The sequence below is a fragment of the Oryzias latipes genome, chromosome 20 (genome assembly GCF_053564925.1).
Source record: "Oryzias latipes strain Hd-rR chromosome 20, Olatipes_Hd-rR_3.1".
Classification (NCBI taxonomy): Eukaryota; Metazoa; Chordata; class Actinopteri; order Beloniformes; family Adrianichthyidae; genus Oryzias; species Oryzias latipes.
This window is the reverse complement of record NC_136256.1, coordinates 29,036,895-29,108,983: the sequence shown is the minus strand read 5'-3', so window position 1 is coordinate 29,108,983 and position 72,089 is coordinate 29,036,895. Positions and strand designations below refer to the sequence as shown.

At 42.1% G+C, this 72,089-nt stretch overlaps 3 long non-coding RNA genes across 3 annotated transcripts; 2 read left to right on the top strand and 1 right to left on the bottom strand.

Moving 5' to 3' along the window:
• The first annotated feature begins 20,168 nt into the window (after positions 1-20,168).
• On the top strand, positions 20,169-67,479 carry LOC144988474 (uncharacterized). Its single transcript, XR_013652406.1, has 2 exons — positions 20,169-21,227; positions 66,957-67,479. It is a non-coding gene; the product is annotated as an uncharacterized LOC144988474 (long non-coding RNA).
• On the top strand, positions 40,495-41,963 carry LOC144988365 (uncharacterized). Its single transcript, XR_013652251.1, has 2 exons — positions 40,495-40,872; positions 41,689-41,963. It is a non-coding gene; the product is annotated as an uncharacterized LOC144988365 (long non-coding RNA).
• LOC110015429 (uncharacterized) lies at positions 42,071-43,511 on the bottom strand. Its single transcript, XR_002872411.2, has 3 exons — positions 43,125-43,511; positions 42,412-42,491; positions 42,071-42,333 (listed from the first exon to the last, which is right to left on the bottom strand). It is a non-coding gene; the product is annotated as an uncharacterized LOC110015429 (long non-coding RNA).
• Positions 67,480-72,089: the final 4,610 nt, after the last annotated feature.

The following is a 72,089-nucleotide window of genomic DNA, read 5'->3' as shown; positions in this document are numbered from 1 at the left end:
AACCTTACAACCTCAGGAAGGACACCATTCCAGACTGAAAAACACAAGAACTTAAGCGAGGAAAAACTAAACTGAAAACGTTATTTTAGTTCCAGTTAACCAGGTGTGATTGCTGTTTGGTTGCTGACGTGTCCGTTCGTTAGGTCCTCTGTCCATGTCACGATCAGTGTGACTGTGCAGCGTAAATACACATCAATCTATTTCCTCCTCTGAAGGATTCCACATATTTCTTTTTTAAAATGGGTCGGGACAATTCTATGCACATACAGTAAAGACCACATGAAAAGAGCAGAAGAAATAGTATGCAATAATCCTGACACCAATACCAGAAAATGACTTTCTTCACCTTGTCCCTAAGGAACTGATTTCAGCGTGAGTTATAGGGTCCTCTTTCATTCTGGAGCACATGCATGAGCCTTAGGAATGGGGATGACATGTTGCACTTTACTGATGGTTATTTTCATGAGGGACAAGTCAGCGCTCAAACCGAAGCATCAGGTTAGATAACTTAATGCAGGTTTTCTCATCCAAGAGGCAAACGTGGTTTATTTGGTGTGGTCAAGAGTTCTAATGCTCTGACACATGTCTTTACTAACTGCAGGGGAATTGGAGGGAAAGCCACATTAGGGGATATTTTTGGTAATAATAACACCCAGTCTATTTCAGGATTCTCCACCAGCAGCCACTGGGAACTGCTACCTTTGAACATGTGAGCTGATGGTAAAATATCATTTGAAATGGTTACTGGCTGACAGCACAGTTCACAGGACTTTTGTATATCTCATTTTTACATTATAGTAGGAAGGGAAAGGGTCTGGAGAACAGATTAAGCAGTGTGATCTGATTACTAAAACATCATTTGCTGTTTCCTCCATGCACTAAAATGGAACTACAGGCATTTCCCTACGTGTTGCTTAAAACATTCTGACTCTGTGACAAATGCTGTTGGAGATTTGGCAGATTCTTGGGAAAAAAATCATCTGGAAAATTCTTCTGACCACTCTAGCTTCTGAAGTAGTACAGCTGAGTTTCTTTCTTGAAGTTTACTTGAGTATAAGTAGAAGAATAGAAATATTGACCATGTTCATTTATGCTAACTGTATTCTTCAGTCTGAATGAGAACATTTTAAGTTTATATTATGTACAGTAGATAGTCCACAGAAAGAGAACTTCAAGTATATTGCCTCACTATAGACTAAGTATATAGTAGTACACCTAAATAGACACATTTTCTAGGGGTTCCACTCATTGACTTCTATAAAATATCATCCCAAACTCACCTGAAATTTTTTTTAAACTGAAACTGTTTTTGCACAAAAACCATCAAGTTTTCTTAACAGCTGAATAGAACCAAAACAGCCCAATCTTTGTTGAACGTTTAAAAGTTCGAATAGTTCCTGCAGCTGAAAGTATGTGGAAGTTCATAGTTTTCAGAGAGCACAAAGTGTTTGAACATTTTCCCATTCATTTCCTATAGGGCAAGAAATATGCCTTTTATTTCAAAAATCATGCCGTACATGAACACCAAAGGTTTAGGCTGGAATGTCATCTCCTTATTTTGATACCAAGATGGCTAAAATCACTGAAAGGGTAGAAGATGTTTTAGTAAAATAATACATTTTAATTGCAGACGGTTTACTTTCCTGTTTCAGGGGAAAAAATAAAGTCTATCCTACATTTAAAGTAGAGAGAAACAAACTGATTCTGCTTTGCACTCAACTGAATGTTTTATGGTGTCATTTAAAACAAAAAAAACCTCTCATTTTACAACCTGTCAACACACACTTTTAAATGACCTGCCACCAACAGGACCAGCCCGCCTCGTGTGAGTTCTGATCATTATTGAGCTTCACTTGTGGTGCGCTTGAGTGCCACATCATTATTAGAATGGTTCTTTCCAACAGGCGCAGGCAAAGAGTAGTGTTGGCAGCCGGAGGCCTCAAGCTGTTCAACCTTACGCTGGCTAATTGCTCTCTGTTAGGAAGGACAGAATGTGATCGCTCAACAGTGTTCAAAGCTCAGGGAGGAACTGTGCTAATGACACAAAAGAAGGACTTGGCTACATATGGAGGGGGGCAGGAGACGGGCACCATGACCACATTCAATATGGAGGCAGACCCAGACCTTTATGTGTTCACAAACCTGAACAAAGATGAGACTGTTAAGTTTTATCATCCCCATAGATGTGAGGGACAGGGTTACCCCAACCCCACATCTGGATTCAAATTATAAATATAAAAAAATGAAAAACTTCTGTCTGATGTTTGGGTTTTTGTTTGCATGAATAGAGTAAAGGAGCAAAAAAATAAATCAAATCCAATCTAAGTTTATTTCTGCTTATGTAGTGTATTTCCCAGGATGCATTGTGGAGACTGAATGGAAGAAGAGCAGTTGTGTCTCTGATGTCCCTCATCTACGGTGGCCCGGAAGTGCAAATCATATCAACAAATCACGCGACACAAAAAGATTTTAAAGATCAAGATTAAAAAAGCAAAATAACTAAATAAAAAAAAACATTTCAGAAAACAAAACAAGATCTTTGATACCAAAACATAAAAACGAAAACATTTCAGAAAACAAAATGTAATTTCAGAAACATGAAACCCTTGAGAAAGTGGAAAACCCTGCCTGGATGCTGATGTCCAGCATCGCTTCCTCTAAAATAACTTTGGTGAAAATGATGGACAAACGTCATCAGTGATATCCCAGAGTAACTTCTTGGTTCTTGTGATAACAGAAGAAAATACAGACATTATGAACTTTATTGCACTGATTTCCCATAGTTCCTAACTTTTCCGGTTCCTCAATGCGTTTCAGTTTTTTACCATTTCGTTTTGTATTCTTGAAATTCATTTTTTTTTCTGAATTTTTTTTCTCTGACATTTCATTCTGTTTTCTAAAATGACTTTTGTTGTCTGAAATGCGTTTGTCTGTTTTTTATGTTTTGGTTTCTGGAATTTTGTTTTGTTCTCTAAAATGTGCACTTCAGGGCCACCGTACTTATCCATGACACCAGCCCCATTAGCTGATCTTTCATAGTAATAAATGTACTAATTTGTAAAAATGACAATTCAGGGACTTTGTGACTTCAGCAAATGGACAACAATCCTGACCTCCTCTATGAGAACATTTAGTTTCAGTAAAGCTTTGCAGACAACTGTGATCCATTTATGCTAAAAATCTGATTTTTTCATATAAATGTTTCATGTTCTTTCATGCTGTTGGAGTTTTAAGAGATCATAATATCAATGACACTAAGAACAAATGTCTTTCTTTCAGTTTAGAATGAATAAAATCAAATAATGTCAGCTTGTAAAAGCAGAAATTATGCCTCAGTTTCCACTAGATTACAAGAAAATGTGTCACGGTTGCAGAAATGCTGTTGCCTTTGATTGTTTAGCTGAAGAGGATGTGACTAATGAGTTCTTGAGAACTTGGAGAAGACTAAAGTCAGAAGCTTTTTCCTTTTTCTTCAAAGACTGAGGGATTTTTTTAAGACTGGAAGTCTTGCAGAGTCATTAATCAGTATGGCAGGCTTCTTTTAAATGTTTTTCTCATCGCGCTCCTGCTGTAAATCCACATGAAGATAAATTGTTGCAGAAAAAGATCAGAAAAACAGGGCAGCAAAGAGTTTACCTCCCCTCACCACCACTCCTTCCTTCCCTGCCCTTCTTGCTCTGGTGGGGGGGGGGGGGGGGGGGGGGGGGGCTGATTCTCATGGAGGCATTTTAAAGTTTCTTCCTTCTTTCCTGCTTTCCTCTGGTTTGAGAACAGAAATAAGGCCAGTGCATGTCAGGATGACATGTTCTGCATTTAGGATTCATGCAGAGATGGATCAATCCGGAATCAAAGGATTCTGAACCGGACCAGCAACCCATCGAGCAGCAGCACAAATTTGGCATTTTAAACTGGGTTTCTTTCAAAATCTACAAATTTGACCTCTTTTTAAATAGTCTGCTGTCAGTATAGCCTGTATTTAAATCCACCCACACGGCTGAGTGGGGGGGTGGGGGTCACCTGTATGGGTCCCGCAGGTTTTTGGTGTCTGGGTCCGTGGAGGGTCGTGGAGAGGTGCGTCTGCATTTGAAGGGGAACAGAGGTGTGTCCTGCAATTCCCTTCAGGCTTGAAGGGAAGTGTTGAAACTGGAACGTACCATTGTCGTGTGACTGGTGAGGGTTTTGTGAAGTGTTTGTAAGTATTCTACACAAACTACGCTCGGATTGAAAAAATGAAAAATCTGTACGTCACACCAGCGCTTAACCTGCTTCCCCCTCATGTGTTGTACCAGTGTTCACTATGACCTGTCACCCGCAGCATCCACTCATCCACACATGAGGGCCAAGTCGGACATCAGAGACACAGACTGTTGAGGTAAAAACATCCATGAAAAATAACTGACAGTGTTAAAAAATCACCATCGAGAATTTTCATTCCAAACAGACGCAGTAAGTCTAGGTATTTCTCTGCTGTTTGAAGATCTCTTCGCTTTTCCTTTTTTTTCTCTGAATTCTTTAAACCTATGAGCATTTTATTTTGAAAGTCATTTTTAGTAAGAAAGAGAGTTTGGCTTAGAAAAAAAATAAATAAATTCTGTTTTATACCAAAACTAAGCTTATTTGGTTGTGCGTGCTGTCATTGATAATCAGATCCTAATCCAAAGGTGATAATGAGAAAACTGAGTCTCTAGTCTCCTCTGAATATGAGAAATCACAGAAATGGAGGTTTAAATTCCAAGTGACATGAATGGATGGATGGAAATCTTGTTACAGAGGTGTAAGAAACAAAAATGATGCAGGAAAATGGAAAAACATGCTTTCATCTGGCAACACACTGAACAGGCCTTTAGCAGCACATGTGAGGTCATCTGTGCTGCTTTCACACCCTCCTCCCCTTTATTACATTCCTTGTTGCCTTTTGGGTGATGGGTCTGCTCCCACATAAAGATGATGAAAAGGAAACAGTCCTGGAAGAAGACACCTTCATCCATTTTTAAACAATGAAATCACCGATGTATTATTTATGCGGCAAATGTCCTGCTTGGGATATCAAATGCACTTTTGAAGTTGAAAAAGGTGTATCTTTTCACCTTGTTTGAAGACACTCCAACAATATAAAGGAAGGTGGGCGTGTACACAGAATATCAAGCTGAGAGCGTGTTTACTTATTTATCCGTTTCATGCGTTTGCTCTTTTAGGACTCAGGTTCACAGGAAGTGCACATGTGAGACTTTTGGGTGAGGAGGATATTTCAGAAACTGCAATAAGCATTGTGTGGCAGCGGTACGTTTTTCCTGTTTGAAGGCGCCGCCGTTCCCCTCTGGGACCTACACATTGCTTTTTCTATCCTATTGAAATGGACTGACAGCTGCTCTCTAACTGGAGAAATGACGACTGAATAGAGGATGAACTGGCGGATACCTCTTTTAGTCTGATCAAGGTCAGTTGCTTGGATTTGAGCATTTTCTGACACGAGTAATTAAAGATGTTCATCTTTTAACTTTTCCCAGAGATGTTGCTGCTTTTTTCGCAGGCGTGTTCGTCGTGCGGCATTTATCGATTCACTCATGTGTCCTCTTAAGCAAACACGCTTCCGCAGCAATATCGTGTTCAAAGCTAACCTGTGGCCCTTTCTCTGGGTTTTAGCACCGCACAGCCTCTGCAGCTGACATTAAATCTTATATTTCACTGCTGTGGGAGACGAGCCAGGCCTCTCAGGAAACGTGAGGAGCATTTCTTTTCGTCCCGTCCTGTGTGCATTAGCAGCTGCAGGCCTGCTCCGTTTTCATCAGCCCAACAGAATGTGACAGCTAACTGAACACTTTCCACACTGCTGAGCTGGATCTGCGTGCCATTTGTGCCAGAATGGTAAATTGCACTTTGTTAACTGCCAGTGTTACATTTAATAAACGTATCCACTTGTGCATTTCTTCACGTTGTTAATGCCTTCTCCTTCTGGTTGGCGTCTCCAAAGCCGTTTCTAGCCTGCAGGTCAGATGGCTGTAAATACACAGTGGATTCACAGTACCTGGGGGGTTAGGTACAAAGTCACCACTACCGCTCTTCATACTTTTTATACTTTTAAGGCCTGAACATGTTTTATTCTTTATAACTTCACTCAGTTCTCCATGTTGTCTTCTTCCAGTCTTCAGAAACTGAACTTTTTCTAATATTTGAGGACAGACAGAGGAGGTTGAATACCAATAAAAATACATTTACCCCCACCCCCCCCCCTACTGGGGACATGGCTTTCTTAAAAAAGGACAACAAACTATAAAGCAAATACAAATGTTTAGAAGCCGTGATAAACTGTCGGATAAAAGAACCTTTGATGCTACATTTACATCTGACATAGAACACAACACAGGAGGGATTCTATGCATTTCCTGTTTACTGCTCCCTTTCAAGCAATAAATCCAACTCTTTTTAACTGTTTTTGACAGTTATTTTACAAAATGAAGACAATTTCTTTATTTTCTTTTCAATTTATGAGATAAAATCTGATTCCAAATGTCTGTGTTTTGTCATTAATGGTATTATTCCATTCTTTTTAGTGGTTGAAATAACCCGTAAATCAAATCAAACATACATTTGGTCTTTTGGTGTGAGGCCCAAAACACAAAACAATATTTATGTGAGGATAACTCAACAACGGCATGCGCTTGATGTTTGTTATTGGTGAACGGGTCAAATAAGATATGAAATATGAATGAGAAGATGTGTCTGAAACACTCACTAAAGAAAAACTGAGGAAGATGAGCCTCCCAGACCTTTCATGTTTACGATCTTGTCAAACTCTCTACCTGCAAATCTTTGGCTCTGTTTTGATGAATGACAGGTGTTGACCTATCAGAGGTCAGCAGGGATGGGCGGAGCAAAGGGGATCAAACGGGCTGATGGTCGGCTTCACACCCAACACGCCACGTTTTTGCTGAGAGGTGCTGCTGAGGTCAGCCAAGACGGCGGTTTGATGACACCGACACTCAGGGACGGGGGGGTCAGCGGTTTTTCTCTAAACAGAAAATACAGTTGGTGTTATAATTGGTCCAGTTGTGGCCTCACGAGCAGACGGATGTGTGAAGATTGGATCGAACAAATGTGAGGAGAACGACGGCGTTTACATCACGTCTTCACCGTCAGCATTAAACACGGGAAAAATGGAGGCTTATAAACACGAGAACAAGAACTTGTTAGTTGCAGACATTCTGGGAGGTTTGTTGATATATTTGAGCCTACTACCCCCCCCCCCCCCCCTTCCCATTGCATTTGCCAATGTGGGAGGAGCTACAGTCAAAAGCTTGAGGTGTCATTGCTACATGGAAGTCTGGAAGGCCTGGATGATGTCGAGAGATCAGGTTTATTTTTTGCAGAGTTCCATTGGTCATTCGGTCTCCATGTCTGTATTCATGACATCATTTGTTCCTTAAAGATGGAGAATCCCACTTTTGATATTCACAACATGAGGAAAGCCTGTTTAAAATCTCCTGCAGCCAGAGCTCGGTGCATCTTAAAGCAGTCAAATCTTTATTGAAGCAGATATCTGCAGATTTTAAGATTCAGTTATGCCCCCCCCCCATTATCATCAGCCAGAGACGACAGGACTTCGGCGCTCTGAGTTCTTTTCCGTTCTGTTGGTTGTGTCTTCAAACGTTTGCCGAAAGCAGTTTGTGTACCTGCACCGCAGCATCAGCAAACACCTTCAAGAGTGTTTAGTTTCTCCTTTAGATGTTTTATTAAATTGGTTCCATAAAGGGATCTATTTTGGCTGTTCTGGCTTTATGTTTTGGGAAAGCTCAGTTTGTTTGTCTGGGTGACCCACAAACCCACCAGAAAGAAACAAGGATTTAGAAAAGATTTTTGAACGTCCCACATCTGAATAAAAGCTCTTTCTCAGCTTTTATGTGAGATTAGACTCGTATGAATCATCAATCAATGCTAACGTTGGCACTTAAGGGGAGCAGTTAAATTAAAATGTGTCAGCCACACTCACAGCACTAACCGGCACTGACTGTTTCTGCATTAGACCAACGGTCATCACTGCACAATACAGACTTTGTGGGCTGTCACAATTTTATTTTTTACTTCCCCGCTTTATTTTAACAAGGCTCTGTGTCCCTTCAACTGCCATTAACAATTTAAAAGGACGTCCAATTTTCCAGAAACCTCAATTTAGAACTAAAGTTAAAAAGAGATGTGATTCAATACAGACTATCTTGTTATGGAAACACAAATCAAAGAGATTAAATCGGTAACAAATGTTTGAAATGTGATGTTCTAAAGCTAGGAGCAATAAGAAATTTTGTTTTTTTGGTTATATTTTTTAATTATACTATGTGTTTCAATGAAGCGATCCATGTTTGATGGTGTTCACAATCTGTTGACTTTTTTTCTTTTTATTGTTTTTAGACGCGAAAAAAGTTTTCTCCTTTCTGTTCCTTTTTCATTGTCACAAAAAATAGTCTGTGTGTTGTATTGTTTTGTTTTTAGAACTATTTTGTGGGAAATAAATCAATGAAGTAACCTTGCAAAACGTTTGCTCTGAGCTAAAGACTGAAATATTCCTGCTCCTTCATCCCACGGCTCATCTGAAAAGAAAAAACACTTTGTGGAACCGTGTCATCGATTAATGGCATTTGGAGAGAAGAAACACACAATTACTTACTAATATTAAATATTCATAGCAAATTTTTCAGTTTGTTCTGAAAAGTAAAACAAAAGAAGATACCATTGAGTGAGAAACTGCGATTAGGTTGCATGCAGTGAAAAATAAAGCAGATTTTCTGGGTTTCCATCTTTCAGCAGATTTTTTTTCTGACCTTTGCTTTAATGGAGAATTTGACTCCTGGAATAACCACATCTATGAAAATACAAAAAAAAAGGAATGACCAAGCCTCTGCACAGCGCATGACAACAAGATCTGTGGGCTCAGATTGGATTCTCAGCCTTTTGTGTGTGTGTGTGTGTGTGTGTGTGTGTGTGTGTGTGCTGTAATAAAATATTCTGTATTACTGTGTTGCATCTGAGACGTGGATGTCATTGATTTTCTTCTTCCAGTTCAGTGAAAATGTAAAAATCTCACACAGTGGGCTTTAGAATTACAAATAGCAAAGATCTGGGGTCCTGATTTACTCTGACGGAGAACCGAGCTGCTTGGGAAAAATAATAATTCTGGCTTGGACTGTTTTCCTTGTAGAAAAAAAAAACAAAACTTCTATTTGAATTATTAATTGGACCAAAATTAAACCTAAAATGTCTGATGAAAATGGTGTTTTGAACATGTTCTTGTAGAATTTTTCTCATGATGGAGGACATTTATAAAGAATACTAAGTTTAAATTTGCATTTCCAAGTATTTCTTTATTCAGATCAAACAGGAGCTGATGAAAAAAAATGTTGATTGAAAACGATCATAGCTAGAGATTTATTGTCTTAAAACTCGTTACAATTACTGAACAGTTACAGGAAAGTTTTGTCTTAGATCAAGTTTAATAAGATTGTTAGACTAAAAATCATCAGAACAGCAGTGTGCTCCACTTTATTCCAATGCATCCACCTGCAAACAGATCCATGAACGTCTTTATTTTCCTCATCTGAGCTGGAATCTGGATCAGAACTGGACAGCTGAATAGATACGACGTGGCGATGATCTTAGGTTGGGGGTTCTGAGTTTTGTAAACATAGACCTCTTAGCAACGGGGAGGGGAAAGGGGGCGGGGTTGTTTCATGTCAGTCCTACTCACATCTCAGAGGTGAATTTCTAATGAACTCCTGCTGCGCTGCAGAAACTGTGCTAGAAAAAGACACAAATCCTCTGATTTTGGCCAACAACGTCATCATCATCATTAAAAAAACATCAGAAGATGGACTTTAAATAAAGACAACAGTGGTCCCTCCATGAATGTGAACATTGACAGTAAACACAATCAAAAGTTTAAATTCTCCTCCCTTCCAACAGCCCCAGGAGGGGAGGGGGGCATCACGGCTGCTGTGAGGGTTTCGTTTGCCCACTTCATGGAGGACGGCTTTCAGAACAAAGCTGAGTATATAAGGTTAGGATTAAAAGAACATGAAACAGCTCCCTTAAGAAGGTCTCTGTGCTTCCATGACTGCCTGACAGTTTAATGTGAGGCTGAATTGTTACGAAGGGCCTTAAGAGGAGGGGAGGTAAACACAACGTCTCACACTCGCTACATGGAAAAACAATAATGTCAAGAAGCACAATAACGCCTCTCCTCTCAAGCTCTAAACGTCTCTGAGCAGATGCAGGAAGCTTCCAGAAAGAGCTCATTTTCTTACTCTTTGCACTGCATCTCTGATGATAAATCCAAGCAGCCCAGCTGTTACTCATGCTTGAATCCCTCTGCGCTTCTCCTTTCAGGGTAACCCAGCAATGCGGAAATGAAAGAGGAGCAGAAATTTGCAAATTAGAGTCCTTCCTTCCTCTGGCAGGTTCCTTCAAAGAGGCACTGACAGGGCTCAAACCCAGAGCTGATGTCACTCAAGGAAATGATAATTAAATCGGGGAGGCCCAGGCCTCGCGCTTTTCCACAGAATAGATGTGGGATTGTCTCCAGTTTCAACTTCTCTGCAATTCTATACAATCAATATTTGATCAGGGAGCCATGCATCAAGCCTGTGCATCTCCCTTTTCTCTTTAAATTCTCTGCTCAGACGTGTGATGCTGCGGTTCAGGGATGCCAATATTTGATTTTTATGTTTGCTGCAGCTGTTTGAACCCTTTAAACTTTCATTATTGTTAGCCATGGCTATCTGCTGGTCCTCCACGAAGACACTGCAGAAGAAGGGGGCGGGGCCTCGTCAGGAGCACGCTGAAAAACATGATGGAATTTGGAATAATTGGGTTCTGAGCAAGTCTTTTTCAAGCTCAGCTGCTGTGATCGTTACAGTCCAGGAGTTTTTTAGAAACCCGGATGGTTTCTGAAGTTCCAAAACAACAACATGTAGATTTGGAGCTGCAACCCCCCCCCCCAGAGGAATAGAAGTTGTCCATCGGGACCAATCATCATCACAAGTTCTTCTTGTTGAGGGAATCTGGCTCTTTACTTTGGCGAGCAGATTTCTGCAAATGATTTAAGGTTTTCAGAGGCCTGTAGAAATCGCAGCATATCGCCTTTCTATTCCCTGTTTGATAAAAAGTTTGACTCTTAGAAGGATAAATCAAAACCAAATCCCTCAAAAGCTTAAGGACAGAAAATGTCATTAAAGTGTGAAACTTGAAAACCAAGAATCTGTCACATCTACCAAAAAAAAAAAAGAATGTTTTTTCATTCAAATGTATGCTAATTGCATCATTTTCTACAGCCGCCACTCCGTCTTTGATGATTCCCCTCGCATGGTTCCATAAAATATCATTATGGTGCTTTAGGTTGAACATGTAAACGGGATAATTATAAACCTCTCTGTGGTAAATATTGAACGGATCGCACGCATTTGAGTCGAATTTAGGGATTAAAATGTTCTGCCTGATCCCTCGACTGAACTTCAAAGCGTGGTGGAAGACGGACATGAGAGCGCCTTTATCTGCTCCCCCGTCGACCCAGCAACACTTTCTTTAAAGTTTGAACAGTCCGGCATAGAAGACACATGAGGGTCACGCACGTTTGGCTAATGGAATTAATTGAAAAAGTCTCGTGTCAACAAATCCACATGTGCCTGGAATCATTACGGCTTAAAGACTGACTGTCCTGCTAATGTACTATGAAAAACACAGAACAATCGCTTGGACGAACATGCAGAAGTTTAGTAAAGTTTTCTGCCCAACGGCAGTGGATTTTAACCGCAGACAGGCTGAACTGGACTGTGTCTCATCACCTCAACAGGAGTTTTCTATGATTCAGAGAAGCATGGTAGTTAAGAAAGAAAAACAAAAAACCGAACACACGTGTTGTCGAACACTGGCGTGCTTAGTTAGTGATCGTTCATGTTTCTTCACATGACTGTTTTTGAAATGCCCTCTCTGAGGTTTGCCTAAACCCACCAGAAGGTTAACGTCTTGCCTAAGAGCACTTCTGGCTTGGGCAGCGGGAATCGAAGAAGCAGCCCTTTAACCCGGTTCCAACCCCCCCCCCTCCCAGTCACAGGTAGATAAAAATGCTGATCAAGTTGAGAGTTTTCAGTTTCTCTTTGTGCATTTCACTTTATTTAATCAATTCTTTCAAAGTTAATCAAGTTTCTTCGGATTTCCTACACTTTGGTTATCCAACAACCACAATCAGGGCAAGCCAGAGGACCGATTGTATTTTTTCGTTTTACAGCTGTCTAGTTATTAAACTATTTTCAACAAAAGAGCAATTTAAAAATGATTTCTACCTGTTTTTTTCTGGCTTTAAAGTTACCTTTCAGTTAAGAATGAGTGTTTGAGGAGAGATTCACTTTAGCTGAATTCCACTCCAAGCATTTAAGGACTTTCACTATATGTGGAGGACTGAAGGACATTGATTTGAGATTTGTTTGATCAAAAAATTGAAGGTACTGATGAATAAAAAGTGGAATTCTCTTTTTTTATATTGAAGCTAGTGGACTGTTCCAAAGCCTCATGTTTTTACTCAGGATGTCTTTGTAAAACCCTTGTGCTGTCCTAGGCACTTTAACATTGGGAGTGGGGTCATCTAGACCCACTAGACAGTGCTCTGAACCTTTTTTCTTCAATGATTTGTGATCTTCACTGGTGTCCATGGATTACATGAAATCTTTCCACCTTTATTCACCTTTGTCATGGTAGGGAGAACACCTCAATGCAAGGGGGGGGGGGGGGGGTCATCTAAGATAGCACAAGGGTTAAAAAAGTGTCAGTTGTGCAAAGGTGATGCTGAAGGATCAAACTGAATCCTCCTGATAATCTCTTATTAATCAAAGTGAGAATCAGTGATTTGGAATCAGTCTTTGATTTTCATTTTCATATTTTCCATTTCCTATTCCCGCTATCCTTTAGGGTCAAAGGGTCACCAGAGCCTTAATGTTTGCTTTATTTTGTGTAATTGGCATAAACCCATTTTACTTGATTGTTGTGTTTCCATTTTTAAAACTTGCATCTTTTTCACCATTCTGTCACATTTTCTTTACTTTATCATTTATTTGGGAAGATTGGAAATATTTGATTCTTTTTTTTTTTAAATAGAAATTATGTTGAAAAGAAAAGTTTATTTGGTTTGTCATAATTGTGTGAGCAGCTCATTTTTTCTGCTTTTGTTTTATTTGACCTTTTACTTTACTTCCTGTCTTGAAGTTGGGTCATGGAATCAGAATTATTAGTCTTTATATTTGAAGAAAGTAGACTTGAAGCTCAGATGTGTGGACACTCATTACTCGACCCAGAATTGACCCAAAAAGAAAAAAAAGTTCTGCGGTAACAAATCCAACACTTTTTTGGAGTCATTCCACTTCTTTGTAATTGTTCAGTTTTTGAGGTAAACAAAGGAAAGCTTTGTTGCAGTAATAAATATGCTGACAATAACAGGACACAGTTTTATTAGTCGGGTCAATGAGTTGGTGAATTCACATCAAACCCTTTAAAGAGACCAGAACCAAAGGTTCCCTCACTTTTTGTGTTTGATTGAAGGAAAAGCTCTAATCTCCTCATTTAGTTTCAATGAAGGTAATTTAGTTGTGTGCTGAACTGAAAGAAAGAGGTCAATAAAAACGTATTAATCTTCTTAGAAATAACAGTCCGTGGTGTTGGCGCTCCTGATGCGGTTGTCTCCTGAGGGATCTGAGCCCGTTCCTCCATGGCGTGTTGCTCCATTTCTTCCAAACGGTATGGTTTCTGAGTAAAGACATTAACCTTGACCTCATTCCACAGATTCTCGGTGGGATTGGGATCAGAAAAAGCAGTCGGAGCGCCGTGATGTTGGTTTCCTTTTAGACACTTTTTCAAAGCTTCTTTGAATTTGGAGCCACTGTCTAGTTGGAGAACCCATCAGTGAACTTACAACGAGGAGTACATATTCTGACATTGTTCCCCACATTCATCATTTTTAGTGCCTGTAGCATGGTGGCGGCCCACAGCCTTATTGTCCCACCACCATGCTTCCTGCTGTGACTGATTGTCAGCTCTGACAAACAGACATCTTAAGGAAACCTCTTTCTGTAAGCTTTGCAGACATCTGAGTATTTCTGTTTTGTGTTTAATGAAGCAATACTTTCTATTTGGACTGTTGCCCCCCCCCCCCCCCCCCCCCCCACCTGCTCCTGAGACATTAAGGTGCTTTAAAAAACAACCAAATGAACAGCTTCTGTTGGGATCTGAACTGCAGCATCTCCAGGGTTTAGGTGTTTAGGCTAAATCTGAACTAATGCTTCACAGAGGACAGGTTTTAGTTTCTTCTTTTTGTTAACAGTTGTTCTGCCTTCCAAAGCAAACTAACCACAAACTAGAGCAGGAAGCAGGAATGTCATCCTTCAGTAAAAAGTCAGCCAGGTCTGAGCTGGTGATTGGCACCAGGTTATTACAGCATTAAACCTACAAGGTCAAACCATTCTGATGCAGGCCTTTTTAGCCTTTTAATTATGCATGCAGATAATGAGACTCCATGTCTGAGCTTATGGCAAGGTTCTGCTACTGCGGTCAAGGTCTGCTTCTACCGCACACTGATCCTTCTTCATATTATTCTTCTTAAATGTGGGATTGTTGCCGGGCAACAGATGACAAAAGTGAATCGGTTCTTTGTTGTAAAAGTGTTTACGTACAAGAAGAGCAAAAGATGTTATTTGAGACAAGGTGAATGTCCAGACAGACAAAAAAAAACATCCAGCATGCTCCAGTTCTTTGCTCTATTAGAGAAACTACACCAGAGGAGAGGCCTCATCTGATTGGACACTTCTGAAGCTGTTTTAGATCTTCTGCATGGACTGTTGAAGTGCAGTGGTGTTGGATAGTTCTCAGTTTTCTTTTGCAAAGGGACAGTGGCTGGAATGAAAACGACCCCCTAAACATTTATCCAGTTATTAGAACTTTGCAAAGATTCAGCAGCTTTGGATTGATCAGGCACAGGGACTTCCATGGCAGCTTGCATGAGTGTAATACATTCCTGTCACTTTTACATTAACAAGTAAAGACAGCCTAAATGAGTCATTTCATTTTTGAAAGCTGAGACAAAAGCTTTTATTTCATTGTTAGTTCTTCAACAATTCTTTTTGCAACAGTAGAAGTTCCTCAGCCTTTCAGCCCCCCACCCCCACTATCTGCAAACGTCTTACTGCTGACAGTTCGGCTTCTCAGACATTCATAATTGAGCAGCATGTGATGAAGAACACCGGACTGTTCCATTTCAGAGGCAGGATCAGCTTTCTTCCATCTCTGAGGACCTCAAAGCTGAATTTGTGATGGGGGGCTAAATGAACATCCAGTCATGAGCATTACTGTTCTACCTAAATAATGTTGGTGATATTTCCATATGATGCATTAACACCAACCTGTTATTGGCTGAGCAGCTGCTACATGCCCCTCACTTTCCCCTTTTTGCCTCTCCCAGAGCTGCATGCAACAAATTCATGAAAAAGTACTTTTGTTAGTTTTATCTCCATAGCAACCATTTTATATTTTGGTTGCCTGGAGCTGACAAACACAAAGTAAACTTTTGGAAATCCTTGGCAACTGAGATGTTTTGATAACCACCCCACATTTCTAACATGTTCTCATTGTTTCATTCAGCTTTAGCCACGGATTGATGTGTTGACTTTTCACAATAAAGCACGTGCACATAACAGGGAAACGGCACTTTTGCTAACATCGCTCCAAATCTACTGTAATGATTTTTCAAAGAAGCTTCCCACTGATGCTTAAGGAGTTATGAGATGATGGACATTATCAGTAGGAGCAGTTGAAATTTGTCTTTTTCTGGGGTCAAAGGTCAATGAAACTTCACTCGAAAACAAAGTTTTCTTTTCCCATTCCAGGGCTGTAAGATAAAATATTTATGATGGTTATGCCCGCCGTCATGTCATCATTTTTTTGAGGGGGTGTTATTCACTATGCCAAAAATTCAATTTCAACCAGTAACAGGTGAGTTTTTAAGAATGTGGCGGAGGAATTCTGAAATCTGAAACAATCAGGGCTGCTGCGGGACAGACCAAGGCCATTTCCAAATTCTTCCCTACCCCATCAGAGCACACCCACGTGAAGAAAAAGCACTTCTCTTCTGCGGCACACCATCGGCAACCCTCCGCCGCAAGTGTTAGCCCTTAAAAAAGCTATATCAGACAACCCTGCCCCTCCAAATGCCCCTAAACCTGGAGGGGTAGGTAGAAGGCGTAGAGGTAGGGGAAGAATTCAAATTCAGCCCAAATGTTACCGGTGGTTTCTCTTTAGCTTCTATTCTAGTCATTGAATGTAAGCAGATGTGAAAGCTTGTGCGTTTCATTTTCCCTCATTCCTCGCCTGCTGCTCTCCACTCTGAACTCCGCCTTCAACCAAACAGACGAGCTCATGCTTAAACTTCCAGTTGTCAAATTAATTCTGCAAAGGGCAAATTCTTCCACGGGAGAAGACAAATGAAACCTGAAGAGGCCAGAAAAGGCTCAGAGCTTTGGAAATATAAGATCCAGATCAAGTAAGTGCTACAATCTCACGCATTTCAGCCTGTCCTCCCAGACAGGATCCTTTTAACCCGTTTGACTGTGACCTTTCGGCAGGAAACCGTACCGAAATGGTTCAGGCTGCACGGCGATGGATTATCACCGCTGGTATTTTTTAGATAACCACAGTAATGCTTCCAGTGGACCACTTAATCTCCAATCTGTGTCCACAACAGGAGAAGATTGTGAAAGATCAATTTTGTTTTAGCAAATGGGACGTTAAAGAAAAACTGTTGTTGTAGTTTAACAGCAAGGGACTTTTTTTAAACTTCAATGTTTTCACATTTTTCATTCTTCACTGTCCTCCGACAATCATCATCTGCTTCGTTTTCAGTTCAATTTTTCAATTTTATTTCAAACATAACTGAAAATATACACGAGTTAAAAATAGACAGATGGAACAAGACAGTGAGATTGAAAAGGAGTGGTTTAAAGAGAAATATTGTGTGATCCCGCCCCTTTTGTACAACACCTGATGATCTGCGTGTTTCTATTTACAGTCTTCCTCAAAACATTCACATTACATTCTGCATAGCACCTTTGCAGAAATGATATTTTGTCTGTATTGATCATTTCTGGCATTTTGAGGTTCTATTAGTGGCATCTTGTAGATTTTTCTGAATACATGTAAACCTTTCAGATTGTTTTAAATCTTCATCTAATCCATTCCAAAAATTAAAAAACACATTTTCTTTTCTGTAGTATGAATGCTGCTTTTTGAAGTTCAGCTGATTTCTTAAGTTGTAACTCCCATCTATGTCCATGTTGAACATGTGTTGTATGTTTATTAAGTTATTTCTGGCTTTAAACATGATAAGTTCTGTTTGAAGTTTCACTAGTTCCCATAATTTCAATAAGCCTGACTTTAAAAATAGTGCATCTGTGTGTCTCTCCCATAATCCACTCTGTGAACGATTCCAATAGCTTACAAACACTGTAGATTTGTTTGATTAGTATTTCCCCAAACTTCTACTCTGTATTGTAAATATGGTAGTATAATCGATGACTTGCTGTATTTGTGGCTTCCAGCTTATTTCGTGCTCCATAATTACTCCAAGGAACTCGATTTCATTGTCATCTAAAGATGTGAAAGGTCTTTTTTTATTTCTTCGTACACCAACATTGCGTGTGATTTTGTGGCCTCGTCCTAATGTCTTCTAAATTTCTGCAGCTCCAGCGTCTGTTCCTCCCTCAGCCTTTCTGGGAACGTCTTCCTGTCTTCTGTCCGGTGACAAAGTGCTACTTAATGGCGCCTAAATCATCAGAGAGGCGTATAAATAAAAGAAGTGACGGATGGATACATCACCGCCCAAGGTCATGCTCACTCCACCACTTTTCAGCATGAGTGTTTATCAGAAAGGGCACTTACTTGATTAAAATATGATTTAGACGGGTGTCTGAGGTGAGGGACATTTTGCTTGGTTCATTATAGCCAAACGACTTAATGGGATGTATTAAAACATTAAGGTACTTCAGGATAAGCACACATTTGTTCTGACTCTGCCTGCTGCCGTGGCGACAAGCTCCTATAAACTGTTGTCATCGATTGGATGAATATTGCAGGAGGGTCAATATTTGAGGATGTCGATTCATGTTTTTCAGAAATTGGTGATAGTTTGCTGAGGTGTGAGTGCATTTTTGACATTGAATTAAACTTTTTTTATTTTAATTTTAAAATGTTACCTCCATATTTCTGTCCACTAAAGGACACAGCTTAAGATTTTACCAGGAGGTTTGTTCAACAAAGGCTCCATAAACGGAAAGAGATTTAAGGAAAGAAGGTAAAAAAGAATTTCCTGAGAGTTCTTTGATCGCTGCTTCAGAATCCATTACTTTAGCTCTGCAGAGACAAGGACTTCCCTCTGTATAAATTAACTTCAAAAGAAGGTCAGCTAATGGGAAAAGGTCTGGCACCAAACCAAAAGAAAAGAGAAAAAAACCTTTTCTTAACTATTCCTTAAGAATTGAAAATATTGCTTGAAGCCTTTTTTTAAAATTCTGCAATTTTAGCAATTCTGCGCTCTTGAATTATTTAATTTTGATGTTTTGATTAAATTAACTTTCCTCAGAACAGAACACATTTGAAGTTCAAATATTGAGCCGTGTGAGAGAGGTCCCAGGAGTGTGAATCACAGCTGATGCAGCATAAACTTAGAAATCTGGTTTCATTTCTATTTTAAGGGCATATTCTATCCATAATTTGTGAGCACACGTTTGAGAATTAACCACAGTTTGATTACCATAACTAGGGCACTGTTGCTCATTCTTAATTTAAGAAATTTCATAAAATAATTCATCATTAGTCTTTGATTTGGGGGGGAAAATATCCTAACCCCGTTCACACATGGTGGTTCTGAAGTTTTTTATTTTTTCTACTGCTAAAGATTCATGAGCTGAAACTCAAACTGCAGAGTTGTGATTATGATTCTCACCTGCTCCAAGTTCCTAATCCCATAAACATCCGACCACCTGAATAAAATCCGAATCTCCTTTAAGGAAGCTGCTCAGCGCTCAAAACTAGTGTTTACTGCAGTATCTTCTGGAGATGCGGACGGATATCCAGTAAAACCATCGCCTTTAACGTTGCACTTCTCACTTCGTGATCTTACTGAGAATTTGAAGAAAAGCTGAAGGTCAAGTTAAGGTTTTAAAACCCAAGAAAACCTCAAGTTTGTTGGAAAATCAAAGCAAATTCCTGTGGGGAGAACGACCCCAACCAGGATTGATGGAGCTCAGTTCTGCAGGACAGTAGAAGCTGCTCAAACATTCCTGTCTTGACAACTTTAGAATGTGAAAACTAACTTTTTTGCAGATAAAATTCATCCTTCTTAGAGCTGTTTGATCTAAACTAACGGTAAATATCAGCTGGAGACACATTTTCAGTTTTTATTTAATTTATACAGCAATTTAGAAAAAAAGACTATAATTCAGAGAGCAACAAACAAATAAAAATAAAAGTGGTTGTGGCACTAGTTTCTAATCAAACAATTCCAAAATGATGTTCATGAAGTTGTTTTTAGAGGCTGAAAGTAAATGTTAGAAACCAAAACATGATGACTCAAAGTCAAACTGGAAAACTTGTTGCTTCACTATGTTGAAGCAGCTTTTCCACAGGGACACGTGAACAGAGATCAACTCTGAGGAAGACATGTAAGGTATGTGACAAAACACAACCGTGTCTGATAGAAGAACCTAGAAGTCAGTTAATAGACACAATGCACTTTATTGAACTACAGATGAAATAAATTAGCATTGGTGACAATCATTTTATGTATTTGTTGGTCAAAACTAGTGACTGTGTGAAGCTTTTCTATCAGACAACACAGTTTGGTGTCTTTTTTGATTGATGGTTGACAATCACTGGATATTAGCAGAGCTTGGATTTTTGTTTTAATTTCTAAGATGTAACGTTGCCTTTGTATTATACATTCTGCTTTTTTAACTGTCGCCGTGATCTTTAATTTTTTGGAGTGATTTGCTCTTCAGGGCCGCTGTACCACATCAGAAAAATGTCCTTTCTCACAAAAACTACCATATAACCTATGAAGTTAAAAAATGAACTATTCCAGTTTATTATGTTTAGCATTTGAACTTTTTAAGCATTTCACAAGATTTAATTTTTTTTTTTGAAACAGTTGTTCTGAAGATTTTGTTCTCCCAAACGATCCATGTCTGCCATCATGCGTCTGAACAGAACCATCCTTTAGGCTACATAAGGTTGAGGAAGAATTCACCACTTCTTAGAAAATAAAAGAGCTCAACATCCTAGCATAAATGCCTTCAGAGCCTTTGGGACAAACCAACATTGCAAGTGGGGGTGTCTCAAGAAGAGCATCTTGTTAAATGCAATTGCAAACAGTAATTTTATCCTTGAATCATGAGTAGAAATATGTAGACATGTAACTCTGTACTCAGTATTATTTTTGTTGTGTTGCCATGATTTTATGTGAGGATGTAAACTTAATTAAACCTAAAATTCCCTCTAAGTGGATTTTCCCACAAACTGTTTGCTGGATGCAGTTCATGAACACACCTGTCTCCAATTGTTGGGTGATGGTTTCTACAAGGACATGCATGTCCCCCACTTTCTGTGCAGCTCCGGTTAAAAAGCTTTAATGCAAAAACAGAGTCAACATTGGGAAATAGCCATGTGGTTCAGAAGTTTGGGTTTGGACACGGCAGGTACAAGGAAAAGACAAATAATGAGATGAAGAAGGATTTTGAGGAGCAGCAGCTGATGTCTGATGAACGGAAGGACCTGCTGAGTCTTCTGAACTCGGCACCACATGAGATCCAAACCAAGAACAGAGATGGAGGAAGATGCAAGGAGATCAAAGCCAGATGAGACAAATGAGTGAGGACCAACTGTGGTGATGGCAGAGTTGAGTCTGAGGTGGGCGGAGTCTGACTGCTCAAGCTGGATGATAGATAAGCTGTTTCCAGATTCAGACATTCATCAAGAGGAGACGCCAAAAGAGTTAAATGTGCGTCCAAAGACGTTTCATGAGTGGGGAAACATAAGGAACTGAACTGATGATCAATCAACAGGAGGGGACTCCAAAAACAGCAGGAACCTTCACGGGAGAACCAGATCCAATAGAATCACCTTCTGCTGAGACATCATCTCTGCTGGTCGAGGTAAGCCTGATGGGGGGGGTTTCTCACAAAAGCTCCTTTGACCTCTGAGGAGGTCAATTAAAAGCACCAATCCTGACATGCACATGTTTTTAAGCAGCAGCGTAACCCTATCCTTTAACGTTAGGAGTTGGGTCATCTAGACCCACTAGACAGTGCTCTGAACCTTTTTTCTTCAATGATTTGTGATCTTCACTGGTGTCCATGGGTTACATGAAATCTTTCCACCTTTATCCACCTTTGTCATGGTAGGGAGAACACGCCAATGTAAGGGGGGGGGGGGGGGGGGTCATCTAAGATAGCACAAGGGTTAAGCGTCCGTCCTGGTATGCAGCAGTTCTTGGGCCTATTCAAACTCTGCATGAGGTTGTCAGTTACGCACTAAGAAGATCCGTCTGGTGTGACTTCAGTGGAGGTTGGATGTTTGTATTTCGTCAGCGCCTCCAGAGGAGGATGGAGCACTAAACTTGTTCTTGATTCTTCAGTTTGACTTTTGTGAAATTGAGTCTTTTGAAACAGGAAGTGACACACTTCCTGTTTCTGTTATGCAGCTTGAAATTGGTGTTGATGTGATGAAAATGTAGTTTTTAAATGAACTATAAATTAGCAAAATGTTTGTGTGGTTCTGGTCCGTTTGTCAGAGGCTCGATGGACATTTAATAAGGCAAAAAATTTCAAATGATAAAGAACATTTAAAAATGGCAGTAAAAATGGTATTGATAAATGTACTTATAGGTACACGTATGTTAAAATATTCTTAAATATTAAATGTGATGTGTTAAACATATACTAAATCTATTTAAAAATGATGGATTTTTACAGAAAGTGGAGGACTTTAAGTTTAACAGTCCATAACAGCAGAAAGTGAGCAGGTGGAGGTAGGTTTCAGGTGTGATGTTTGACCAAAGGAAAGGTGTAGAAGACCAAGCTGACAGCAGATGTGTAGATGGTTCAGGAATGAATCATCAGAGGAACAGATCGTGGTGGATGTTCTGAAGATCAATGCAGGGAAACAGATGGAGATGTTTGGACGTTGAGAGGGGGAACACTGATGATGTTGGTGAAAGGATGCTGAGGCTGGAGACACCAGGATAGAGGAGGACTGAAGAGGAGGACATGAGGGAGGAAGATGCAGAAGAGAGAGTTAGCTGGAGGCAGATAATGTGCTGTGGAAATCCCTAAAGGGAACAGCTTAAAGACAGAGATTTGTGTGAAAATGCAAACTGCATGTGTTGTGTTGACTGAACAAATAATTTAATTTAAAATAAGTAATTCCTTATAACAGCATTTAACTGATTCCTAATGTGGTTTAATGGAAATTTTCCTAAAAATGTCCACAGAACACAAACTCTGAAATTAGAATTTAGTGGGATTTCTAATTTGTATTGTTAAAAAAGCAATTAGTGATCGTTGCAGAAATAAAGTTGCTATCAGGAATGAAAAAGTCAAAGTCCTCATCAGGAAATGAAAATACAAAGTTCCTTGAAACACATTTTCCTGTCTTGAGCTCTGATTGGCTAGAAGTTATGACAGACCCCCCCCCCCCCCACCCCCCCACCCCCTGCTAATTAACAGTCTGTTGCTCCTTATAGGAACAAGCAAAAATTGAGGTTGCCACTGAGGACATCCCAAACCCTGGCCTTCATTAGCTGTTAGCCAAGGAATAGTTGGTGACGAATCAAGTGGAGAACAAGGTGGAGCCGTGCTTATTGGCCCACTACTCCTCTTTTTACTCACAACTAATGAGTTGCTATTGAAAGTAATTGACAAATTGGTCTCTGTGACACTGAGGCTAATTCAGTCAAGCCTCTCTGCTCTGTAAATGGAAACAGAGTTTTAAAAAAGGAGTCACTTTTTTTCTATATTTTTGTGACAAATCCACATTGCTTTTAGTAGTTTATCAAGCCAAGGTGACAAACAGATACAGACATTTTCTTCTGGCATTGGTTGTATTTATTCCCTTCATTTTGGTGCAATAGATAATCAGAAAATGCCAAGGAGCTCAGGCATCAGGCTGGACGTACAAAACAGAATACAAACGTTGAAGCTCCGGGGGGGGGGGGGGTCTCCTCACCTGTGGTTTCAACACAGCAGACCTTGGTTACAATCTCCACCTCTCCAGCAACCGCATCACCCCTTCAAAATGCTAATGAGCACAAACCGGGGGGGTAGTTGTGGAAACAAAGGGTGAAATCATGTTCCGGTTGTTCCGTGTCAGCGTGAGCATCTTCCCGGGTCTGACAGATCGGCCAATTAACCTTATTTACCGCATCTCCCCTCGTCCTCTAACGAGCTCCACTGGGCTTCTCTCTAATAACGAGCTGCTGAGATTGGGGACCATCGGTGTGTTGGTTCCAATTGCGTTTGTCCTGCAATTATTAAGGCGACAAGACAGCAGCTCGTGTCCTCTTGTGCTGCCTGAGCATGAGCCCTCATGCTGTTGTTTTTATTGCTGGTATGTCTCACAGAGAGCTTCGTCTTCTTGGCCTCAAGGAAAAAAAATGTTTTGTTTTGTGTAAAGTACAATAGTATCAACATAACAAGGTTTCCCGCTGTACTTAAATTAAACACTACTGGAGATGTCTTCGCCGCTCCAACTTCATATCAGGTCTTTCTAAGAAAATTGAAACAAAGGAAAAAGATGAACACGTTGTATTCATTTTCAGTTTTTTTGCCAAAGGATGGTGTACCTTAGTCCAAGAGTATAAAGCCTTTTTTTAGCCCCTGACTGCTGTGATGTCAGGCTGTATTTACAGACTTTTTTTAAATTCTGCTTCTGGTTTCCCTTAACGTTTAAGCAAAAAGTAAATCTTCATCCTCTGTAAAATATCTCCATTCGGCTAAAACTTTCTTTGTAGGACCCATTAAATTGTGGCTTAGACTCTCCTTTAACCCATTTAGTGGAGAAACCAGAAGCCAACTTTAGCTTTGATAAAGTGAATTAGCCATCACTGGCCTAAATATAACCTAAAACACTTTCTTAATATGATAATGAACTTGAATCCACTGTGTCTGCAAATTTATTAGCAGCATTCTGGACGGTTGTCGTAAACTATGCAGAGCGGGTTTGGTGTTTGAGCACAGCTCCATATTTTGTGTCAGTCAAATGCAGCTTTCTTTAATTTTGAAGTTGAAGGATGTTCTGTTTACTCACTGGATGTTTTTTCCTGCACAAAGACACTTTCCAAATACATTTATTTGTTTTTTGTTACCTTTGCTAGCCTGTAGGGTTTTAATTTACTTGTCAGATCAGCCGATTTAAGACAGTAACGGATGGATTTAAGACCCTTAAGATGTGACCGATATGAGCATCTTGACCTGCATTGGGGGAGTAAGTCATAGATGGATGTGGTGGAGAGAATCCAGTAGTTTCACAACATTAAGAATTGGGTAATAAATAAAAAGAAAAATGTAAGTAATGTTTTTTTTTTCTCTGACCTGGTACTGAGTGACCCATGAACCAGCACCGGTCTTTAGTTTCTCATGTTCATCAACATTGTTGGTTTTCTTGTAGCCTAGATGTAAGTCTCCAAACATTATTTTGGACGCCAGCAGTCTGTCTCTGTCCTTCATCAGATCATGTGACTCTGCTTTGGAAGACCTGCCTGATCTTCTGGGTTCAGTGGATTTCATCCATGCAGGAGGATGTCTGTGATCCCAGCAGACCCTCCCATCCACTTTATATAAGCATCCCAACAGTTTCTGTACAGCTGAAAGCAGAATGCATGGGAAAAGCTGACAGAAACATGCAGAGTAAACGTAGAAATGCAGACATTCACACTGCTGCGTATGAGGCTCTGCACAGGAATGATTCCCTCCCATAAATCTGTATTGTCTTCATGCGCAGCCTTGATTTTAACTCCCATTCCCAACAAACGTGTTTACAAAACCAATTTTGGTTGAGTTTAATATTATTTAAGAAATGGAAAGCAAACTAACACGAACGCGTTACATAGGTTTTTTCTTTTTTGGTTAGAATTGGCAACTTGGAAAAAAAACAGAAGGAAGTACCAGAAATGTAAAATTGATACTCAACAGGATTGGCTTAAAAACAAGAACTATATCATAAATTAAATGTTATTAAAGAATGAATACGGTAAAAATGGATGGTCAAAAGAGTAATCCTGGTTTTCTGAGAACATGAACAAGTCAAAGTTATGGTGTTCAGGAAGAAGAGACAGACGCGATTACTTCATTTTGGACTCCAGACTGTTGTTAAAGCCAACTTTAAAAGCAGAGAAATCTCTTCAACTCTCCTTTCTTGAATGTATTTATGAAGCTTGTGATGTCTCACATGTTGGCTCACATGCACACATGTTGACGAGTGAGATACACAGTTTTGTCTGGTGTCGTGTTACAGTTGGGTTCTTTAGACCTAACATTCTGACGTTTTTCTCTGTTCTTTCTCATCACATTTAGAGCCATCATACTAACCAATAATCACACCCAAATGACTTTTCTAGTGCAACATGCATGGTGGGACACAAGCATTATTTTCATAAATAGTGAAAGAGTTTCAGTCTCACAGTTTTCAGTCTGCATCCGTTTAATGATGGCGTTGATCCTGTAAAAAATCTTCCTCTTAGCTCTGAATATTTTATTCAGTTTGTCTGACAAAAGTCCCACTTTGGCAAAAACCGAATAAAAAACCTCCAGCAGCTGCAGTTACTTGTGATTCATCTATTCCAGCAGACCTGCCTTTGGAACAGATATATTCTCTGCTCCATGACCTTCACTGGACAAGCTTTGGTTACAGGGCTGTGATTTCCAGGTCCCCACTGTGTTCAATGTGAGCGCCTGCAGAGACACCGACACAAGCCGCAGTGCTCAGCTTTAATGTGGTACCTGGAGCAGGTGCTGTGAATGTCTGCCTTCAACTTTCAGGCCTGTGAATGCCCATGAAGAACCTTTAAGCTGCTGTTTAGATGATGGACGTCCTTTAGAAAAGAACATTCACAGGCGTCTTCACTAAAGAGAAAGTCTGGTGTGTTTGGGAATGTGAACAGGTCTTTCTGTCTTACCTTTACCTCAGAACATCACCAACACCCTTTGGTTAAAAAAGGGTTAGCCTGTCGATGCACGCAGTTGAGCTACAGAAAGAAGAGCGGGTAAATGTGGTTTTTGTACTTAAAGGGCCTCTGATGGCCTTGATGTTGAGGTGCAAGAGTAAAAGACAAAAAAAAAAAAAAGCTAGCAAAAATCAATACAAAGGTAGTACAGATATCTATACAGGTGTGTATGTACACCTGTATAGATATGCACAGACAGGTACGCAGGTATCCAGACAGTTGGAGGGTTTGATTCAAACAGATCAAAGTCCAGATACCCTGATCTGTCAGTCAGACACTCCAACCCTTCTTCAAATCAACACGACACAAATATTGTGTCAATGTGAAGGAATCAGGACATCCTCATTAAATAATCAGCTCTGTCTTAAAAAATGTTTTCATATGTCAATGCCCAATCTTATTTTGAAGTGATTTAATAAAAAACAACCTAAAACATTTCTATTATTCTACACAGAAGAAAAAGACCTGAACCAAATGGATGTTTTAATGGAGGTTAAAGTGTGGACCTCCTGCCTCCTATTGGCCATTTTTGATCCTTTGACTGAAATAGTCATTGAGACACATTTGTGGCATCTGCCAGTCCCTAAATGCTCAAATTGACATTAAATGTGTGTGTATCTTAATCTGTGGGAAAATATACAGGCTTTCATAGGATGTCGTAACTGGATGTACTGTATGAACAAAGTGATTTGTGCATAAATTGTTAATCTTAAAAAAAGAGGGAGACATTTAAATTCAGCCAAAAACGGTGTTGAAAACTGTTAGAATAAATACAACAATATTAGAACCATAAATAATTCCATGTAGAATGTGGTGACTTTAAGCAAACGATGTCTATTTACATTTTTGTCTCATTTAATGTTTTCTGTCTTTGAAATTATTCTTCAACTGACATTTAATTCAAATTGATTAATATTTAGCTGATCATTTCTTTCTTTCTCTCATTTCCATATTTGACAATTATCTAATTTGATCAAAGTGTAACTAGCAAGGAGAGAATGTAAATCACCAAAGAATAACTGAATAAAGGGGAAGATGGAGTTCAGATTTCAGTTGGAACCTCAGGGAACATTGACTTCCTGTTCTGGTGTTTCTATGAGAAACGTCTGAAGACGCTCCTTCCTCAGATCAACATGTGCAAATGAATGTAAAAGTGATTTCACTAACATGTTACTGGATTTAAAAGCCCGCCTTTTTATCCGTTTAGGTGTAAGTAAGTCAGTGAGCCAGCCAAGGAAAAACTGAACAGATTGAGTCCAATCAGGGAAATCTGCTCTTTGCTCTGCAGGAAAAGTTTTGGATCCATGCAGCGACGGCTAAACCACCATTGCCTCATCTTTCAGAATGCCAGCGGCTTTCAAGCAGCTCAAAATGGGAGGTGTCATCCTCTATAATGGAGCAGAAGTCATCTGATAATCAAGCTGGCGAGCTGTGCTGACTTTTATTTGAAGAGTTAAAGTTGATGAATCAGACTTGGCTGCACACTTCCAAGCCTTCCAAGGTTGGTGTGGCTCATCCATCGTACGGGGGCGCGGCGCCCTCCAATACGCCCCCTCCTGAAGGATCAGCCGCATCGATTTGGATCCTGAAGGACGGGGAGCGCGGCGTCTTTCATTGTGTGCCTTTGAAGCCGACTCCACTTTGACTTTGTCGTTCATCACGTCTGAGCTTTTATTAACACGTTTCACTTTTTAGGCTTTGCTTCAGTTCTCCAGAATAATCAGCAGAATTAGTTTTGGCTCACAATAATAACTTGATAGTTATGTGCCACTGGTTTTTCTATTAAAATGAAATGTCATCTCATTCCCAGAGAATTTAAAAACGTGTTTTTACTCTGAAATGATAGTTGGATTGTTTTAGTTTGAGACAGAAAAGCCTCTGAAGTCTGGGATGACTGTAGATTAGCTTTAATAGTTAGGAAGTTCAGATTTATCCGAATGAAACCAAAAAACCTCCAGGATGAGGAACATCTCTGCCTGACTGCATGAAGTCATCAGAGAAATCCAAGAACAATGTCAACAATATCATGCCTTAGAATGACTCCATACAAGAGACCAGGAGAGACACACAAACGTCTTTAACAAATGTGTTGCCATTTCATTCTTGTGTCTATGCTCTTTTAAAGACGTTGTGTCTAAAGCTGAGTTTTTATTCCAGAAACAAGAATTGTTTTCTTTCTATGCAAGGAAGGGACTTGTTGCTGCAACATTTCCTCCTGCGTGGATTATGGGTACGTTATATACACACATGATCCGGTCCATGTTGGACACATGCACACGTTGGATTCAGTTTTTCATGCCATTTAGCGTTTTATACCAAAAAACTCACCACTGTGAACCGGACTCGCGTCGGCTCGGCGGCTCATACACTGGTACAGATTTATATAAAAGGGAGGCATTTGGGTTATTCTTTCATATTTAACTCTTGTTGTCAGCAACATCTACTTTAACGTACTGTGAATCATTGACTGTTCACACGATCAACGGAAATCGGTTGATTCTGATCCGGTGAAAAACAGTTTTTCATACCGGCATTGCATCCATATGTCAAACTGGGGCCCTGTGATGAACAGCTTCCTTCTGGTGCTATACCTGTAGTTGCACCACGTAGAATGCAAAAAAGGGCAGTTAGACTGTCTAATCAAAGAAATCTAGTTCACATCCCTTGCAAGAAGGTTTTGACCAGTCCCAAGGAAACTAATCTCAAACTTGCTGCACTCAATGTCAGATCTTTATGCAACAAATCATTTTTAATCAATAATCTTATCTCTTCTTTTAATCTTGATTTTATGTTTTTAACTGAAACATGGCTTGACAAAAACACAGGAAACATAGTTCTAGTCGAATCAACTCCCCCCAACTACAAACATGAATCGGAAATACGAGAAAATAAAAAGGGTGGAGGCGTTTCTGCACTGTTTAGAGATAATATTGCAACCCGCAGACTATCATTTGGTGTGTTTTCATCATTTGAGTATGTGTCCTTTAAGATTGAGTTAAAACAAACTCCTCCCTTACTCTGCATAGTTATGTACAAACCTCCTCAGCACAGCCAAAGTTTTATTGATGATTTCACTGAAATGCTCTCAGTTGTGTGCACAGACTTTGATGGTCTAGTCATTACAGGTGATTTTAATGTTCATGTTGATAATGTCAATGACAGAAATGCAAAAGAGCTCAATGCTGTCCTTGAAACCTTTAGTCTAATTCAGCATGTGAGTTGCCCCACCCACAGCAGAGGGAACACTCTGGACCTGCTCATCACAAGGGGGGTTACTATTTACAATGTCAGTGTGGTTGATGTCGCCCTCTCTGATCATTTCTGTGTATTCTTTGACCTGTCTGTTGCTCCCAAACCACCGCCTGGCCCTGCAGTTGTCCAAAGGAGACAAATAAATGAGAGCACTAGGGCACAGTTTGTAGAAATGATAAACCCTGAAAACGTCTCTGGTGCCAATGTTAATGAAATGCTGAATTCTGTTACTTCTAGCATCTTGAATTTTCTGGATGCCATTGCCCCTATGAAAGTTCAATTGAGAAAACATAGACAGAAAGCTCCCTGGAGGAATGATGATCTAGTCAGGGCACAGAAACAACAGTGCCGCAGAGCTGAGCGAAAGTGGCGCAAGTCAAAACTCCAGGTTCATTATGGAATATATAAGGCGGAGTTGTACGCTTATAACCAGATCTTATGCAGAACAAGGGAAAGGTACTTCTCTGAAATAATTGGAAGTTGCAGCAGCAACTCTCGTATCCTGTTCACAACAGTAAACAGATTAACTAACCCTCCAACCCAGCTACCAATAGAATTGGTTTGTACACCTAAATGTAATGAGTTTGCTGTATTTTTTAATGACAAGGTTCAGGGCATTAAAAAAGCCATCAACTCCACAACACATATAACTATCGAACGGCCACCTACTCACTCTAAGCTGACTCACTTTGTACCTGTCACTGACCAAACTGTCCAAGAGACCATCACCCGTTTGAGCTCGTCTACATGCTGCCTTGATGTGTTACCCACTAGATTTCTAAAGTCTGTCTTGAACAGTGTGTTGCCATCAATTACTCAAATAGTTAACATGTCTCTTCAATCTGGAATATTTCCAGAGGCCTTAAAAACTGCAGTCATTAAACCCCTCCTGAAAAAGAGTGGTCTTGATCCCACTGTACTGAATAATTACAGACCTATCTCTAATCTGCCATTTTTAGGAAAAGTCCTTGAAAAAGTTGTCTACCAACAGCTCACTGACTTTCTCTTATTAAACAATTCGTTTGATGTTTTCCAGTCAGGTTTTAGACCCCATCATAGCACAGAAACTGCTCTTATCAAGGTAACCAATGACATCCGCCTGAACACTGATGATGGAAAAGTCTCTGTCTTAATCCTGCTAGACCTGAGTGCTGCCTTTGATACTGTTGATCATGGGATCTTTTTGCACAGACTCCAAGACTGGGTTGGCATCTCTGGGTCTGCCCTAAGTTGGCTCAAGTCTTATCTAGAAGACAGGAAATATTTTGTTGAAATTGGGAGTTGTGTCTCAGACTACATGGGCTTGAATTGTGGTGTGCCCCAGGGATCGATCCTGGGACCCCTTCTGTTCAACCTCTACATGCTGCCACTAGGGCAGTTAATACGCAGTAATAACATATCTTATCACAACTATGCAGATGATACTCAGATCTATGTGTCACTGACAACAGGTGAATATGGGCCGGTGGATTCTCTCAACCACTGCCTCCAACAGATCAGTGCGTGGATGCAGAACAACTTTCTCCAGCTAAACTCAGACAAGACCGAAGTTATTGTTTTTGGCCCACAGAAACAAAGAGAAATTGTCAGCAGCTACCTTCATTCTCTCTCTTAAACCCTCAAATCAAGTCAGAAATCTAGGGGTAATCATGGACTCTGACCTGAACTTTAAGAGGCATAGCAAGTCAGTAACATCAGCGGCATTTTACCACCTGAAAAACATTGCCAAAATCAAAATAATAATCTCAAAGCGAGACCTGGAGATACTTATCCATGCATTTGTCTCCAGTAGGTTAGACTACTGTAACGGCCTGCTCACCGGCCTGTCCAAACGAGCTGTAAAACAGCTTCAGTACATCCAGAATGCTGCTGCTCGAGTCCTGACCAAAACCAGGAAGTATGATCACATTAGTCCTGTGCTCAGGTCTTTGCACTGGCTCCCTGTACCTCAAAGAATAGACTTCAAAGCAGCTCTGCTTGTGTACAAGTCTCTCCATGGCCGAGCACCAAAGTACATCTCTGACATGTTAGTGCCATATGAACCATCTCGTACTCTGAGGACCTCAGGGACCGGCCTCCTGTTGATTCCCAGAGTCAGAACTAAACAAGGGGAATCAGCGTTTCAATATTCTGCAGCTAAAATCTGGAACAGCCTCCCTGAAGGCGTAAGACAGGCCTCTTCTGTGTTCATGTTCAAATCTAGACTTAAAACATTTCTGTTTAGCCGTGTATATGACTGAAAGGTCCTATCTGCACCTTTCTTTCCTTCCTTTCTTTTTAAATCTTTTTTTTTTTTTTCCTTTTCTTTTAAAGTAAATTTTATGTTGATTATTTCTATGATGTATTGTGATTTTAATGCATTTTTCTGTTTTGTGAAGCACCTTGAATTACTTTGTGTACGAATTGTGCTATACAAATAAACTTGCCTTGCCTATGCAACATGAACATAAGAGTAGCAGAACGGTGCAGAGTTGCTTTTCTTCATGAGAGGAAAGGGTTAAGCTTGGGACTTTCTGCCTGTCTGGTCCCGGAACGTTAACTAGCCATCTGTCCCTATTCAATTCAATTCAATTCAATTTTATTTGTATAGCCCAAAATCACAACAACAGTCGTCTCGATGGGCTTCGAAGTAAAACATGAACTCAAAAGGATCACGAATACAAAGAGTTCAATAGGAAAAAAACTAAAAATGAACTAACAAACTGACTAAGCTATACTGGCATCCCTGCCCTTAGACCCCCCTTCGCGGTAAGGAAAAACTCCTAAAAAAACGGATTCCGGAAAAAACGAAGAAACCTTAGGGGTGCCCACATGAAGGAGGGATCCTCCCCCAGGACGGATAGGTGATTTACCAGAACTCTTAGAGAAGGATTAACTTATCTAAATCTACAGCTACATATATAAAAGTCCAGCAGACGAGCTTCATCCAGCTGTGGTTGGGGGGACAGTCAAAGGCGCGAGTCGAGCCGGAGACAGGATCCACAGCCAGGTGTAGGAGCAGGAGCAGAGACGAGGTACTCGGTCAGGTACAGAGCAGAGTCGAGCCAGAGATGAGCCAGAGGCAGGTCCCTAGTGACAGGAGAGAGAAGGGAACGATGGCATTCCAGTATCGGGCACCAGAGGACAATTCAGCCCGTCTCCCAACTTTGTCTGTTTGATGCTATTCTGAAGGACCTGGAAATGAAACATCTTACTGGAATTAATTTGATATTTTTCTCTGTTTTAATTGTATGAAATGTCCTGAGTTGTGGAGTAATTTCCCTCTTGGCCAGGACTCTCCTGAAGAAGAGATCTGCAGATATCAATGGGACTTTTCTGGTTAGATAATGTGGAAAAAAAATCTAAACAGCAAAAAAAAAAGCCAAAACTGAGGCCTTGTGCTCTTCTGTACTTTCATAATGACACATAACAGATGACTGATGTCTGAAAATGATTCTGATTTCCCACTTTGATCATCTCTGATTATAATCTGAGACTTCCGCCTCTAAACGGATGATTTCTACATCTTTTTCCTCCTGCAACAGAAGCAGCATCTGCTGCTCATTGTCAAACTCCAGAACACGAAGCTCGTCAGATTTTTTATTTATTTTATTTTTTTTCTCCACTTTCACGTCCAACTAAAACTAAAAAAAAAGACATTTTCAGACCCGGAAGGTTCTTCACCAAGAAAAACCAACATTGCAGCCCTTTGCATCATGGCAGACGTGGTTCTTGTTCATTATGCTGTGATAATTAGCTTATCTTAATCATCCTTTCATGGTTTTGTGTCAATGACATGCTACAATAACCTGAAGGATTAAGGTGGGACGTCTTTTCCAGACATGCGTGTAGGAAGAGGATTCTGCTGACGATCTTCCAGCTGCTTCAGTTTCTATGCTGGGTTCACCTTAAAAACAAACACCTGACATACCTGAACTATTCAACTTTTCCATTTAGAGACACTAAATGAGAAAGTGGGCGGGGCTTCAAGCTTTCAACTTTGTTTTTCAGACATGCAGGCTTTTTTTAAGACAATGTTAACACTGAATCTTAATATCTTGATACATTTAGAATATTAAGGAGATTTTTTCCCCCCAAAAAAACAGAAAAGGAAACAACTGTTCATAACAGCTCAACCATAAACCAGTTCTGCACACTTTTATAAGTTTATCGGACTTGGGTGCATAGTTTACTTTGAGACATTTGATAATCAAAGCTGACCAGAACAGAAAGTAATACATACAACTTCAAAGCAGCTTAATGAACAGGCGGCTCAGTCAGACTTGGCTCTGGTTTCCTCTCTTTTTGCCTTTTTTCTTTTTTTTTCATTCTTACCTGAAGTGTCCTTATGAATGAGAAACTCTTAGAAATTGTGGTCTTGAGCTACAGTGACAGTTGCTGCAAACAGAGTAAAAGCTCATTGTTTTTACCGTGTGCTGCTGCCGTTCTCTAAAAAGCTCCACGGTTCTGCAGAATCTGAAGAGAAAGATGTCCAGACTTCCTTCTCCCTGGCTTCTTCCTCCAGCTCTTCCAGAGAAATCCCAAGCTGCTCCCATGCATGTCAACAAGAGACTATGTTTCTGCAGTGTGTCCTGGGTCGTCCTTTTGGTCCCCATCCAGTTGGACATGACCACAACACCTCCCCATTGAGGCGTCTGGTAGGCATCTGGACCAGGTGCCCGATCCACCTCAACTGGCTCCTCTGGATGTGGAGGAGCAGAGGTTCCAATCCAAGCTCTCTCCGGGTGACCGGCCTTCTGATCCTATTGCTAAGGGAGCGCCCAGCCACCCTTCCAGTGAAGGAGGCCCATTTCATCCGCTTTAATCCAGAACCTTGTTCTTTCAGTCATGACCCAAAGCTCATGACCATAGGTGAGTACTGGAACAAAGACTGCCCGGTATAATACCTGTTGGTCTTAGTGTTTGATCTTCCCTCACTACTGAACAGACCCCCACAATATTTAAACTCCACCCACCTGGAGAAGACCTGCCACCTTTCTTTGGTTGAGACCCACAGCCTCAGACTTTCTCCACATTCCTTATTGCGTTTGTGGTTTAAAGTTTCCGTTAGTCTTTCACAAAGTGAAATCAGACAAAGTAATTTTTGTGGCGGATCCATCGTCACTTCACCTTCCAGAGCTCACTGTGCTGTGCCTTTGTTTCCTTTGTTCTAATTTCATCTAGTTTCCATCCTGAAGACAGGATCCTCATTGACAGTTTGTCAGCATCAGCGGCTGAATCTCCTCGCCAAGCCTCCCAGGAGCCTTCAGCAGGCTTGGTCGGGGGCTGCAGTTGTTGTTGCGCTTCCCTTCCTCTCCCTGTCACATGAAGGCCTTGATAATCTGTATCCATGTAGCTGGAGCTGCTTCTGTCGGGTGGAGCAGTGTGATCCCCGCTGTTTGCACCCGTGTGCTGGTGATCACACAGCTCGTGTCATGGACGCTTTCTGGCAAAGTGAAAGGCTCAAAGCTCTGCCTTACAGTTGTATTCTCTTTTCCATCACTCGGATTTTAGAGTTTCTATAATTGTTTGTAAAAGATTTAATGAAGACAATTATCTGCTTTCCAAAAATGTTTTCTTTTTCGACATTAAAGTCTTCAGATCCTCCATCATCCCCTGAGGCTCGCATGCCTTGCCTCTGTTTTTGTTTCATGACAAGTCTTTCTACATTTCCTCTCAGGCTATAATTATATCATGGAGTCCTCCTCTGGCACATTTGAAAGTGACATGATATTAATTCTTACCTTCACGAGTGCCTACAATTTAGACTTTTTCCCCGAAAAAGCCCCCCATCTCTCCTCACTGCTGTGAGAGGCGTGCAGCGGTCAGATGTTTGGCTGAGCTGCAGGCAGATCTGCTGTGCAGCTCAGCTCTGCTAAAGAACAGGAATTCTCATTGCCCGTCAGTGCCGTCTGCTTGTGTAAGTGCAGGAGTGGACAGATTGCGCCTGGCCTTGCGTGCCCATGGCCTTTTGTTTGGAGTCCCAGTGGACCTCGCTCTCGTGACAGGCCCTGTGTTTGGGTGGAAACCCCACCGAGCGCCATGCTGGAAGGTTAAGTGCTCTTGCACATCACCACGGGGACTCGAGACACAAAAGCTAAGACAGGGTTTCTGTGTTTCTCTTTAATGGTGTCTTTGTTCATGCTTTAAAACTGAGTGATTGTCTGCCGTTAGACCGGGCGGGTTTTGTTCCCTTCCCCAGTTTATCTGGTGACCGAGGAGCACTTTGTCCTCTTTTGAAATACAATCCAATGCATTTTACTGTTTAGCATGTACAGAAATTAATTTAAAAGATTATCCTTGTTGACTTTCAGATATTTGCTAACCTGTGAGTCAACTATATGTGTCTACATTCATTTGTTCTCAGAGGAAAAGCTCACTTTCCAGCATTAGTGACACTTAAAAACAAACTGTTATTTTCTTGTGATGTACAGTTTCTTTTTCTTTTACCCAACTATGGGCAGAATTAATTTAATTTGTGCTGATTCTACTCCTTAGAAGTCCTTGTATACGAGATTCATTTCATTTTCCATTTGATTGGCTTTCATTTAATCTGCTTCCTTAGCAGAGAGCTTCTTACTTTTGTGTGTACAGTGAAATCCTATATTAAGAAAATGTGAAAATAGTGATATAAATGCTTATATTTTCAGATACAGATATCTTTTTTTACATTAGTCAGATTCTTGTGACCTGTTCGACATGGAAGTCCCCACAGAAAACTCACAGGGGAGGGGCATAGAAGAAACCCGAGTCAGCGGTTTTGTGCTGTTCACTTCTTCAGAACAAGATGCTCTAAAAAAATGTGACATTAGAGAGTTGAAGGAGAAAATGAGTATGTTTTTTCTGTTATTTAGATGAAAGTAAACAAAAGCAAATGCCTCAAACACAACATTAGGAACATTTGTTCTTATTTTTATGCAACAGTCGTTTAATTAATACACTTAATAACTTTAAAGTTAATCTTGCTTTCGTTATCTGAGAATCGTTCTTCCACATCTATCCATATTAATACATGTTAGCATAAATGCATGGCTCTGCGAAGGACTGACAAACCGTGATAGGCTCCAGCAACCCTGTGGCCCTTAGAAGATTAGGCGAGTTTAGAAAATGAATGAATGATAAATTCATTATTGCAAACACGAGGAGACGGTCCTGAACCTTAGTGTGCAGGTTCCAATCCAGGTTCAAGGTTGTGTCAAATACACCGTACAGAGATCACATGACTATGGTCATACGTAGTCGTAAAATGCTACGAATTTTGTCAAAAAATACTGTTTGAAAAATATCTTATTTCTGACATAAAAAAATTATGCTGGGCGGGGCCACAAGCTCCCTGCTCCCTCCTGATGCATCCATCTGCATCCAAACAGATCCATGAACGTCTTTGTTTTCCTGGTCTGAGCTGGAGTCTGGATCAGAACTGGACGGATGGATGGATGTCATACTGATCAGCATTTTTGTTTCACCGCTAACGTTAGGTTGGGGGTGTGAGAGGCTGTAAGCTGGCAGGAAAGCACGTAAACATGGAGCTCTCAGCAATGAGGAGGGCAAGGGGGGGCAGTCCCGCCCACAACTCAGAGGTGAATTTCTAATGAACTCCTGCCGCTCTGCAGGAACTATGTCATAGAAAACTACACAGGTTTTTAAAAATGGCATCAGAATAAAAAATGAAATAATAAAAAACTCTGGGAGCGCTTTGAAAATAGATCAAAAGATGATCAGAAAATGACTCAAAAGAATTTCTAGTGATATTCTACTTGTTAAATTTTCAGTAACCTTTGAACTGCTACAGATTTTAGTTAAAACACAATCTGAACAATAAAAAAAAGAGGCTTTTAAAAACAGAGAAGGTAAAATAAAATCTGTTCAAGGTCAGTCATTTCCATTTTTTTAATTTGACCTACAATTTGAAATGTCCTGTAGGGCTTCATAGATTTGTTCAGTTATCAGTTGGTCTCGACACCTTTCTTTCGGTCTGTCTTATTTTTTAGTGCCTGGATGCATTTTAACCTTTGTTGGACGATTTTATCTTTTCCTTTTTTGTGTTGACATTTTGAAGCATGCAGACCTCATGTTCTCTGTATTTTTTTAATGCTCCTCACTCATGTCCTCCCATCTGTGGACCTCTTTGGTCTTCTTCTTCTAGGCCTTCTTCCTGGTAGCTCCAACGTCGGCCTCCTGTTACCGACAGCATCCCTGTCCCTTCTGTGCTGAGCTACCATCATTACTCCTGATGGAGTGATGGAGCAGAGGGGAAAACAGATCCTCTACAGTAAAGTAGGGGGAAAAATGATGTCATATAAGAAATGATGACTTCATAAAGTCGCTGATGGACAATGATCTTTCTGTCTCAGCTCAGCTTTTCTCCAGCTGATGAATTAGTTTCGGGAAGATCCAGAATTTGCTGGATAAACCAATTTGGTGACTTGGCCTCAGATTACATACTCAAAATACTCGTAAAACACAAGAGCAGCATGATGGATTACCTACCCGAGGACCGTTATTCTAACGTAAGTGCAGAGTTTCAGCCAGCAGCGTTTGGAAATTCTGAATCTAATCAGTCGAAGGAGTCTGAGCGGACAATAGAATTTACTGCAGTCTGTTGGAGTTTAAAGGAAAAGACGGTTTTCGAGTGGATTATCTTCTATGGAAACAATGGAAGCCAAATGAATTATAACTAAGGAATCATAAGCAAAAGTTGGATGTTCAATACACACACAGTATGAATAGAAATGATATATTTACATCTACAGAGTTCGGCGTTTGCCTCGTAAATGACGGCTGCTGTCATTTCAACTCTTATGGAGATTTAGAACTCCTAAGAGCTGTGAACTGAATCCTCACAGAAAGATAGCTTCAGATTCAGTTCCATGAGTTATGTTTCAGTAGCAGGTCGATCATGTGGCGCTAAACTCTGCAAACATCCATGGCGTCTTTATAAATGAGGTTCCCCGTCAATATCTGCAGGAAACTTTGATCTGCAGAGCGAGTAGACGGCGCTGTAAATCACACGCTCGTTTCGGTATTTGTTCTTCGCCGTTCACTTGTGCTGCTCCAGGCGTTTGCTGAACAAGCAGCTTTGCTTTGACAATTCTTTACTGATGAGCGCCTAAGCAGTCCAATGCAAATGTTTTCATCTGCTAAATCCTGCAGCAAAGGCGTAATTAAGCGTGCTCAGTTTGTTTTCCCAACCTAACACTCGTCTGCATTCTGGCTCCAGAGTCCTCCACGTCAGAACTGCTTTATGAGAGCTTGCATGCACCAGATTTCTGTGCATGGAAGGAAAAAAAGATATTTGATCCTGAAGATTGTCAGGCTGCCACTTCAGAAAACGGACAGAGGTTATTGGCCTGTAATGTTGAAAGAATTATTGGTTCTATTAAGTCAATCTTGCTTTGAGGACGGTCTCTATTGGCTGTTTTATCACAGTTTGTCTGTGTTTGCACTTGTTCAGCGCTGACGTTTGGAATGACCCCCACACTTCTTATGGATAGCAGCTGTGAAGGCCGTAACCACGAACAGGGTCCTCTCTCACATTCATCCTCATGGCCGCCAGCAGCAGGCAGAAGACGATGCTGATCAAATTTATCGTCATAACTGTAGTTTTAATTCTAAGCTGCAGCAAAGTCGGTTTGTCTGGAAAATGTTGCGTGCTGGTGGCTTTAGGACATGATTCTAGAGACTCCATTGTAAAGATTCTTCCACTGATTTCGGTTTGGACATTGGGTGAGAAAAGCTCTTTTTAGAACAGACCAGCCCCACTTGTTTGAACTGGTAAAATGTTGATCTGACCCTGTAACACCAGAGCTTCACTCTAGTGTTGACATTCTTTCAACTACTGTAAGTCTTCAACCATTTACACCAGGGGTCTGCAACCTTTAACTGTAGAAGAGCCAACAAAGTCAGTTTCTTACTATTATTATAATTATTTATTTTTTAATAACGAAAAAAAAAAAACAGGAGTCTGCATCTTAGTGAATCTGTTTCCATCATCTTAACTCTGGTGTTTGACAGACAGAAAAGTCTTTCCAAGGTTGTGGAAAATGGACAAAAGATCAAAGCAAACATCAGGTTTAGAAACAAAAGAAGAGAAGAGGAAGAAAAAGACTCCAAGGATAAAGGAATGCAGGCGGCGTCCAAACGTAACCCTCGCTAGGCGCCAAAATCGACCACATTTACTGTTGGAGGAGTCAAACTTGGAGCAACATTTGGATAAAGAAGGTTTTCACTTAAACTGGTCTGGTTAGCTTTTTGGTGGATTTCATCTAAGCTTCTCTGTTCTCATATCCAGTCAATGCTTCAGATGCAATGTTCACAATCGTTTGTCTTTTTATTCAGCTTGATGTCCCACTGACGCACAAAAACAGAAGAATATGTCCTTTAGTTTCCATTGATGTTCATTCATGAAGCCAACGGAAATGACTGGAATTTATTCTTTCCTGATTGCTGTCAGGGTTGGATTCAGATCAAGAAAAACAGAGAAATGTGTCTGTTTTTACCAGAAGCAGCCTTCAGGAAGAAAACACAGACTGATGTGTGTTATGTGTTGACTAATTTACTAGATTCAACTAAACAAGTATGTTTGGCTTCTGTGGTTCATAAAGTAAGAGAAATGATACATTTTGTTATTGGGTTTGTCTGTATGCAGGCTTTGAGTTATTGAGGGCGGGGCTGGAAAGGGATGGGGGGTGGCACCGTCTGGTGTTTCGCCTAGGGCGTCAAACTAGCTGAATCAGCTGATTCTGTGTTGCAGAGAAACGTGAAAAGTTGCACAGTTGTGTAACATTTTTTGTTTGCGACACACTTTTCAGTTGATTCATGTTGATCGCATTACCAGTCTTAGATTTACAGAGCGTGTGTTATTTAGGGATTTAGGGACCTCCCTGGTGTTAAAGGGTTAGTACTTTGGTGCTGTTGATGGTGATCCGATAATATGGTGTCAAAATAGCGCCTAAAGAATTGCGCATCAAAACAGTAAAACCGCGCATCAAAACCCCAAATCTGTGAATCAAAATGCATAAATTGAGAACCAAAACCCACAATTTGCAACCAAAAGCTATAACCCAAAGCACAATCCTATTTCTCAGCTGGCGATTTGTTTTCTCGCCATTCTGAAATCCTGTTTTTGAGTTGCAGTTTTATTTTGAAATTGTCTTTTTGAGTTGCGCTTTTATTTTTTGAGTTGCGCTTTTATTTTTTGCGGTTTTGATTCTAAAACCTGTCGACACGTAAAAACAGCGACATGTCAGTCAAGGGGAGGAGAGGCGGGACATCCCTCATATCCAGAAGCTCATTGGCTGCCGAATAACACCGAGTCTTACGTCAACAGACCAGTTTAGAATGTGCCGGTAAGTTTTCATATCTTTTACTATATTAAACGATCAAACTTGTACTTTATGTAACCAGAGGACGCCAGCACAGTCAGATGAGGAGCTCCACCAGTAGCTGCTAGTGAAAAAAGATGTTAGAAAGTAAGATGTTGCGTGACAAACTATCAGCATTGTTCACCCGTGTTAGCATGCTAGCTAGCTCAATGCTAGCGGGATTTCCAGCTCTTTTCATGACTTTTATGGATTAAACAAAGTCGTTTCTTACCACAGTGTCAAGATCGGTCATGTAAAGCTGGGAATAATTGCCCGTGAATTGTCACTAGGGTTAATCAAAGATTTTTTTCAAGAAGTACAGTCATGTATAGGTTTCTCAATATATCTTTAGGGATTACAGATGGATTGAACAACAAAGCAACATATTGCTGCAAGAAAGCGACACCTTTCCTACTTTGGGATCAAGTTAATCCCTATTTAAAAAAATAAAATAAAAGTCAAATTATGATTCAGAAACACAATTTTTATTTGAGGTACCAGAGCAAATTTCCCACGGGTGGGATCAATAAAGTTTTTCTGATTCTGAACTGTATTCCAAAACCATTTTATTCTCAACCTTAAAGATTGCAGGTTAATACAGGAAGTTAACTCTCACAATATGCAGCTACTGAGTATCATTTAAGGTGTATATGTGTGTGTGTGTGTGTGTGTGTGTATATATATATATATATATATATATATATATATATATATATATATATATATATATATATATATATATATATATATATATAATATTCTCATTTTAACTTTCTTAAATACATTTTTCTTTGTGTGCAGGATGCTGTGGATATTGGACGACAGACTAACTTAAACCAGGCAGAGCAGGAAACTGTTGGAGTTGTTGTTCCCTCTGTGGCTTGTCCTGTCTCCTCTCAGACCTGTTCAACCCTTGTGGGACATCAGAAAACCATGGCCAAGACATTAACATATATGTACTGATCTATGCATGTCATCTCAGCAGGATGTAACAAAAACTAACAATGTGAACAGATCTCATCTGCCTTACAAAATACTGCCCCCCTTAAGAAAATAAATGGCTAATAATCACCACTGGTATTTTGTAAAGCTTCATTTTTTAATGTTTGACCATTAAATGTGTTTTGTACAAAAGACTGATGGTGTTGCAAATATCTTTGAAACACAGAGTCAAGTGTATCAGATTCTGTGAAAATCTTAACCACAATACAGAGAAATTAAAATAACTGTTTTTAATACTCCTCAAAAGACTTGAGGTGGAAAAGTCACTGTTTTTGTGCAGGCACTGAGAAATAGGAAGCAGACAGTGTGCCTGGGCATGTTGTCAATACAATCATGGTCAAAATGGACAACTATGTTAAATGCTTCTCTTTCAGTTAACAGGAGATGTCTGTGAGCCAGCTGGACAGCCTTTGCATCACACTGGGACGTCTTTGGGGCCTGCATCTGGAAAGAAACAAAAACAGCATAGTCAATTAACCAAAAAAAGAAGAGAAAAATTAAGATTAAAATTGTTTTCATTACCTTAAAGAAGTTGTAGACATCCACGTCGTAGCTGCCTCAGTATTCCTGCCTTTTTTGTTATGGCATGCATAACAACGGCCCTTATAGAAAACAACAGACATACAGGAATAGTCCATTTTAAAACCAGCAACTAATTAAAAATATACAAATAATTCTATTGATGATTAATACTGGAATAATTTTAAGGGGAATAAAGCCTGTTTTTGCTGGTCTGCTACAATTTACTCTGCTCTGATTCACTCATAACGGACTTCTGCCAGTCTGCATAGTGCAGACGCATACATTTTGTAAACATGGCACAGCAATATTGTTGCTCTGTTCAATAATTCCCTCTGTCTGTAAACCCTGAAAAATATTGAGAAACATTATACGTTATAACATATTTGATTAATCCTAGTGACAATCCACGGGCAATTATTCCCAGCTTTACATGACCGATCCTGACACTGTGGTAAAAAATCTACTTTGTTTAATCCATAAAAATCATGAAAAGAGCTGGAAACCCCGCTAGCATTGATTGAGCTAGCTAGCATGCTAACACAGGAGAACAATGGTGGTAGTTTGTCATGCAACATCTAACTTTCTAACATCTTTTTTCACTAGCAGCTACTGGTGGAGCTCCTCATCTGACTGTGCTGGCGTCCTCTGGTTAAATAAAGTACAAGTTTGATCGTTTAATATAGTAAAAGATATGAAAAACATGAAAAACTTACCGGCACATTCTAAACTGGTCTGTTGACGTAAGACTCGGTGTTATTCGGCAGCCAATGAGCTTCTGGATATGAGGGATGTCCCGCCTCCCCTCCCCTTGACTGACATGTCGCTGTTTTTACGTGTCGACAGGTTTTAGAATCAAAACCGCAAAAAATAAAAGCGCAACTCAAAAAATAAAAGCGCAACTCAAAAAGACAATTTCAAAATAAAACTGCAACTCAAAAACAGGATTTCAGAATGGCGAGAAAACAAATCGCCAGCTGAGAAATAGGATTGTGCTTTGGGTTATAGCTTTTGGTTGCAAATTGTGGGTTTTGGTTCTCAATTTATGCATTTTGATTCACAGATTTGGGGTTTTGATGCGCGGTTTTACTGTTTTGATGCGCAATTCTTTAGGCGCTATTTTGACACCATACGATAAAGCAAAATCAAGGTGGGAATGGGGAGGAGCCTCTGCCGGTCCAACCCAGGACTTTAGGTTTCACTTGACGCTCCGTGCAGGAGGAGAACCGACCGGACGCTGAAATGCAGCTTTGTGTGAATTTATCTACACTCTTTGGTCCTGATTTGGTTTTAACTCTGTGAGAGCAGCAGCAGCTTCTTCACACATTAGTGTGGTGGCAAATCGGGGTCTCTGAGGGGGTTTTAGACAGGGACGGATGTTAGGATACTGTTAATTGTTCAAACAGTTCTGGAACTGAGGAAGCCGTAACAAATCGGACTCTCCAGCTTTTGAATGTTTGCTCCTCTAATCTTCCAGACTGAATCATTTCCACACCATGCAGATATTTCTGTCAGTGACAAAGAGTAAAACAAACATCAAGAATGTTTGACAGCAAAGTGCTTTTGTGAGTCAGCCTGAACATTGATCTGTGATGGAGATTGGGGTCTTCTAAAAGAAACGATAGATGCTGCACTCTGCTACTTACCAAAGTAAACAGCTTTTATGAGCGCGGTGAGAACAGCAGCCATAAAAATCCTCCCACCTTTCACTTCACAACACACACAGCCGCAGAAATCTGAGCCAATTTTCATTTACCTGCAACTCAAACTTGTGCTGCTTCTGTTCTGAATGGATGTTGGCATGAATGCTTCCCAGCTGACCTATTATAATGGGTGAGAGTCATAGAAAGTGAGAAAGATGGAGGGGGTGGAGAGAAAGAAATGGGTCGACTGCGTTCTCTGCAGGTTCTCTGTTGGGCAGACACAAGAGCAGCGATGTGACTAATGCTGTAAATGTGCTGGCGTGCTTTCAATACGGGCTGCCTGAGCAAGCCGAGCCTGTCGGTGGCTGGCTGGCTGTCTCCTCACCTACGCATCTTGGAGATTTATTGTGAGAAGCAATTTAAAACTTTTGCTCTTTCTTTTTCTATTTCTAGTCAAGGGTAAAAGAAATCATGTGAGACAGTTGTAAACATGCAGGTCAGGTTCTTCACAGGTATCAGACAGTGTATAGGCACGGCCCTGGTTTATCGGTGTTAAACATTACCATCAGACATCTTTTTGAGGACTTTTTTCTTTCTCTTAAAGGAGACCACCTCCAGTTTATGAGTTAGTCACAACTGTCCCAAAGGGTGGATACACCCCCAAAAAAATGGGCAAAGTTAGTATGACCACACCAAATATCGAGGTGGTAGACCGCATGCTGCAGGCGACAGGTCATAGTGAACACTTGTACAACGTGTAAGGCTAAAGTAGGTGAGATGCAGGCGCGTCAGACAGGTTTTTTTATTTTTTCAACCCCCCAAAATACTGTAGACTGTACAAGTAGCCTGTTTAGTGCTGCCTGACAGTTAGAAATTAGAGTATAGTTTTTGTGGACAGCCTACGGGTGATTACGTTCACGTGCACACCCCGTGCGTAAGGCATTTGCACCACGAGTGTGAGGTAGGGACAGTGACAACACGATCACCTGTACGTTATAAGTGACTTGAGCTGGTCGTGCAAACCTCAAGACGCACCTGTGCTCCCCTTAAGATGCAGCCACTCCTCTCTACGATCCTCCACAGATCCGGACTTCCCAAAAACCCACAGAACCTGTACAGGACAACCCCCGTTGTCCCGGGTGCATGAGACTAAGGATAAACACTGAACACTCCAGACTTTATTTTGTTCTCTGTGAAGTTGTAGCAAGTTTAAACACAAACCACCGCTTTGTCCACTGTTACTTATTACTTATGCTTATTTACAGTCATGTATATGACTGTAAACTTATTTAAAATATTTATTGTTTTACATTATAATAAAAAACAAATGAAAACCACAACATTAGATTCTTGAACAACTAAGTTTGTATTCCTCACCTCCAGAGGTTTTTAATCAGGTGCTGCTGTTCATTCTCCTTTGATAAAGTTGTCATCAGAGGAAACCAGCGCCAAAGTGGATCAAATCAGGACTAAACTGATACGGCGGCTAAAATGCACAGAAAGAATTGAAGGATTGCCCTATGTGGGGCACTACCGTTCAGAGGAAGTGACTCAAAGGAACTTTTGGATATCTCAAAAACTGGATGTTGAAGAAAACAAGAACATCAAAAAACTGGTTTCAAAGTCATCAAGTGAGACAATCTGACAACACTTTTAACCAAAATACAATTTCCAGCAAATACTTTCACCCCAGACTTGGCTTTTGGGGGAGTTTTAAGGTGGTAAATTGGGGTTTAGTTTATTGAAGGCTATTGTAGAAAAAAAAAATACACAATGAAGTGTGCATCCATCACTGAAATGTCCTTCGGCACTTTCTTATTAGAACCTGTCTGGTGGTCTGGGCTCGTTATTACATCATCATAATGGTGTCATCATTGAACTTCATCACAGTAATTGCTGCAATTTGTCACAGGCAGGTAGAAATGCCTCTGAGCAGCATGTCTGCATTCAAGCTGCAAAAGGGAATAAAAAAACAGGTTTTATTCTAAAGAATGTTAAACATTTTGAATGGAAATATTAATCAATACCTTAATTTCTTTTATCCATATGGTGAAAAAAAGAGTCTAATCTCCAAATTGGAAAATCAAACACAGATTTTTTTTTTTTATTAGCGGATTCTAATAAACTGTTCATTTAGACGTCCTGCAGAGATGTTAAGATTCCACTCTGAGATTCTGGTTTCCCACTGAGTCCATCTGAAATATTCAACCATGTTTCCAACAGAGGTTTCTGCTGGAAACCTCTGTTGGAAGTACAGTCACACTTCCCTTTTAGATTTTCTCTTTTAATAAATATATTTTTTAAATTCCTAAAATGCTTCAAACTCTGTCATGTCAGCAGTAAATGTTAGATCAACAGCTGTCGACTGTTTCAGAAATGACCTGAACTCTTTTGGGTCAAGTCCAACCCAAACAGTCAGCTGAGGGTTGTCAGGACAACGTATGATTTTGTGACGAGGTTAAGGAAGGAGACGTCAGGAGATGTCCCCTCAGTGCCCTACCCGCCAATTTTAACTGCACCCCCTTTGTACACACATCCTTCCCCCCTCAAAATATACATTCCAACATAAACACACACACATGCACACACACACCCTCACTGACACACACGCACACACCCATTTCACAAGGAAGGTGGGACCTTGGACCATCTGTCCCCTACCCCATCCCTGGTAGGGCGTGCTGGACCCTTGGCAACGGCGGCAGTGTCCCCCGGGTGCCGGTTTCCTGGGCCCGGCGGTGCTCTCTCCACGCGGGGAGGGGGATCCCTGAGCTTTCTGGCAAGGCCAGAAGCCGGGGATCATATCACACCTGAGCCGGGGTGTCTGTGTCCCTGTGGGGTGGGTTCTGGTCCTTGCCACCGGGTGCTGGGCCTCGTCAAACTTCCAACTGTGGCCGAGCCTGGTCGGGCCATGTCTACAACAACCCTGGTGGGCCCCCTTCTCTCTGGGGTGCCCCCTTCCTGGGCAGGGGCGGCTGGCCCCTGTCTTGCACCTTTCTGGACCAACCGTGGGCCTAGTGGATGGCTGCCTGGAGCGTGAAGCGGGTCTCCCTTGGGGGGTCCTGGCTCGTGCCTGGGGTTGGGGCGGGGGGATGCCCAGAACCCTTGGGTGGTGATGGAGTGCTCGTCTGGGGCTGTGGGCACCCGTATCGGGTGAGGCCCGGCGTTGGGCCCTGCTGGCGCTGCGGAGGGGCTGCTCTCATGGTTGGGCTGGGGCGGCGCTCTCTTTCCCCCCATGCCTCCCTGCTCTCTGGCTCTGGGGGCCTGGTGGCGGTCCTGCTGGCCCTGGCCTGGGTGGCGGGCGTGGTCACCCAGGGGGCGGTTGTTCTCTGCCTGCTGCCGCGTGGCGTTGGGGGCTTCGTGCTGCAGAGGCTGCTGCGGTGGGGGTCTTGGTGTGGGGGTGGCTGGTCACTCCCCCTCCTTCTTTCACATTCCTCCATCCATTTTAGAAGAACATAAATATTTACCTGAGCACAGGTGTTAGCTCACCTTTGCACTAATAGTTTGCGTGATCGAATGAAATATCTCACACTAGTTGGCTTGAAGGCATGAGTATGCGTGTGTGAACACTATCTGTATTGTGTTCATGTTGACATGTGGACACTTTTGCAGCTAACAGGTGTGTTTATAACATTTGAGTGTGTGTGGATAGGCCCTGCCCCTTTGAGATTTGTATTCTATCTGTACCTTACCGTAATGATAAACATCCAGTAGCTTGTTGCTTTATGCTGCTTCATGGTTTTACCTCTCCCCCCTCCTATGATCACCCTCCTACCCCCCCCCCTCTCTAACATCCCTCTCTCTTCTTCCCTCTTTTCCTTTTCCGTCCGGTCCAACACAGAAGTTTTCAAAACAATTAAAATGAATAAAGTTTTGCCTCGATTCCAAAAGGGGTTTATTCAGACATACCTCTGGTTTGTCAGAAGATTATTAACCCCTGTTGTTAAAGTAAAATATGTCCAACACAAGAGGCCTTCAGTTCTCATCTGTCTGCCTAGCTGTTGGACAGGACAAGTTAAAAAATAAAAAATAAGGAAGGAGAAGTGTGTGTCGACCGAGTGTGGGTGGGGGGCTCTGCTTCTGCTCTTTCCCTCGTTTGTTCTGCTTTGCCTGTTCTTCTGGGGTTCCTTCTTTTTAAGATTCTGCACTTTTTCGTGCCATCATAAATAACTGGATAGGGGGGGGGGCAACTGCTGCTTCTTTTTCTGGATTTTCTTTACCACTGATAGTGAGAGACACCAAAATCTAGCCTTTTTTATGTATTTTTTAAGCACATTGGAACCAATATGCTGGAACTGTAGATGCTCTCAAAGTTCCACAAATGATCTACAGACGTGGCAGAAAAAAACAATGTCTTTTTTTTCTTCTAGTTTTTTCTTTTTACTTGTTCTGTCCAAGAACTGAGCAAACAGATGAGAGCTGAAGGCCTTTTGTGTTGGACACGTTTTACTATCACAATAAGAGGTTATGAATATTTGGATAACCAGACTGTAAATTTGTATGAACCCCGTTTTTTTTTTTTCCATTATATTTTATGTGTTACATTTTGTGGTTTCATTATATATACATATGTGTGAGTGTGTGTGTGTGGTGTGTGTGTGTGGGGGGTGGGGGGGTCAAAGAAAAATAGATAAAGAGGGAGGGGGAGAAACTGTGAAACATTTATGCTAGATCTGCAGAAAGGCATATATGACATCCAAACGTAAATTTCTGACACTGAGATAAGAGGAACACATCTGTCCATCAATCCACTGTGGGTTATGGGGAGGGAGGCAGACAGGGAGCAGTGTGCCAGTGTGCACGTGCACATGGGGGTGGAGATACATGCATGCTGCTAAAGTGAACCATGTGATCATAAGGGGAACCAGATCATCCCCAGCCAGACCAGGGGTGAGGGGGAGACCCGGGGACCAGGAGCATCCCAAGCGACGGGACCCATGCAGCCCGAGCGGGGGGGGTGGGGCGCCCACCCAACCAGCCAGGTGCAGAGCCCAGCATCAGGACCCCCAGGCCACAGGACAAGCGCGCTCTGCCCTACCAGGCGGCAGCCATTGGGGCTGGACACCGAGACGGAGGCCAAGGACGAGGCCCGGGCCCAGAGGACCCAGGAGCCCCCACCAACACAGGCCAACCCTGGCGCCCGACCCAAGCAGGCCAGAGATCACGACGCAACCACAGCTCCACCCCTACCTACACTACACTAGCCTCCCTCACCCAACACATCCCTCAACCCCTCCTCCCTTAACCCCCCCCCTGCCCTTCCCACTCTGCAAAAGGGAGGGTGAGCCCAAGCGGGTACTGGCAAGGTAGCCCCCAGGCCTGTCCCCACCCATGCACTCTCTCACACACACACACATTCTTCTGGTTGCCCCCCATCCCTCGTCGCTAAACAGTAACCCCCTTCAGCCCCCCCCCCCCCCCCCCCCCCCCCCCCAAGCACCGCAGGCCCGGCCACCGCTACAGTTAACAGGGTCCCCACACGCCTGGCTGCCCAGAGAGGACCAGGCGGGTGAAGACCGGCCGCCCCTCCCCAATCCCATCTGTGTATTATGGTGTGGGGGGTGTGGGGGTGCAGTGTGTGCGCTGCAAGTAAAATGGGATTCATATTAAATGAATGATGCATTTCAGTTTTACTCTTCCGGGAGGTTTGGCGTTCTCATTGGCTTCAATTCATGATGCAGGAGTGTCGCTTTCCTGGTTATTAGAGTCGTTGACCAAAGAGTAAACGGAGGAAGCAACAAATGTCACCGAGGGACCAACGTCCTCTAAAAACAAATCCACAGTGACAGGATGCTGTGAAGTGTGCAGGGAGAGGGGGGGCTCAATGTACTCAAAAGTCCATTCAGAGTTTGCCCCCTGTCACCAAAAACACTTTTGTGCTCTCAAAGAAGAATTAATAATGAATGTTATTGGACAGAAAACCATCCAAAACGCAGCTCAAGGGAATTAAATGCAAGTTACTTTCACTGCTTCTATAAAAACAAGGTTTCTGTGAAATCAGAGAAGAGATGCATTAACCTATAAATGAAAAACAATCCTAGGCTACAACATGTAATAAAGAATCTGATGCTATTTCAATACATGGTGGGTCTTTATAAAGTTATATCTCAGATAAAAGTATTTTTTATGGCTTTTTGTATTTAGATGTAAAACTGTAAAAGAAAAAAAAGTTAGGAATGCATTAAATGAGAAACAAAAAGCAAAATCCTGCATAATCCTAACCCAACCAAAGAGACAGCCTAAAGCAGAGACATGGGCGCATGAATGACAGAATGTATAGAAAAGATCTACAGGCAACACTTGAAATAAAGCGGATGAATGGAGGAGCATCTGTGATGGTTCCACTGAAAAACCAGACCTAAATGCTTTATGAACACAACTTCACCACAAAGACGGAGCAACAAGAAAAGCAATCATCGTTACATTTAAACCAAAAGACAAACGGGGAATCATTTCATTTCATCCAAGACTAAATCAGAATAATCTCTTCAATGTTCTGTCTTTAATGTTTGGAGAACCTTTTTTCCTGCACTTTGACTTGGGCACACTGGAGTCTGGAAGCAGGAAGATGCTAAAACTCGCATCGTCTGCACAACTGTAAGAGCCAAAAGTCCTAACCTTTGGGTCAAAAATTAAGAAAAGAAGAGTGGGATCGCAAAATATCTGTTATGCTAATTTTACATTCATCGTAAAACACTGACAAAAAAGATGAAAAGATTAATGTAAAATTAAAAACAAAACATTTTTGTAAGAGTTAAAAGTTACTAGATTTATGTGATTTTTAGCTCAATTGTTCAAATTAATTTTGTACGAGTTGCGGTGGAGATATTGATTAAAATAAATCGTACATTTGACCTGATATTTTTACATACATATTTCTTAATTGTGAAAGTTAGTCCAAAAATGCCCGACTGTTTTCTTATGATGTACTTGTTGATAAAATCATTGATGCTAACATGATATTTTTAGAATTTGGTCATTTTTCTTCCCCCATCCTTTCAACTGTTGTTATTCCTGAAATTCCTGGATTATTTACTGACATTTATGGACCAATAGAAGTGCTAACTGATCATATCGTTGGAAATCCCTATACATTTATTTTTTTAACAGTCTACTCTTTTCTTTTTCTTTTTTACTGTTTGGCTTATATGTTGAATTTTTATCCCAAGGAAATGGTTCAGGTTTACATGAAATCTGTGAATTTATGATTGTGACTGTTTAGCAGCCTGATGGTGTATTGTGTAAAGAAGCTCTGTGTGTGTGGGTGTGTGTGTGTGTGTGTGCGTGTGTGTGTGAGCACGCACCTGTCTTTGCATGTTCACTTTCTGGAATCATCGTGTGGGATCTTAAAGTGCTTTTGTTGTGGTGGTTTTGCTTAATAGAGCCTTTTTGGTCTGCTGTGTGATGGGACTAGACAGGGAAAGTCCTGTATTAATTAAAAAAGCAATACCCCTGCCAGAGGGGGCTTTGGTGTATAAGGATCCAGAACCAAGAGCTTTAAGAAGTCATTTTCTAAGGATAAATTTGAAATGATGATAAACACCTCAAAGCTGCAGAGATGCAAACCGCTCAAACTTTGCTTTCGGGTCGCAATAACTCCGTTTACGTTTGATCACACGCAGACGTTCTGCCCTTTAGTCAAATCATGAGTTAGTTTCTTTTATTTGTTCCGTAGACTACTTTACATGGAGACTAACTAAATGTCATTTTATGAAATTCTATCTATTTTAACAAATATTCTGAAGTATTTTTTACGGAAACACAGGACAAGCTAATACTTTCAATACTTTTTCAATATCTTCCTTTTGCAAATTGATAAATAATTAAATTTGAACATGTGTGTTTTCTAAATGTATCTTATTGACTTTGATGATAAATTCCAGACAAAGCATCTCCATCAGTGCCATCCCTGCCGACCACCATCACCAACTGCCTGAAGGAGATAAAGTATGAGCCAGAACTTCCATTGTGCTCCACCTCAGGTCCAATCGTCCTCCATGAGTCTGTCCAGAACAGAACAGTGGCCAACCTTGGGGGTTCTCTGGACTCTCAACCAACAAATGAACAGCACATCAATCATGTGCAAGTGTCAGAGATGCTGGTTGTGGTCAAAGCTGGCTGTGCAGAAGACGCCTGACCCAGGCGATCAGCAGCAGGGAGAGATCGGAAAAAAAAGTGGAACTGGAATATGACGCTTTTGATGGTATTTTTGACCATACAAGTTATTGTTTCTCCATCTCCAAAACGACTAGAGCTGCAGTTTGTGATGTGGAAAGGTTTGGTTTGGTTTGTCCAGACTCTGTCACTGTCATGGTCGTCTCGTTGAGAATCCTGTCAAAGCCTCTCAAAGCTTTAATGAAGGGGCCAGCAGGGATTGGATGAGGGCAAACACAGTCCCACCCAAAAGACTCAGTCTGCAGAACATCAGTGCTCATGCATCCTCTGGATTACCCCAAAACTATCCAAACTCAGAAAAACTCCAGTCTTTGTTTCACATTTCAAGTGTAAGGGATGTGAAAATCAGTACAAAGTATTGTTTATTAAAGAAAAAAAATCTGAATAGTAGAACTTTGACTTGAAACACATGAATTCGCTTTTTCTTACAAATCTCTCATATTTTTTAGTTTCCATTTTTATGTAATTATTCGGATAGTCGAGTGAAAGCTCCACTCTCTTCATCTTCAAAGCTTCTCCACCAACAGCAAAATTTCAAGTCCATTAGCCTTGGAGGTATACTTCAATTAAATTAGGCACACTTGAGCCCCCTGCTGTGGAGGGGGGGCTGGAGAGGCAGCTGAGAGCGTGGGCGAGGCGGCCGTTGGCCAACCTCCAGACCCCTCGCTGCTCCACTAATGGCCCCGCCAGCCACCTTGCCGTCACCATCCCGTAAAGGAAAAAGACCCCCAGGGAGAATCGGCCGGCTAATAAGACGAAGATGTGGGGGAAAATTAACCAGGAGGAGGGAAAGGGGGTCTGACAGCGCATCAAAAATAAATGTCTTCTGAAGAACTAATGTGTTTGTTCATAAGAGAGCACATTAGGCTGAGCATGCTGCATGCAGGCAGGCGGCTGTGACACGCCCCAGGATTACAACGCTGCAGAGCATTTGTGGATCCACTGTGTTTTATTCAAAAACTAGGCTGACTGGATGATTGATGCAAACTTAAAAAAGCAGCAAAAAAGTGGGTTTCTATTGTTTCTTTGAAATGTCTTCACTTTGTCGTGTTTTGTTACTGGACCTTTAGTCACTCGTCCCACTCTGATCATCCTTTGATCTATTTTTAAAACCTTTTTAGTAGTTTTTTTTTTAAGGATGATTCTATCACTTTTTTTTTTTTTTTTTTTTTTTTTAACTTGTCCTGTCCAACAGCTAGGCAAACAGATGAGAGCTGAGGGCCTCTTGTGTTGGACATATTTTATTTTAACAAGAGGGGTTATTCATCTTCAGACAAACCAAAGGTATGTCTGAATAAACCCCTTTTGTAATTGAGGCCAAAATTTATTAATTTCAATCATGTTTGAAAATCTTTGGTGTTGGACCGGACGGAAAAGGAAAGAGGGGAAGAAGAGAGAGGGACGTTAGAGAGAGGGGGGGGTAGGAGGGTGATAATAGGAGGGGAAGGGGGGTAAGACCATGAAGCAGCATAGAGCAGACAGGTTTACTGGTTGTTTATCGTTACGGTACGGTTCAAATGTAGTACAAAAAGGGCGGGGCCTGTTCACACACACTCAAATATTATCAACACACCTGCTAGCCGCAAAAATGTCCACATGTCAACATGCACACAAAACAGATAGTGTTCACGAACGCATACCTATGCCTTTAAACCAACTAGTGTGAAATCTTTCATTCATTCAATCATGCAAACTATTAGTGCAAAGGTGAGCTAACACCTGTGCTCAGGTGAGTGTTTATGTTCTTCTAAAATGGATGGTGGAATGTGAAAAGAAGGAGGAGGAGCGCCCAGCCACCCCCACACCCATACCCCCGCCGCAGCAGCAGCGGCAGCCGGAATTCCCCCAACGCCACACGGGAACAGGCAGGGAACAACCGCCCCCCGGGCGACCAAGACCGCCACCCAGGCCAGGGCCAGCAGGACCGCCGCGAGGCCCCCAGAGCCAGAGAGCAGGGAGGCGCAGAGGGAAAGAGAGCGCCGCCCCAGCCCAGCCAGGAAAGCAGCCCCCCGCCGCGCCGGAAGAGCCCAACGCAGGGCCCCACCGGAGAGGGACGCCCACAGCCCCAGACGAGCACCCCACCACCACCCAGGAGTTCCGGGCATCCCCCCGCCCCGACCCCAGGTACGAGCCAGGACCCCCCAAGGGAGACCCGCTCCGCACTCCAGGCAGCCACCCACCCGGCCCACGGTTGGTCCAGGTAGGAGCAAGGCAGGGGCCCGCCGCCCCCGCCCAGGAGGGGGGAACCCCGGGGAAAAAAGGGCGGCCCACAAGGGATGTTATAAATATGGCCCGACCAGGCTCGGCCATGTTGGAAGTTTGGCGGGGCCCAGCGCCCAGGGGCAAGGACCAGGACCCACCCCCCAGGGACACAAACACCCCCGGCTCAGGTGTAATATGAACCCCCCCACCGTGCGGAGAGAGCACCGCCGGGCCCAGGGAGCCGGCACCCAAGGGACACGGCCGCCATCGCCAAGGGGCCCGCACCCCCCACCAGGGAAGGGGTAGGGGACAGATGGACCCAGGTCCCACCTTCCTTGTAAAATGTGTGTGCGTGTATGGGTGTTTGAGAGGGTGTTTGTGTGCATGTGTGTGTGTTTATGTTTGAATGTATATATTGAAGGGGGAGGGGTGTGTGTACTAAGGGGGGTGCAGTTAAAATTGGCGAGTAGGGCACTAAGGGGACATCTCCTGATTACTCACAGTGATGTCCCCTCACCCTCCACACCAAGGGGCCCTAAATGTCTAAGGTGCGGTTAAAATTGGCGGGTAGGGTGCCAGGAGGACATCTGCTGCTTGCTTGCAGTGATGTCCAAGCACCCCCCCTACCAAGGACCCTACATGTCTAAGGTGCAAATAAAACCGAAAGAGGGGGGGCCCACTCCATACGGCAACCATAGGAGGGGGGCCACTCCCAAGTAGCCCCCCCCCCAAGGCGCATCGCAGGCTAGACCCCCCACCCCCTCACCCTAATATGAGGTTATATAAGGAAGGGGGTAAGTTGGGGACAGCTGGTAGACTGTCCCCCGGTGGTCAAACAGCCGTCCCCCAGCCCACCCCCAGCAAAGGGGCCAGGGCCACCCAGCCCAGGGGCCCACCCCCGGAGGCGCCGACACCCCAGGCCCGGCACCACCCACCCCACACAGAGAGAGAGGAGCCAGAAAGCGTCGCCCCCCCCCGGAGCAAGCCCAGGCCCCCACCCCCAGACGCCGGCCCTAGAAGAGCTCTGGTCAGGCCTCGACGGGACCGAGGAGGCCAACCGGCCGAGGCAACCACTGATTGCCTCAGCGGAGACCCCGACCCGCTAGCCCCCCCGACCCGTACTAATAATGGGCCCCCCCTCCCCCCCAGAACGCCCCCCCACAGGACAGGGCCGACAAGCCCCCCACCCCACCCCACCCCAGACCCCGCAGCCGAAGCGGGTGACACCCAGAGCGACCGGGGGCCCCGAGAGGGTTGTCCCGTCCCGCCCCAGAGCCAGGGAAGGGCCGATCCCAGCCCCAGGTGCAGATGGGCAGCCCATCCGGCGCCGCTGGGCCCCCCCCACCCGAGCAGGGCCCCCCGCCAACCCCCCCCAGCACAGGCAAAGGGACCACCCCCCCAAGCCAAGCCAGACCACCACCCCACCCCCCCACCACGCACCCCCACACCCAAGCCCAGAGGACCACGCAGCGCCCCAGCCCGCCCCACCCAGGCACCGGACCCGACCCCCCGACCAACGGAGCCCCCCACCGCCCCCGCCAGGCACCGGAAGCCCCGACCCCCACCCCATACCACGGCAGAAGGGCAAGGAGCAGCGACGACCAAGCCCCCCACCCCCTAAGTCATGGAGTCAACCACAGGAGACCAGAGAGACTGAATTCTTTCAGTTACTTGAGCTTTGGGCTGACATTTTTTCCAAGCTGATATGATCAAACAGCAGATTTCTGTGTTGACTTATGTTTATATTTTTCTTGTTTTTCCAATTTATTAAAATAGTTTTTTTGGCAATACAAAGAGTTATGAAAATGATAGATGCTAATCCTTCTTCTATATCGATGGCACTCATGTCACCAAGCACACAAAGTGACGGTGAGGCAGTGATTGAAACCTTAAGCCAGACTGATAAATCGGCACATACCTGCTGCCAGAGAGCCTGGACAGGAGTGCAGAACCACAGTGCGTGCATGTAGCTGTCGGGTAGATTATTATCACAGTGCTCGCAAATGTCTGAGTTACTGAGACCCATCTTGAACATCCTCTGTCCAGTGTAGTAAATTCTGTGAAGAGTTTTGAGATGGATTAGCTGCAGATTTGGACTTTTTGTCAGTTTAAAGGTGTTTAGACAAAGTTCTGACCAGAAGCTTTCATCTGTGCTGATGCTCAAATCTGCATCCCATTTTTTTGTTGGAAGGGCAATATTGTTATCTAAATTACATAAAAGTTTGTATATTTTGGAGAGAGTTCTATACATTGAAAAATTAATCAGAGTGGTAACTACATCTGGTAGCTTTAAATCGTCGTCTTTAATTTTATACTTTTTAGTAATACTTGATTTAAGTTGCTGATATTCCAAGAAGTTATTTATTCCATGTTTGTCCTGAAGTTCCTGGGGGGTTATGAATCTTCTATCAATAATTACGTGCTCTAGTTGTTTTATGCCCCCTGCTTGCCAAGCTGGGAAGTGAATCATTTTTTTGTTAATAAGGATGTCCGGGTTGTTCCAGATGGGTGTCATTTTGCACGGTTGAATTGATGATTTTGATATTTTGAGAAATTCCCACCAGGCTGTTAAGGTGGCATTTATATTAATGCTTTTGAAACAATCCTGTTTTTTAACTGTTTGGCTAATAAATGGTAGCTGTGACAGGTTGATCTTTCCACATAACGCCTGTTCCAAGTCTAACCATGAGTTGGTTTCTGGATTATTTTTTAACCATTTTAAGATGTATTGTAATCTATTTGCAAGAAAGTATTTGTGGAAGTTAGGTAATTCTAATCCTCCACAGTTTTTTGCAGATTTTAAAGTTTTTAGACTAATTCTTGCAGGTTTGTTGTTCCATAGAAAGCTTGATATGGATGAGTCTAATGTTTTGAACCATTTTAATGGCGGTTGTGTGGGAATCATTGAGAAGAGATAATTAACCTTGGGTAAGATTTTCATTTTAACCGTGGCTACCTTGCCCATAAGTGACAAAGGCAGGTTGGTCCAGCGTGTTAGATCGTCCTGTATGCTTTTCAGTAATGGGGTGTGGTTTAGCTGCACCAGTTCTGATAGTTTGGGGGAAAAGTAGATACCCAGATATTTGATATTTCCTGTTTTAACTGGAATTGTGAGTCTTTGTTCCATATTCCTGTTGAGTGGTAATAAAACAGACTTATTCCAATTAATGGAATAGTCTGATATGGAGGAGAATTCATTTATGATCATTGCTGTTTCATTTACAGAATGTAAATTCCTTAAAAACAGTAATATGTCATCTGCATAAAGACTAATTTTATGATGGCTGTGTTTGGTTTTTATTCCTATAATGCTCTCATTCTGTCTTATTGCTGCAGCTAAAGGCTCAATGAATATAGCAAAAAGAGAAGGAGAGAGTGGGCAGCCCTGTCTGGTTCCTCTTCCAAGAAAAAACCTGTTTGAAGTCTGTTTATTAGTTCTAACTGATGCATTGGGGTTGTGATATAATATTTTGATCCAATTGATGAATGCTTCTCCAAAACCAAACTTCTGGAGGGCAGCAATAAGGAACTTCCAATTAACTCTGTCAAAGGCTTTTTCAGCATCCAGCGATAGTACCGTCATTTCCTGGTTTTTAATGGTGGCAAAGTCTATTATATTAACTAGTCTACGGACATTATCATCCGAGTGTCTGCCTTTGATGAATCCAGTCTGGTCGAAGTGAATTATGTGAGGAGTGATTTTTTCTATTCTCTGTGCTAGTGCTTTGCAGATAATTTTTACATCTGCATTGATTAGAGAAATAGGGCGATAGCTTGAAGGACTAGTGGGATCTTTGTCTGGTTTTAGAAGAAGAATTATGTTGGCTGAGTTCATGTTAGGTGGCATTGATTGGCTCTCATTAATAGATGTGACAGTTTTATAAAATGTTGGTGCCAGTTGTTCCCAGAATTCTTTATAAAACTCAGCAGGAAAGCCGTCAGGCCCTGGTGCTTTACCATTGGGCATAAGTAACAGAGCTTCATGAAGTTCAGACAGCGAGAGCGGAGAATCTAAGTTTGTGATTTGATCCTCATTTAGCCTGGGTAGGTTTACATTATTAAGAAATGAGTCAATACTTTGCTCTGACGGATTGATCTGCGGTGTGTACAGGTTTTTATAAAAGTTTTCAAATGCGTTATTAATTTAGACCGGGTCATGGGTGACATTTCCTGTTTGGTCCATAATAGAGGTGATTGATGATTTTTCTCTGTTAATTTTAAGCTGATTAGCCAGAAATTTGCCAGATTTATTAGAGTTTTCAAATCTTTCAAGTCGTAGCCTTTGTATTTGAAATTGTGTTTGTTTATTAATGATGTCATTTAACTGCAGCTTTAAATTTTTCAGATCTCTCAGAATGTGTTCCTGTGCAGAAGCAGCATAAGCAGTCTCCAGGGTTTTGATTTTATTTTCTAATTCTAATAAATCTGCTTTCTCTTTGCGTTTTTTGTGCGTTGAATAAGAAATGATTTTCCCTCTCATGACTGCCTTTGCTGTTTCCCAAAGAACGCACGGTGGGATGTCTGGAGTATTGTTGAAGTCTAAGAAGGTTGCCCACTCTTTTTTAAAGAATTCAAGAAATTCCTGGTCCTTTAACAGAGACGTATTAAACCTCCAGGTTGTACCAGAGGGTGTGGATTTTTCCCTAGAAATGTTTACAGAGACTGGTGCATGATCACTGATAATAATTGGATGGATATTGGAGCTTTGAATATTTTTTAAAAGAGAGTTACTGATTAATAAATAGTCTAAACGGGAGTGTGAATAGTGAACTGGAGAAAAAAAGGTGAACCCTTTAGTGCTTGGGTGACATGAGCGCCACGCGTCGCAGAGACCCAGATCATTCATGTACTGCTTTAGAATACTTGCAGATCGCCATGTACGCTGGTTTGCTGCTGTGCTGAGTCTGTCAAGTTCAGGGTCCAAAACAAGGTTGAAGTCTCCTCCTATAATGATTGTGGAGTCAGAGTGGACTGAGAGTGAGGTGAAGAATCTGTGAAAGAAGGAAGAGTCGTCAACATTAGGACCATAAACACTCACTATACAATAGTCCTTATTCTGAATGGATATATTAATGATTACAAATCTGCCTTCTGGGTCAGTAACTGTATCCTTATGAGTAAAATTAAGATTTTTATTAATTAAAACAGCAACTCCTCGTTGTTTGGAGTTGTAACTGGCAGAGTATATAACTGGAAATTGTAAGCAGCACATAAGGTGATCCAAAGAATTTGATAAATGGGTCTCCTGCAGTAGAGCTATATCTGCTTTTAGACCATCCAGGTGATTTAACACTTTCAGTCTCTTTGGCTCAGAGCCAAGTCCACGCACATTCCAGCTAACGATGTTAAGACTGTTCATAACTGCTCTGACTGAAAAGGTGTAGAGTTAAGTAGTGCTTGTGTACCGGTCCGTGTGCGCGTGCCCGTATTGAGAAGCGCTGTGCGCGTGAACGTTTTCTGGCTATGTGAGCTGCGTGTCGCGTGCGTCCTATGAGAGCCTGTGTGAGGTGATTGCAGTATGTCGGCGTGTGTGTGCGGGATCGCATGTGCACGCCCCTGTGTGCGCTTGTGTGTGCGCGCGCCCGTTCCGTGCATAAATAAATACTTACCGAGGATGAGTTGCTTCCAGGTGATTTACATATAATGAGGGGGGAGAGGGGGGGGGGGGGGGAGAGTAAAGGAAAGAAAAAAAGAGATAGAATGGAAAACGAAAACAACAACAAAACAACAATAGAAACATCAGTGGGACTGAGGTGACGAAAAAAAAAAAAAAGACTGTTTTCCTGCGATCGAGGTGTGGATTATTGATGATCCGGTTTTCCATTCATTGAGGTAAATTTAGCGGGTTTCTTCTGGGCAGCGCAGATGTTCTCAGCGCGGATCTGAAAGCCTTCAGCACAGCCAGGGGGTGATCTCCGGGTCCCGGAACAGCCGGCCGTCCACGTAAAGTTTGTCAACGGCCACAATCGCTCTCGAACCAGCAGCAAGATGCTTCCTCCTCAGCGGGAACAGGATCTTCCTTCTACGGAGGATTTCTGCCGGGAACTGGTCATTAACGCTGTAATGCGTGCCTCTCAGTTCCCGTCCGCGGCCCTTCACCAACTCCTTCTGTTTGAAATGTTCGAATTTAGCCACAATAGGACGCGGGCGCTGGTGGTCGGACCTTCTTCCTCCGAGGCGGTGAACCCTGTGGAAAGAGATCTTCTGCACCTCCTCCTGGGGGAGCTTCAGGTGGACCTGTAAAAAGGATCTCACGGTGGCCTCGGGGTCTTCTCCTGCCTCCTCTGGAACCCCCGCGACCACTAGATTGTCCCTCATGCTCCTCGACTGAAGATCCAGGAGGGTTTCCTTTATGGATCGGTTCTCCTCGGAGAGACGGGCGGTGTCATTGCCCAGGGTCTTCACGGTCTCTCTGAGGGCCTGGTTCTCCGCTGCAAGCTCCCGCACCTGCTGCTGGCTGAATTCCAGAGACTCCCGCAGACCTTGAAATTCTCTATGGAGGATCTCCAGCAAATTGAGGCGGCCATCAAAGCTGGAGAGCTTTTTGTCAATCGAATCCAGGATATCGCTCATTCCGCTGCCCGGAGAGGACACAGCCCCGGGAGAGTCCTCAGGCCGTTCACGCTTGGCGGAGGGGGTGGTGGTGGCGGTTCTGGGCTTCACCATGTTGCAGGTATTAAAACACTCGTCAATGAAATTCTCCAGGTCCTCCAGGCTGACAGAAGCTTAATACTCTTAACAGGTTGTGTTAGTTAGCAGGAAATATTTTAATATGGCGGAAAAATGAAACAAGATCGAAAATGTTTGTTCAAATGCTTACGCGCCGCCAAGTCGACTCACCACACTCGTCTCGCTGGGTCTCGCGATACTACAGCATCACACTCTCGGACAGATCCAGCTCATACAAAATAAGAGAGCAAATTAGGCTGAGCATGCTGCATGCAGGCAGGCGGCTGTGACACGCCCCAGGATTACAACGCTGCAGAGCATTTGTGGATCCACTGTGTTTTATTCAAAAACTAGGCTGACTGGATGATTGATGCAAACTTAAAAAAGCAGCAAAAAAGTGGGTTTCTATTGTTTCTTTGAAATGTCTTCACTTTGTCGTGTTTTGTTACTGGACCTTTAGTCACTCGTCCCACTCTGATCATCCTTTGATCTATTTTTAAAACCTTTTTAGTAGTTTTTTTTTTAAGGATGATTCTGCCACTTTTAACTAAAATCTAAAAACCTGTGTCTTTTTCTAGGACATAGTTTCTGCAGTGCAGCAGGAGTTCATCAGAAATTTACTTTTGAGTTGGGCCTGTTGGCATGGCGTAAGCCCGCCCGTACTTCCCGTCATCCCTCTGTTTACATGCTAGCTTTCCGCCCCTCACACCCCCACCTACCATTAGAGGTGTAACAAAACTGGCAGAAATATCAGATCTGTCCGGTTCTGATCCAGATTCCAGCTCAGACCAGGAAAACGAAGACGTTCATGGATCTGTTGGTCTGCAGATGGATGATCGGAAAGGGGCGGAGAAGGGAGCTTGTGGCCCCACCAAGCTTATTTTCTAAATTGCAAATATGATATTTTTCCAAATGCTTTTTGCCTGTTCTGGATTATGAAGAAATACTCAGAAATGCAATATTGATCTTAATTTTCTTTACAGATCTGAGTGGGCCTTTACTTTGATTTTATTTCCACAACTGATCCTCTATTCTGGTTTAGCAGTTGTCCTATGTTTTTTTGCAGATTTTGTATTTATTATTTCTTCATTTCCTTTTTCTGCCTGTTCTCTAGTTACCCTCTTTTTAAAGTAAATATTGTTATTGCTTTGAAAATCCGCCCCTCCTCTGCTGCATATCTGTACACCAACCACCATACATGAGCCCGACGTTTTGTTTCAACATTGTTGTTCAGTCTGACTTTTAGTGAAAATATTATTTTTAAGGTTTTTTCTCAGAAAGAAAAGCTGTTTAATGATTTAATGTTGAATTGTGTAAGTTTTCGCGTTTTTTTTGGAAGCCAGATTTCATATATTTAAAGAGATATGGCTGGACGTCACGCATTAACTTTTAGAACATTGAGGCTCGCTTGCAGAACACTCTCCATGGAGCCCCTTTTTTTATTAACACTTATGCGCTAAGCAAAGTGACACAAACAACAACACAAACCATAAAATCCGGTGATCTGGATGCCCGATGCCAGTTTATTCTAATTAGTTTCATATTTAACTGTTAAAAAGGTCAACATTTAAAACTAATCTGTTTTAACTTAACTGAATTTTTTCTCTTGTATTTTTTTCTGCTGCTGTAAAGTAAACTTAAGTTTTCCCCGTCATGACAGCCGTTGGACAGCAGAGGGCATCGTTTTGCATTCTCGGTGACATTTAAAGGATTAAAAAAATACAACAGGAAATAATGTCTTTAAAGTCTACATAAGAAAGCGTTGTTTTATAAATTGACCAAATGTTGTCACATAAATGATCAGAACTCTGCTTCTGTCATCTTCATGTATTTGTTTCAAATGTCTTTCTGTCATTTTTCCTGTTTGTTTAGTAAATATTCACGATGCAGAAATAGTTGTTTACTCTGTAAAAGTACCCTTTTTTTAATGTATACATTTGCTTGTTTTTTCAGCTAGAGTGTTTTTTTCAGTTTTAATGGGGCAGTTTAGATGCCTCTGTCACATTTTATTGAACTTTATTTTATAGTATTTTGTTTAAGTTTTGAGTCACCTAAAGAGATTCAGGACAAACGTTCTGCAGGACACCTGAGAGTGAAAGAAATCAGCGCGTTTTCCTTTTTCACACAAAGACATCATGTTTGAGTATCAAGCTGCAGCTCGCTGCTTTGTCATTTCATAATTTAAGAAAAAACTCCGCTTTCCAGGAGAAAATAAATCTGGAAAATGTTCAGCTCACGCCGCAGTCTCGTTTACATTGTTGTGTTTTTTTCTACTGTCAACGACAATGTAATTCCTCAGATGCAATGAGACAGTGACTTGTGAGCACGATGTAAAAATATCACCTTTGTGTATTCTCTCTGTAATCTCCATCTGTTGGGTTGCAAAGACGAGCTGATAGGTGACTGTGCCACGGTTTCCCATGATGCCGTCTGCTCGTGATTGTGTTTCTGAATGCCGTTACATGAGCTCTGCTGTTTCTGTGTTTTTGGGAGGCGCGGGTGTTGTGTTTGTGGAGGTGTGAGCGTCGTTCGCCTCACGCCTCCACAAACAGCCTGATAGGACAACATGTCAATTAAAAACTTCAAATGAATGTAGTCCTGGAGAGTGAGCGCTTCCCTTTCACAGAAAAGTTCAAGCATGTTAGAAAAAATGTTTACCTTTTTTATAAACCTGATTCTACCTAATTGGCTAAATCCATTTACCATAAGTCACTAGAAAGTATCAATCTACATTTACTAGAATATATTATCCAAATTAAGCATTCACAATACAGTCATGAAATCAAAATGGTATGAACTTAAAAAAACATATTTTCCATGTCTGATCACAGATTTGCTGTCATCCTTGAAGCCATTTCAAATTCTGTCACACTTGTGTCGTACATAAAAACTGTCATAGAAACTCTATTAAGCCTTCAAACATACGTATATGATTGTTAAACATAAAGCTTACTGGACGCCTTCTCATGTGTCAAACGCGCCTGATGCTCAGAGAGAACAATCGTCTGTCAGCAGAAATGTTTCTCACACCTCATTGCTTCCATCTGTGCAGAAACTCTGGCAGTTTGCGTGACTTTTCCATGCCAGATGCAGGCGGGACAGCTGTGCTGCTCCACCTGTTGGCAGGAAAGAAAGAAAAGATTGTTTCTTAAAAGATACTGAAGCATTAACCGAGGCGCAGATGCCAATTACAAGCAGCAAATTGCAGTTTGACATGATGTCCTCGAGGTCTCTTTCCATCTTTTTGAGTCAGGTGATCAGCTGCAGGTGAGGCAGAGAGCATCAACACCAACCTTGATTTGGAGTCCAAAGCAGAAATGGAGGAGAATCTGAGTGTTTTCCTACTGAACTTAAAGATATTTCTGGAGACAATAGTAAGAAGTTGATCTAATGTTTCCTTTATTTTTTCATTTTGCCTCATTGGACTAATGCGGGACAGCAAGTTGTACGAGAAGTACCTCTGTAAGCGCTGTCATCCAGACGCTGCTCCTGCCGTAGAAGGTGAACCTCACCGTAACGGGAGAACCTCTGAATGATGCCATGAACCCAGACGTGGAGACAGAATTACTGACGTCTTTGTAGAACTCTTTAAATATAATAATGAAATCTCATCTCTAAATGTCACTGGAAATGTGAGTGCTTCCATGTAGCTAGACAGTAGCTCCTCCCACACGCGTCTGAAGCGTCTCGTTTAAGAGCACAATTTTGGACAAAACAGAGGTGTAGGATGTACGGAGACGTGTACGGAGGTGGAGGATGTACGGAGGTGGAGGATGTACGGAGACATGTACAGAGGTGGAGGATGTATGGAGGTGGAGGATGTACAGAGACATGTACGGAGGTGGAGGATGTACGGAGACATGTACGGAGGTGGAGGATGTACGGAGGTGGAGGATGTACGGAGACATGTACAGAGGTGGAGGATGTATGGAGGTGGAGGATGTACAGAGACATGTACGGAGGTGGAGGATGTACGGAGACATGTACGGAGGTGGAGGATGTACGGAGACATGTACGGAGGTGGAGGATGTACGGAGGTGGAGGATGTACGGAGACATGTACGGAGGTGGAGGATGTACGGAGGTGGAGGATGTACGGAGACATGTACAGAGGTGGAGGATGTATGGAGACATGTACGGAGGTGGAGGATGTACGGAGGTGGAGGATGTACGGAGACATGTACAGAGGTGGAGGATGTATGGAGGTGGAGGATGTACAGAGACATGTACGGAGGTGGAGGATGTACGGAGGTGGAGGATGTACGGAGACATGTACAGAGGTGGAGGATGTACGGAGGTGGAGGATGTACAGAGACATGTACGGAGGTGGAGGATGTACGGAGGTGGAGGATGTACGGAGGTGGAGGATGTACGGAGACGTGTACGGAGGTGGAGGATGTGCGGAGACATGTACAGAGGTGGAGGATGTACAGAGGTGGAGGATGTACGGAGGTGGAGGATGTACGGAGACGTGTACGGAGGTGGATGATGTACGGAGACATGTACAGAGGTGGAGGATGTACGGAGGTGGAGGATGTACGGAGGTGGAGGATGTACGGAGACGTGTACGGAGGTGGAGGATGTACGGAGATGTGTACGGAGGTGGAGGATGTACGGAGGTGGAGGATGTACGGAGGTGGAGGATGTACGGAGACATGTACGGAGGTGGAGGATGTACGGAGGTGGAGGATGTACGGAGGTGGAGGATGTACGGAGGTGGAGGATGTACGGAGACATGTACGGAGGTGGAGGATGTACGGAGGTGGAGGATGTACGGAGGTGGAGGATGTACGGAGACGTGTACGGAGGTGGAGGATGTACGGAGATGTGTACGGAGGTGGAGGATGTACGGAGACGTGTACGGAGGTGGAGGATGTACGGAGACGTGTACGGAGGTGGAGGATGTACGGAGACGTGTACGGAGGTGGAGGATGTACGGAGACATGTACAGAGGTGGAGGATGTACGGAGGTGGAGGATGTACGGAGGTGGAGGATGTACGGAGACGTGTACGGAGGTGGAGGATGTACGGAGATGTGTACGGAGGTGGAGGATGTACGGAGGTGGAGGATGTACGGAGGTGGAGGATGTACGGAGACATGTACGGAGGTGGAGGATGTACGGAGGTGGAGGATGTACGGAGGTGGAGGATGTACGGAGACGTGTACGGAGGTGGAGGATGTACGGAGACGTGTACGGAGGTGGAGGATGTACGGAGGTGGAGGATGTACGGAGGTGGAGGATGTACGGAGACATGGACGGAGGTGGAGGATGTACGGAGACGTTTACGGAGGTGGAGAAGGCCAATTTGCCAAGCGAATCACGTTTGGTGCAAACGCAGCACAATGGCTACCTTTTTCTAGTTTCATCATTTTAGAATGTTTTTTTTTAATGTTGTTGGCATTTTGTTTCAATTAAAATGTAATGTTGTTTTTTTTCTCTCCTTTTGTTATTGTTGTTGTGATATTTAATGTTTTTGCGTTCTGTGATTTGTTGATGTAAATTAAACTTCTGGGCCACCGTAGAACTTGGCACTGTAGAAACGGCTTTTCTGGACGTGCGTCATGGGAATCATGTTCACTAATAAGTCACTCGAAAGCATAATTACCAGAGAAGTCTTGGACAAGACTATGAATATACATTAAATGGTGTAGAAAATGAAATAACAGTAAACCTTTAAGTGGGCGGAGCAATCCCACATGGGTTTTACCTGACAGGAACTTGATTGAGAATGATATTTAATGATCGAAAATGTGTGAATCCCTTTTTTTTTTCTTTTCAAAAATACAACAATATTTAGGGTTTGGTTTTTGCATCTCAGGCGGCCAATTACATCTGGTGTTTCTCTCCACTGATTCCAGATCTGCTGCAGTCTATGAACAATCACTTGAGGAAGATGAGATGAAGGAAGCCCAGACTGTAAGTGACCCCTCCACAGCTTTCCTCAGACCTGGTCTGTGAAGTGGGATGCAGCATGTTGGAAAGGCCTCCTCTTCATCAGCAGCTGTCAAGTCGTGCTTTTACCCTCACGGAGTTCATCTTGTTTTGACATTGACGCCCTCTTAGAGGAGCATCAAGGCTGTGTCCGGGTTAGCTGTCACCAAACTTTAAAGGATGTCATTGTTTTCTCTTTATAGCTGCATTTGTTGCCATCCTCCCTAACAAGAAATGGCCGGCCTTACTGTACATTCTTCACTCCTGAACAAATTAGATGTCCTGATTTATCGAGAGCCTCAAAAAACTGTTGTATAAATCACAGCAGTTAATGTCTCACTTCAGTGTGTAGATTGCACCAATATTCAGCTTCTCAGCTGCTGTGCAAACAATAAATCAGGTTTAGGTTTTAGCAAAGCCTTTTTCAATGTTATCCTCAAAAAGAAACTGTGAACAAAACGACTGGAAAATGTTACAGCGAGCCCTGTCTTTGTGTCCTGATCCAAGCGGATGTCAGAGAGCTGAGGATCGACGGTGTCATCCAGTGCTTTCGTCATAATTAAAGCAGAGAGGGAAAGTGTTGTCACGAAACTACAAGAACAACAGTAGCAGACTTCTAGCAGAAATGTTGTTTTTTATAAATCCCTTTGGTTATGGCTGCTGGCTGAAAGTTAAACGCACAGCAGGGCTAAAATCTGAATGTCACCATTACTCTCGTCGTGAGTTTGAGTAATTTTCATCTTAATGTCATCGTGTTGTGACGCACCATCCAGCAGCACGCCAAGTCTAAAAAGTCTGAACCCCAGAAAGAGCTTCAGCTCGTTCCTGAAGGAACATCAGAGTCAGTGTGGAAGCCAACATGAGCACCACTTCCCCAGGACCATGGAAGGAAGTCCAGCGTTGGCATTAACAGGAGGCAGCTGGGTCTAAAGCCATCAACAATCCATGTCCCACGTTCCAAAAGGCAGTTTGGTTTGTTGGGTTGAGGTTCAGACTCTGTTTGTTGCTCCCAAAATCTGCAAAAAACATAAATATCTTCTCGCAGTTAATTGGTGACAAAGCGGGTAACTTTCACGGAGATTCAACATCTTCTTTCAAGACATTTCTTGTTTAAGTAATATCGAAAAATGACATGTTTTTTTTTTTTTTAATTAACGATATTTTTAAGCAGAAGTTTCATTTGTGAATAGAATAGCTTCAACTACAGTCCTATTTGACTCATAGCATTTTTAAGACAAATAAATGTGTAATTCTAGTCTACTTTGAGACGATTATGGTCTGGAAATAGTCGGATTGCCTGTTGTGACGCCTTCAGTGAACTGATGAACCTTCTTTAACTGATTCCAGGACAATAGTTTAAAGGATTCTGGGGCGATTCTGTGCCTCTGTCTCCAGTTAAGTTCATTTCACTGCCCCCTCAGAGAGCTCACTACAGTGTTGGTAATAAGCTTTTCTAATATTTAATGTGTTCTCAAAAGCCCAACAGCCCATTAAATGGAGAGATCAGTGGCATGATTTCCATTAACATCGGAGACATTATCATGATCTCACTGTGCTTCTTAAAAGAGCTCATTTACTCCTCTGTGGAAATGTTTCTTGTCATATTTGCTTTGATTTCCATTTAGCTCATCACACATCCTGAACGGACCGTTTTCCCGTCTTTGAGCCTGGGTTTCATGTTGAACTCGTCAGCCTGACATCTCCCCCTTTCTGTTGATGGAAATCAGGCCTTCATTATCCCGGACGTGTTTGCTGAAGGTCATTGAGGATGGGAACCTTCCTTTTGAAGTCGTGTTCAAATTGACTGAGGTGGGTTCAGCGAGGAGGCAGCTGTGCAGCGGTCATCGCTCAGGTTTCTGCAGAGATTTGATGAAATTGTTCCACAACCAGACGTGTGTGTTTGAAACGCGCTAAAAGGATTTTCATGCAAATTTCAAACCGCTGAATAGAGGTAGTCTGAGGATTCTTCAAAGATATGTTTGACAATATCACACTTCAGCACATTCAACTCTCCAGTCTGGATGTTTGCAACTACAAAAAAAAAAAAAAAAAAAAACTATCTTCAAAACTGCTGACAAATCTACCATTGCAGGATGCTAATGCCAGCACCTTCCGTTGAATTTCAAAGTATTTTATTTTGACATCAGATGAGAAAAACAAGGCTCATTAGCATTGCTCTAATAGGATCTGTGCCTTGGCTCCGTAATTAGCCTTAACGGTGGAAAAAAGAGCTTCTCAGATCCCACAGTTACTTCAAAAGGATTTTTTCCTCAATTAGAATTCAGAATTCTTTTAATTTTCTTTGTTTACCTTTTCTAAAGCTCTCATTATAATAGAGGCTGACAGATTGCACAGCTAGGATTCATGTCATTTACATATTTAACCATCTTTTAACTTGAGAGTTTCTGACTTTTTTTAAGTCTGACGCGGTTTAAAAACCTCAAACTGGGTAAAAAAACCTGCTGGCAAACACAAAGTTCCCACATTGTTCACCAGTGAAGGTCCTGTCACTATTCCCAAATCTGTTGAAACATTTTCATTCATTTAATATTAATAAAATAAAAGTTTTTTTTGTTTTTATTCTTTTTTTCTGGCCAAAGGGAAACTCATTTGACTCAGTCTTCTGGCAGGCTGTTTTAATGAAACTTCTGTTACATGTAGCCTGTTTTTGTAAAGTTTTAGCCCAAATCCTCCAGCGTTTTGTCATAAAACATCGCTGGCAGTTGTCTGGAATAACTGCCACGGCTTTGATCCCAGAAACTTGACGTCTTTTGGCTTCTGTTAAGTGGAACCTGATCTCCCTTCAAATCCCTCTGCTATAAGACTGAAAGGAGGATGGCGGAAAGGGTTAAGGCTCTGATCAACCAGACTAGCCTGCACTTTCAGCTCGGTCAGTGGAGACGCTTTAGGAAGTGTGGCCTTTGTGAATGCCGTCCATTGATAGTCACATGACACACACACACCAGTCTGGATGGAAAAACGGGGCTTTACCCTGGTGTTTCTATGCAGAAGAGCAAAAGTCTGCATGTTTTCTGACATCACCAGACGGTTATTTGTGTTTTTGTTGAGGATGGATTAACAACACTGTAGTCTGGAAGGTAAATATGGAGAAAATCGTCATTACAAAAGTGAATCTGAGAGCCAAGTGCTAATGCTGATTGTTAAACCTCAAAAATACTGTCAGGAAGGTTGGGGTCGGGGTCGATGTGGCGACAGGGTCAAGTCTTTTCCACCATCTTTGATGCAGCCGGTGTGCTGTGGGTCAGTGTTGGACTCAGCAGTGAGGGGCCCCAGACCAGCAATAACATGGGGCCCTCTGCAGCGTTTGTATTCATATTTAGATATTTTTAAATAACTTATTCAATGGTCCACTTTTTCAAAGCATCAATGTCAAGAATCCAAATGTTTTAAAAATCATTTAAAAAGTAAAATCCCATTTAAGTATCAAAGTAATGTATTTTATATACACTATTTTTACTTGGAAAAGTACAATGAATTTTCTGAATGCACTAACTTGTAACCCACTCACTTTCTATGGGATTAAATGACGGTCTTCTGTCTTTTATATACTTTGTCAGGTTTTACTAAAAAAAAGGCAAAAGAAAAAAATATGTATTTGAATGATTGATCAGAACAGCACCCTAAAGGGTGGTGTCAAAAAAAATTCTCAATGATTCTGTCTTCACTTCCGCTCTTCCTTTCCTCTCCCCTTCTGTCACTTTTCTCCTTCTTGTATTTCTTTCCTTCTTTTAAGGTTCCTTTGATTCTTTTTCTGCACAATAATTTTCTCATCATTTAACGTGCATTGTTAGAACTTTGTGTGGGATGTGTTTTTTTTGTCTTTCAGCAGATCAATACTCTAAAGAATAGGATCATTGACACTGCCATTCAGATGACTACGCTTCATCGCTTTCTGGTTTTAAAACTTTTTGAAGAATCTCTCTCTGCTGCTGACGTCCTGTTGCAGAAGAGTCCATCGCTGCAGAGGGAAGCAGTTTTATGCTGTTTCAGTGATCTGGTTTCTCATGACAGATTATTTTAGTCATTTTTATTAAGCGTCCAGCTCGGGTCCCCTGAGTGTTGGGGGTCCGAGGCAGACGCTTACCTTTGCAGAAAGTCCAGCCCTGGTCCATGTATGTTAGAGTAAGACAGCTGAAAAAAAAAATTCTCACCTTTTAAGGTATTAATGTTTTTTTTAAATGCATTAATGTGCATTATTATGCATAAATGCAGTGATTCTACTGAGTCAGAAAGAAGTTGTTCCGGCTCAGGTTAGCATTTGCTGACTCTGTAGGATCTGACTGTTTCCTATCATCATCTGTCATTTGTCTGTCATCTGGGAACTTTAAGAGAAGAAAGATCTGGCAGTGACCTGCTAAGTTGATGTAGAATGATTCCGTCAGTCAAATCCTCGGACATGTCACCATTTTCTGATGTTGCTCTGAGGGCATAACAACTGAACCTGTCACAAAATGTTGAGAGCGGGCTTTAAATATGGCGTGCCGGGCAATCATTTAAGAGTGGAGGGCATCAGTCAGCGTCAGATCCACCAAAGTGCAGACTTCTGAAGGTTGGTAGATGCCAGCAGGCCCTTCTGTTAATGCTCTCCTTTTGACAGCATCTGTAACGACCAAATGCTGGACTTCAGATGCACCGGGAAGAGTCAGTGATTTAAGGTCCATAGTATTACTAAAACACTAAAACATTCACACAGATTCTGACGTTTGTTTCAACCTCTGGGCCTTTTGGTTGATGAGGTTGCGGTTTCCTAGTTCTCTCCTGGATGAAGGTTGGGAGGAAACATCTGTAGCCCTTCAAAATAAGGGTCATGAAGAACCAACCTCCAAACAGAAGGGAAAGAAAAACTACTTATTTACATTATTGTTGCTCCTATATTCTAATTTTAACTCAGTTTAATTGCCGTTTTTCATGGTTAAGCGTATAGTACAGGTGCAGGTATCACACTGGACTCTAGTGGCATTCCAGCATTCGCTTCTGACATCTGGAAGAAAAAATAAATAAGTAAAAAAAATGGATCAGGTCATTTTTTCTCTTTTCTC